Consider the following 54,136-nt stretch of genomic DNA (forward strand, 5'->3'; position numbering starts at 1 on the left):
TTATGCTTCTGACTAAACTTATAATACCCTGCAAGGGAATTATAATGCAGAAAAAGTTGGCTCCAAAGTCAGGTTCGTGAATATTTGACAATTCGGGCTGTCTGTTAACTGTGGCTATACGTTCGTAGATATATTTAATATAAATTACTGTATCACTTCAAATTATAATGACATAATGGGCTTCATGGCAATAAGGGAATTAGTAGGAAAATAAATGCATAGCATGCACAGCTTACTCTACCTAACCTAACCTGATCTCTCCTACACCATCAATATGCATAAAATAATTGTCATGGTTTAGACTTACCTTAGTAGATGACACGTGGTAATTATTTTTCCTTGTAGCTTAATTTCTTCCAGTGTGGAGTTAAGTTCGTGGTATCATCGAACTGAGCTTCTTCTTGGTTATCCAGCTGTACTGCATTAGTCAGGTGATATTTTTGGGGTGGAAGGGCAACCACAATCACTATCACTACACTATCACTACACTATCACTTTAGATGTAAACACTGGGGAGGCCGCGGACAGAATGAGGCCAGCGCTACGGTAGCGCCTCTATTTATAGTCCCCGAGTGAAGAGAACAGAGAAAGTGAGAGCGCGAGAGAGAGAGAGATACAGAGAAAGCGATAAGAGATACAAAGAGAGCTAGGCAAACCAAAACAAATAGATTGGAGAGAGAGATAGAGCGGTAGTGAGAGTGAGTGAAAGAGAGAGGGACATACAGAGACATAGACAAATAGAGAGATAAAACTATTGAGAACTGGAATAGTTATAATTAATTGAATGCTGATTTTGCTGATCAAGAATAAACATTTATACTTTATATAGTCGAAAATTACTCCTTCAATGCATATCCTACTCTCAAAGTCAATTAAGTCTTGAAAAATGTATCTGTCTCCTATTAGCTCACCGGCATTTAAGTTATTTAATTAACAACTTATTCTTTATTACTGCTAATCAGTCATAATGCTCTCTAAACGGTAGCACTCTGAGTCGTGCATTAAGTCGCTGATCTAACAAATTGCTTGCCAATTACTATTAATAATGTATATAAAACGGAGGCCTTAAAAACTAATGGGTAATATTAATTGATGAAAAAATCTACAGCAAAGTCATAAGCTTTCAGTTAACTCTTTAGACGGCAATGGCGCAAATAAACTTTAAAAGAAGGAGGCCCCCGGTCCAGAGGCAAGTGCCATCAGCGATCTGAATGGGCATATTTATGGACATGCTACATGACTTCAACTCGGACTTGGACTGGGACTGAAGCTGGAGCCTATGAATTGGCTATCATATGTTGGCTTCATGATCTCAGCGATGGCGAATTTCCGCAACCGCTCATGTCGGCGAACTAGCGACGAGTTTGAATGCGATCTCGGGATCGGAATCGGGATCGGGATCGGGGCTCGAGCACAGGTATCCAGCCAGATACCAAGCGGAGACAGCCATGGCCGGAGGAAACATGAGCCAAATAAAAAGCCCATTTGCACACAAATTTACTTCCAAAATGCCCGAGATGCGCATCATTCAAACCGAGAGGTTGAGAGGCTGAGTGCCAGAGAGGCCGAGGCCGAGGACGAGGCCGAGGACGAGGACGAGGCCGAATGTCCATTGGTAACTGGACACCGGATGCAGATAAATCTTTGGGCCAGCCGCCGGCACACATCCCCCGTTTGCTACGAAGCCCCAACAAGAAGCACGTTGCGTAGCCTGAAGCTGGCTGGCTGGCCTGGCTGGTGGAGGCCAGGTGAAGTGCCCGGTTGAAGCTCGATCGGAATCACCAGATAAGCCATGGCAACAATCCCTGCTCGAGCGGACTGCGACAAACTTAATTGCGCCTATTCCCGCATTAATTGCACACACACGCGCGACGATGGCGTCTCCCGGCCGCCGGAATGTGTTAATTAAATATTTAAATTATTCGTATTCGTATTCGTATTGGAGTTTTGCTTTTGTATATTGGATCCTTCATTACCCGGATATCTGCTAGCTGGTTGGCTGCCTGGCACGCACGGTTCTCATCTGTCCCGCTGTCCTTTCTCGCAGGACATGCACTTTTTGGTCTAGACTGTTTGCGGTCATCGGGAAAATAACATCAGCCACAGCAGCAGCATCTGCATTTGCATCTGCATCCTCATCCTCATCCTCATCCTCGTCCTCATCCTCGTCCTCATCCTCGTCCTCATCCTCATCTGCTGCCTAGAGAGGAGAACCCGACAATCGCGTCCGATCAGCGTGCGTTTTTATTGCACCATTCAACATTTTTTCCTGCACAGAGGGAAAAGGAAACTAAAAGAAAGATACATTTTTAATTAGATTAAATAAATACCAAGACTTTAATGCATTTAGATTTTAATTAGTTTATTTAAGCACCATCACATTTACACCATTTCGATTTTATATTACCTAGGCTCCTGAAATATTGTTTCATGTTGAAATTTACATACACTTAGAATTGATTATAATTAATAGATGATCTTATAGTATTTGAGTTAAATAGTCTAACCATTATTTTAGTAATTGTTTCATGAAAGTCAATTTTATAAAATCTAAGTTTAGTTTTGGGTTAGTGCCAGATATGGATGCGTATGAATAAGATTAATATTTCCAAATATTGTAAAATGAAACATTGTACAATAAAACACCTGCGTCTGTTAGTCTTTGATCTTAAGATAGTTCTTTGCTTTTTAAGTAAATTTTTATCACAGAAGATCCTATTTTTAAATTGTTAAATCAATTCGATAAAATATCAAAGTACTTTTTCTATCTAAAATTGACAACGAAATAATAAACTATTTAACTTTTAAAGAGATAAAGATACTTCTTAAAAGATATCTATTTGATGTTCAAGTTTTAAATAATCCCGAATCCTTTTGAATAAATTCTAATGAATTCAAGAATATTTTGTGTGAGAGCAAATAGCTATTAATTGACATCTCTATTATATTTTCAATCAAAAACTATTTTTGTTTTGCATATAGTTATAAATATAATAGTTATGAGATGTATTTTTTATTTAAATCTATATTTCTCCCTCTGTATGCTTTTTGTTATAACAAAAAATGACGCCACGCGTCCTTTGGGCAAAAGCCACAAAACATTTTAATTTTATTTGTACATGGAACCAAAATAGAAGCAATCGAGGCGGCGGCAGCCAATGTCCTTGCGGTCCTGGGGCAGGCACAACTGAACAATATATATATATGAACATATATATATATGAACATATATATATATGTATATATATTAATTAAATGTAGTACCCCACGGCAGCGGCGGGGCTCATTGCCAATTGTCCAGCTTTGTTTGGCAATTTTGCGGACGCTTTTTTTTCCCCTGGCAACTGGCAACTGGAAATGCAAAACGACGACAGGCGGGCAATAAACATGCAGGCCATCAATGCAGGTTTTGGCATAGATAAATTTGAAATAGCCTCGTCGGCGGTGGGAGTCACTGTGGAGATACAAATTAGAGCTGGACTATTTGGCCCTCGGATATATGTATATGCTGACTATATTGCTCTACTATATGGCTCCATCAGCGGGCGCATTGGGCCGTTTAAAAAAGCCAACCACATGTGCAAGCGGACGTGTGGCGGTGGGAGCGTTGCATTTTGGCCATTTGTGCAACCGCGGAAGTGGCCGGGCAGAGGGGGGAACTTGGGGATGCAGCAGTGGACGAGTCGCGGTGTAACTGGCGGCGGGGGCAACTTGCAACTCGCAACTGGCAACTACCAACTAGCAGCAACTGCCGCCCTGCAGCGCCAGCGCCAGCGATCCAGCGATCCAGCGCTCTACAATGAGTTATTGGCCTTGTTGGCGATTTTATTGCCACGGCGCAGCCATAAAATATGGTAAATTATAGCGGTTTGTTGTTTTGGCCATTTTGTAGCCGAATAATGTTCTACGTGTGCGTCCTCCTGAAGCCCCAATAGACCGGCCACCGACCGTCCGACCGACCTGTTCATGTTGCAGCCCCGGATTCGCTGCACACGCCCACAACACAAATGTGGTCTTGTCAAATGGAAACGCGACAAGTTTCTTTGTTTAACAAAAAGGCCCAAACACGCGCCATTATAATATATCAATAGCCCGAATGCTGCCGCTGGCCATGTTTTATCAATTCAATTTTTAATTAATTGTATTTGCAGCGGGGGAAAACCGTGTGGTCAAGCAAATTATCCGGAAAGAAATTTAATTCAATATTTATATTTTAAAGATTTTATATGAGTTTGCGGGATTTAAGGAAACTTAGATAAAAGTTAACACAATTATAGAGTAATAAAACAATATAGTCAAAACACTTTCAGAAAGTACCTTTTTAAGACTGGTTTAAATATGTTTTCGTATCAAATAATACCTAAAATATTTGTACAAAATCACCTTTATTATTAATGTAGTTTCTGAGTACAAAAAATTTACCAGGTTGGCTTTCTATTTAGGAAATATAAAATGTGTTAAAGTACTATAGAAAACTTTAAGCTATTTATTTATAATCTTACATGAATAACTTGAGAATGAGGTGTCAAAAATATTTAGGTCAACGAATTAACAAAGGTTTACAATAATTAAAAATTTAAGTTAACAAGTAGAAAATGTTTGTTAAAAAAAAGAATGACAAATGAATCCCAACACATGCACAACGCATTCAATTGTTTTTAATTAATTTATTTACGAGCAGACCATAATTAATAAGCACAAGCGTTGGACAATTAAAAAGATGCAATTCCAAATTAAATGCATCCTGCCCTCGTTTTGCACTCTTTTGCATGTGCCAAAAAACCTATTCAATTGTTTGTGACTTTTCAATTACAACCACCACCCCGAAAGCCAAAATGGGCATCAGATGCTGCAATCCTTTATGCAGGCAATGCGAAATCCTTTTTGCCACATTGCACCGAGAAGGCAATTGTGCGGAAAACCCCTAAACATGTTTTGGGTTAATTTAAAATGTGGCCCCGGCTCTGGCCTGGTTCAAATCCAACTCTCACAGAACAAAGCGCTAAATTAATGTTGTCATTTTCCACTCGGCGGATAAAATGAAAAAGCCAGCCTCCTCCGACAAAACTGGGCCCAGGCCCATAATGATCTGGACTCTGTTGGCCAGTTGTAGTCCAGACTGCATCCAAATGCATTTGCCAGAGAGAGTGCAATTGACTGCAGATGCTGCCACGGTTCTGCAGCGGCTAATTTGAAAATTCCAAAATTTATCTAATTGTCCTTTTCCCAGCGAACGGACACCCCCAATTGGAGCTTTAATGAGTCCCTCGTGGTGCATGTGACTCACTTCTGGCCAAGTTGTTAAAGCTCACACATGGTCAGTTACATTGGGTGTTTTTTAATTAAACGAGGTTATTTTGAATAATTTATAAAGGCATTTCATATCTTACTAAATTCTGTATGAGTTTAAAAATAGTCTCAAAAGAAGTTGAACAAAATAAAAGTCAATCTATGTAAAAAGGAGTGTTGAAAAATAAATTAAATTTATATCATATCTTCCATTAAATTCCTGAGAATTCATCTTGACTATTTCAAAAATTATTAAACCTATTTTTAAAAGAATAAAATCGATACTTAAAGTAATAGTACAAATAAATATTTAATAGAGTTTTAATATATCTTGATTTGTAAAGATTTCACCTTGTTTTCTAACATTCAATTGTAGCAATCTATTTAAAATAATTTAATTCTTGAGCAAGATAAATCCTTTTTGTTTTACCGACACAATTCTGCTATGCATTAAGAATTGGTAACTCTGCTAGAAAATATATCATACTATATCATATTTTGTGACAGTTTCTAATTCATTCTACGGTTCTATCTAAGGTTCTGCTTACCTTGTCTTCCCCCTGAATATCTTTAAAAATATTTCCCCCCTACTCATAACAATCTTAAAACGTATATCCATTCGATCTGCTTCTTTAGAAAACGGAGTTGACGGAGTCACACTAATTAGGCACATGTCAGTCGGGGAAGTGTATCAATCTGATAAAATGAAGTTGCTCCTCCACAGCCACGACGGTTACGCACAGGTAGCCACTGAAGCAACTCCTTCCATATGCAGTCAGTATATATATTTATATACATTTGTGATCATTATGTTTGCTTGGCACTTATAAAGGGATCAGCTGTCAATCCGAATTACAGAGCTCGACATTGTCCGAATCCGTGGAATTCCGCTGCCGAGCGGTTATGGGTAGGTCGATAATTATAATGCGACACCGACGATTTATTACTTTCATTTATAGATGTGACACACGACACTAACACACAGCACACAAGAGACCCGCGTGATTGAATGTATCTATATCTATATATTTCTTCGAAAAAATGCGACCGCTCCCATGTTCGCTGCGATTAATTAGGTTCAGTGGGTCGCAGAGAGCAAAGATTTATTTATAATACTTGTATAAGGGAATATGAGCATATATTTATCATTCCAAAGGGATTTCGATGGTTTATCATAAGGAATAAATAATGATTCAACTTTGAAAAGGGATATAAGGTATTGAAAGCCAGTTTCTAATAAAGCAAAGTGTTGGTATTTAAAAGTTACTAATCCAGAATCCTATGGCAGTTATAATATTTAAATTTAAATATTGCTTTACCCAACTTCTTCAAAGTTATACCATTAACAACGCAAATACTTCTCGATATAATAATAAATCATACCATTCCACTTTGCAAAACCATTTAGAAATCACTTTAAAGCTTAGAGAGAAACCACACTCAATGATATTATTCAACTTTATTTATCATTAAATTTGCAAATTTACATAAATACTATTTACAATTACAAAATGTATGCCATTAGAAATGTCTCGAACCAGTTGCTTGTGCATTTTTTGTTTCGTATTCATAAAGAAGTATGTGTGAATTAACTAAATGACCGCAGCTAATTGCTTGTTTAGTACGTTTATATGCATATATCACAGATACTTAAATTCCTCTACAAATATATCAAACGCGTAAGATATCTAATTACATGTTTTATGATTAAGTAACTATTTATGTGTGTGGATTAATTATTTGGCCGAGAGTATAGAAGTCGAAGGGTTAAGTCTTAAGCTAACTATTCAAAGTCTTACTGGGTAAAATTAGGGGAATTAGTGCTATTAGGATATTTAGCAAGAATACAACTTGAAGATTGCTTAAGATCTAAATGCGGCTGCCGTTTAAAATTATTAAGTAGTAAGGATTAAGCACTTAAGGTAGGAAATGTTAGTGCGAGCTAAGACAAAGATTCTGGTTCTGGTTCTGGTTCTGGTGGTGCTGATTTATGGCGCGGTGGAGTAGTAAGAGCTGGCATTATTATATTATTGGAGACGCCACTCCGCTCCACTCCACGACGCCTCACGAAAGATGAATGAGCGTGTGGTGTGCGTTTATTTCGAGTCATTAAACCCCAAGTCCGGGTGACTCAGTCCCGCACGGAGAACATGACAAAGTGGGTGCTTCAGCTCCGGCTCCATCCCCACGAAATCCGCAGACATCCACAATCCAGTTGCTTTCCCCTTTGGGGGAGACGTGTGTCGTCTGAATTATTTCAGCGCCGAGTGTAAATATGCTAATTAAAGTTATAAAGCGAAATAATTTATGATATGGTAGGAAATAAAGTTTTATTGCCGTACTTAAGCTACATTTATTGCAAAATAATTAGTGTAGTTATCGCTATCTTGGTAATCGTAATCGTAATCGTAGTCGTCTAGTTGCACTTGTCCCGCCATCGAAATGTGTAAGTAGTTTCGCTTTTTTGTTGTATTTGGTATCTGGTAACTGGTCCACGGTCCACGGTCCACGGTCCACGGTCTAGTGGGTTTACGACCCGGAACGTCCCTCCGTTAGGTAGGCGCCATGCCCCACCCCATGACCATGGACATGACCATAGCCCGCCGCCGCCGCCGCTGCTGCTGCTGCCGCCGCCTCGTTACTGTACAAAATGTTGACCATGGAAGCCACCGTCACCGGAGCAGCGGAATGGATCGAGGAACTGTGGCTGTGACTGCTGCTGCTGCTGCTGCTCCCGCTGCTGCTGTTGTGGCCGCCGCCCCCCAGCTTCATAGTGGGCGGCGTCTGGGGCGGCGTATCGGGCTGGATCTCGGGAAACCCCACCGGACGGGGATGGACGCTGATAGGGATGGGCGCCACCTTGCCGGAGGAGGAGCTGCTGCTGCTCCCGGAATGGCTGCTGCTGCTGGTGGGCAGATGCATGCCCATGGCCTCGGTGTACGCCGTAGGTATCCGCGAATATGGCGATCCGCCGGCGTAGCTGCTCATCATACTCAGCGGCGAACCGAGCTCCATCGAGTGGAGTTGCGGCTGCTGCTGCTGTTGCTGTTGAGGATGTTGCTGGTGGTGGTGGTGGTGGTGCTGGCTGTGGCTGGTGTGGTGGTGCAGCTGCTCCGCCGGCGGATAAAAGTTCTGGCCGAGATACGCCGCGGTGGGCGGCGGCGTCTTGCAGGCGGCTGTGTCGGCCACGCTCCAGATCTTGGGCTTGCTCGCCGGAACTGGGATGCCACAGTCTCTGCTCAGCGGGTTTTTTTGGGCCGCAAAGTCCCCCGCCGACTCCGCATCCTGGCCGTATCCAGGATGGTAGTATGGCTGCTCCAGTTGCTGCTGATGCAGCTGCTGCTGTTGCTGGAGCTGCTGGTGCTGTTGCTGGTGCTGTTGCTGATGTTGCTGCTGCTGCTGCTGCTGATGGAGTTGCAGCTGCTGGGCGTGAGGATGCGAGTGCGGATGGGGATTGGGGTGCGTATGCGTGTTATGGGATTGCGTATACGAACTGTAGGCCGCATGCATGGGATGAGCGCCGGGTGGAGTCGCATACGGAGCCAGGCCCCGCATGGCCACCAGATTGTGCGGCTCCCGTTCCAGGTCCAGCTTCTGGTCAACACTCTCCGACTCCTTCTCCGACTTTCCCAGCTCGGATTTGATGAGTTGACTGCCCGGATCTGGAGATTAGAAGTCGAAGAGAAAGAGACCGTGTGGAGACACAAAATAAATTTAATTAATTTCGAGTCGCAGGCAGGAAGCAGACAAGTTCTTAGAGAACTGCAAAACTTGGCACTTCCAGGAGGTGGAACTTGGCAGCTGGCAGCCACTGGCGAAGGCAAATACCCTTGAAATTGTTGGTGGGCGTTGATGCGTGCAACCCTCCTCGGCAGCCAGCGGAGAAAGCTTTCAGCAGCAAAATACTCGAGTTTCCGCCAACTACCGCCCCAAGTTCCACCGACCCCGTCCCCGGATCCCCCTCTTGGTTCTCTAGAATTCTATGTGTCGCCAACTCGAACAAGGCCACTTTGGAGTTGAAATGCACGGAGAGAAAATATGGGAGCTAAAGGTGCTATGTATCTCTTTTAACTACTTTACTTAGTGTATATGTACGTTTACTTTACAAATGTATTACCACAAATGACAGTAATTAGGATTTTAATTTTTAAAGTTGTTCATAGAAAATATTCTTTAAATTCCAAACTTGTAATTGAAGTTTATTATGTTTGAAATGCTTAAATAAATATAAGCATCGTTTTATTATATTTTCCTTTAAGGTGCTTGCACTGTCTTATCTTAAGACAAATAATTATAATGATAAGTTATTATATCAGTTGAAAGAAAGTTAATTTTCTAGCATTTATACATTTACATTTTAATATGTCAAGTTCCAGAAAATGATGAACATAAAAACAAATAGTCTGGTATACATTTTTATAAGAAGGCAGACAAGTTTTGCTTTCATTTTCATAATTTAAATTGATCTGAAATTGTATAGATATTTAGTCTAGATAATAAGTCTATCCAACTTTAGATAAATTTAAAGTTTAGTCACAATTTTCTAGATATAATCAATAGACAATTTCCAAAATATAAGACTGATAAGATATCTCTAAATATTCCTCTAGATATTCTTTGCCTTTAAATATAACTTCTTACAATTCCCTTAGTATAACAAATTTTTAAACATTTTAAATGAACAAAGATACCCCAATTAATGTAATTCTTTATGTTTCAAATACTACACTCTCTACATTTTTTCTCCCTGTGCTTAAATAAGAATCGGAGTGCGGGCGCAAGGCCACTTTGCCAACAATGTGCTGTCAACTTCCGGGGAGGATGTCGCCTAAGCAGTCAGACAAATAAACGGACGACGGACTCTGGGCGACGGACTCTGGACTCCGGACTGAAGTTGGACGGCGTGCAGACGAATGTTGCATAACATTCGCCTCGCCACATAAATTGTACTTAAAAGCCCAGTGCCACAAATCTGCTGAGGAGGCGGGTCTGCCAAGCCGAGCGACGAATCAATGGGGCAAGGCGTTTGGAAAACAATATTCGGGGGCTCAAGAAATTACAAAGAGATATCGTCGAGGACTACTAATTGCGGTCAGGAAGTGAGGGAGGGAAGTAAGGGACTAAAAACTCACCGAAGGCTTCACTGGCCAGCTTCCCACCATCACCCGGATCCTTCTCCTTCTCGTCGTCGGACATAAGGCCATCGTCATCGTCCTCGGTCTTATTCTTCGGTTCCCAGGTCATCTTGTTCTCCTTTTTCAGACGCCGCCGGGCATTGGCGAACCACGTGGAGACCTGGGTCAGTGTCATCTTGGTGATGATGGCCAGCATGATCTTCTCGCCCTTCGTGGGATACGGATTCTTCTTGTGCTCACTCAGCCAGGCCTTCAGCGTGGCCGTGGACTCGCGGGTGGCGTTCTTCCGCCGGGCGGCGAGATCATAGTTGGGTCCGTATCTGTGGGTCAGAAATCAAACAGCTTGAATCAACAAAATGCTACGCCCTATCAGGGCCACTAATGAGTTTGCTTGCCACAACTACATATTTTCCGGCCAGCTATTATCAGCTTTTTTTCAGGTAAATAGAACGCACACCTTTAAACTTCAATAATCAGTTATTGGCCGCTGATAAGGATCGAGAATCGGGGGAGCGGAATGCATTTGCAACTTCCTCTCGTCTAGGTCAACAGTAGATGGTATGTAGCAATGGTTAAATGGCAAAATGGTATTCTGTTTCAGCCAGAACCGCGCTTCGGGGCCCAAACTCTAAGCCAGACATACCCTTTTAAGCGATAAATAAAAAGAAACCCGGCAGACGACACGACGAGAAAGTTTTTGTCCCATGGCAACATTTTAAGCCCACTTAAGTTTCCCATTTGTATATTTGTACAGTGCGGCTTCATTGGGCGGAACTTTTGGAACTATTTCTTGAGCTTGAAGTTTATATTTAATACAAATTATTTATGCAATGAAACACCCATTAAGGCAAGCTATAAAAAACTTACTTCAAGGTTAAATATATCTCAGAAACTATAAACAATTCCTTACGCTCCTTTAGATACGATTTTGAATTGATTTAAATTCTCTAAAACATTTTATATTAGCGTTGATTTAATAATTTCATTAAGCCTAGCCTCACTGTACTTCCCTTCTTCCCTGAGCTTAATGCTAAGCCAAATGTCTTAATTCTGAAATGCTCACCCGTAGGCCGCCAGCGTGGGGTCGTAGGAATAGTATCCGGTGGTTGACTGCAAACTCGCCGAGGTCCAGGCGCTCATCTCGGTGCTGGGACTGGTGTCCTTGATGCCATAGGGATTGCTCTGCAATTGGAATGGCGAATTAGTGGCAGATCCCTCAGCGTGTAAGTCCCGGGAGCCCCGCAGGTAATCGTGGCAGTTACAAGTTACTGCTTGCCAGCCTAACGAGCTGATATCTGCTCCGGCTGTCGACCTGCATTTGCGCGGACTTCCGCTGACTGAACAAAGCCAATTAGCAGCTCCTCCCCATCGTGCCCCATCCTTACCAGAGGTGCGTAGAACGCCGAGTTGTCCACTCCGATGCTGGGATAGGGGTTCTGGTCATTGGAGGGATACGGCCCGCCGTAGACACCCACGCCGGCGGAGGGCAAGGCCATCCGTGAGTACCCACCAATGGCCAGCCGGGCAGGATCATACTGACAGGAGCATACCGTCTGACCGGACACCGGGTCCGTGATAATGGGTCTTCCGTTCTCGCAGCAGGATCCCCCACGACCGCCGGGTATGTCCTGGGCAGCAGCGGCGGCAGATGACAGGCCGCCGGGCACCTCGGCACCACCGACCACGGCATCCTCCACCGGCGATGTGGACAGACCCTTGTGACCCGCATGGTGCGAGGACTGGGAGACGGCACCTGGACTCAAAGGGCCGACGGTCAGGCCGGTGGCCGTCGAGCCGCCCGAGGGACTCAGCGAGGCCTCGTTCGTCCCGGACAGAGGTGAGCCGCCGCCATGACCGCTCTGGCTGTCTGTATTGGCGGTCGTCAGCTGCAAGGAGATGCCAGGAGAGAGATGCCAGCGGTAAGTAAAAGAGCACATTTCAGCAAAAACCGAAAATACAATACAGTGCCTTGGACCCGAAACCTTTTTTACACTGCGAGGATTATATTGGTATAAAGTTTTCTCTATGTATTTGCTCTCAAGAAGAAGTTACTTACTGGTTTAACTTAATGTTTTATTACTTATAGTTACAAATAAAGCCTTGCATTCATATTTTTTGTGTGTTAAATCTGGTAAATATTTGAAATCTTTGATCTAGTATTAAATAGCTGATTAACTATGTATTTTAAGGATAGAAAAAGGTATTGGTTCTTTACTTAAAGGGTCTTTGAAATCTTTGATCTTATATTAAATAGCTGAATAACTATGTATTTTAAGGATAGAAAAAGCTTTTAGATCTTTACTTTAAGGGGTATGATCTGTATCCTTTTCTGACCAGAAAACCAAAAGGAACTTCAAGAGATTAACAAAAACACTCTCTTTATTTTTAAGCAGAATATAATACCATCTTAGGAGTAGATATTCCTTGACTCAATCCAAATTTCCCACAGTGCACGAACAGGTGAAGTTTGCAGGACCAAAAGACCAACCAAAAATAAACTAAAATAAAATAATATAAAATAAAATAAAAGAAGGAACTTTGGCTCAAGGGCCGCCGGAGAGAGAGAGAGAGAGAGGTAAGCGCAAAGGCATGTCCCTGCCGACCAGGTCGAAATCAACAAAGCAGATTAAGATGATAACTCCAAATGTCAAAATATTTTATTGGCCTGGCGCATTTTGCGATCCGTTCCATCTATTTTCACTTCATTAATTTTCAATTTATCACAGTCAGATTTGAGATACCGCTCCGCTTCGTTCTCGTTCTCGAACCCCGGGATCAGGGATCAGGGATCGGGGTTCGGTCCTGAGGATCGGGGATCTTTGAAGAGGGTTCGGTGCTCGGCCCGTGAGTATCAGTGGACCGATCGATCGAGTATGGGTATGGGCACGGCATCAAATGATGAGGGACGCAGGTAGGATCATCCAAAATCTCACTCCCTCCTCCATCCCCGAACCCAATTCGAAACCCAAATAAACCTTTGAGAACCTCTTGATTTGGAGATTGCCCGAATCGATTGGCAAGCCAAAAGTGTAAATAGAAGGTCGAACCAAATGATCTGTCAGTCAAGTTCACTTCACGCCCTTCAAAATCGGATTTACAATAATAATAAGGTGCAATTGCTACCATTTCTCCGCCTTCAATGGCTACTGCACATCCCCGATTTAAATAATAATGGTAATTCGTGGCTAAACGACCTGATTCGCCAACACCTCCTGTCTGGCTATCTAATCGAGGAGCAATTTCGCGCCAACGCCAAAAACCAAGAAAAAAAAAAGAGAAAAACTCAAGCCACCGGACAGGCAGGAAAATTGTTGCATAATTAAGGTGTTTCATGAATGAAATCTAATGAATTCTGAATGAATGGTCGCAGTGGAAGTGGTGCCCCAGAGGAGTCCACCGACTGTCTCCACTAATGTACAAAACGCTGAGCGCGCTCATTTCTTATTATTCTTTATTTTTTATGCGATTCGAACATCAATTTCAGTTTTTGTGGCCGCCCATAAAAAACACATATCGGCGACGACGACGACGACGACGGAGACGACGAAGACGGCTGGACTTGGAGCTGGACCTGAACCTGGACCTGGACTTGGACCAAACTGAACTGGCTTGGCTGGTCAGGTTGGGACAAAGGCTGGGGGAACGGCAGCCAGGGAAACAGTGCTTATTATCGGCACGCAAGTCAGTTTATTTTTAATGGTTCCCACTCACCCACTCTGTTGAAAAATCGCAGGAAGTGCAGCGAAGAGCGCCCTGCCGCCGAGTTTATCGCAAGGTGACTGCAGATAGGATAAGCCACATGGCCACACTCCTCCGACCAGGACAGGAGGAGACTCCATGGTTTTGGGCTTGGGTTTGGGATTGGGTTTGGGTTTCTATTCCGCGGAAATGCTGAAACTTGTTGGCAGCTCCTAAATGTTGTCTTAAAGTTGTGCGCTCTTTTATGACTTTTTCGGACAGCTCGCAGGCGGTGTCAAATTGCGGCAAGTTTAATAAAAAGGGAATATTCTTCACGGACTTGCCATTTGCCACAAAGGGAATATTTTATATTCACACTTGGGGTTGCGGGTGCTATCTTCATCTTCAGCCAACTTAATCGTTATGCTGAAGGACACTTTTCATTTGCTTGACATTTTTAAATGGAAACTTTCTTCGTTACGCAGCAATTCTAAGAAATATTTATATTATGAAGCATTTAAGGGACTTAAAGGTCTTTAAAGACCGTGTATTAAAACATTTACTTAGGGTTAAAGGGTACAAGCCTTTCTGATTTTTATTTGGGTTTAATAAATCTTTTAACCCCAATAAAATAATATACGGATTACATGTTTTTTCTGGTAATTTTTAGCAGAGCCATAAAATGTGATAAATGCTTTATATTGTTGATAATCTTCCTTGGTCATAAATCTGTCAACAGAATGAAGTATTATTTAAATTGTAAAGGAAACATCATTACAAATAATATAAGCAAAGCTGAACCTTATTAATGAAATAATTCATTTGTACAAAGTAAAAGCTTGTCCTTTCATTAATATTTAAGGTAAGCATTTAGCAAGAATTTAACTTTAATGACATAATTAATTTTCAAAGCAATGTCAGAGACCTGTAAAAAGTGCAACAATTTGCAATGAAGCTTGACTATGTTTTCCACTATGAAAAACCTCTGAAGGGCAAAGAACTCACTCAATTGGATAATACGAGTCCGATTTTAATGCGGCATGACCAGAGTTCAAAGTGGCAAATCAACCTTGCAACAAATACATCAAATCTGCTAAACAGCTGGACAAGTCTCAGAAAAGAAAACCCTAAAACTAAATGAAACAAGGAGAAAAAGCGAATATTCATTGACCGTAATTCGGTTGAACCGGCATGGACATCATGTAAATCTCTATCTTTCTGCCTTTGAAGTGCCCATATCCAGATGCAGATGCGGACTTGGATTGGGATTGGGAGTCTGGTGGGGCACAGATGGCCACCCGCACCCATTGGAGGCCAAGATGTTGGGAAAACTGGTGCCGTCACTTTACGGTTATTAATTTTATGATTTATGTTAAAGCTCACGAAACCGCCTACCAAATGCCTACCATATACCTTGTTTCACCAAAGCACGAGTATGGTTATGTGCACTGAACAAATTAATATGAAATTGATATAATTCAGGTTTAATTATGGGAAGAATAACTATAAAATAATAAAATAAAGATTGTTATATATAAAAAAATTTATAATATATATTACAAAAAATGTATTTTCATAGAAACCTCTCGCTTTGTTTATTTTATTAAGAGTGGGAGTAAATGACTCATCCTTAATTATATACTTATCAAGGAAGAGAACAATAAATTATTTTTTAATCCTTCAAATATTTAAAATAAACTGAAATAGATTGATTATAGGCTTTCTGTGATATATTCTTTGTTTTAATGATTAATTTTCTAGTATTAAAATTCATAGATAGAGTATTCAATTTCCTTTGTTAAAAGGGATAGTTTACAATCCCGACGATCTTAAAATGTTCTGTTTTACACTTCATTTAAACTTATTGAATCTTTTTAGATATAATGTGAGTTATAATATAAAATTGTAACCCCTTAAAAATTTTTAAATTTCACTTTCATTTTCATTATTTTCACATATTTTCCCCCAGTGCAGTTAGTACACATATATCGAAGGCAAAGACAAAGGAGATCGGTGCCGGAACATTTTCTGCTGCATTGTACTATATCCTCTTCTTGTTGTTGTTGCTGTTGTGGTTATTGGTTTTGCTGCCGTTTTGATGTAGTTTTTGTTGTTTTTGTTATTGCTGCTACCGCTGGGATGCGTTTATGGATTTTTGTTTTTGCACTCCTAACAACGACCGGGAAGGAAACAAAAGGCGATTGGTGCTCCTCCTGGCTTGTACTATATTGCTTTGGAATTGGGATGGGTCTTTGGGTGCAGGAGAGTGGGCTCTTGACGCCAGCTCCGGAACAATAAGCGAAAATGCGAGGATCCCAGACGAGCAAGCCCAAAAGCCAGGAGCCAGAGCCAGGAGAAGCTGCCAGGAGACCAAGTCCCTCTACAAACAAACACATGTTCGCCGTCGCCAGTCCCAGTCGCAATTGGAATCGCATTCGGAGGCACCTCCTCCCTGCTCCTCGGAAGTCGACTGTGCCTCTTTGGATTTGGTTTTGGCATATTCTCACATTCATCCGCAGGATTGCGCTGCCAAACGAGTACGCCATATTCATACAGAAAACCCCCCATTCTTGAAAGAACACAGTGGGAAAATGGGTATTGCTTTGAATTCCTCAAAAGTATCTAAAGGTATTAAGCTTTTTGTACTTTAAATGTGATTTTTAGGTCTTTTTCATAATGCTTTAATATTTGTAAGACTATGTTTAGACATTTTCAGCGAAGTTCTTTTTTAAAAATGAAGTAATTATTCACCAAGAAATAATTTTAAATAGTAGAATATTATATTTCCCATGAATAAGATTCCATTACATAGCTTAAAGATACTCTTAATCCCACTTTTACAAGTAAGCAAATTTCACGATTTCTTCTAATTACTGAATCAAAATTATTTACCATTTCTCATATTAAATTTCAGGGAAATCGTCAAATAATAAAATCAGTTAAAAAGAAATTTAAGGCCTACACAAAATAGGTGACATTTTGGAACCTTGCAAACTAATGCCATCTAAGTTATATATTAATCTATTAAAACTAATATCCCTGCAAGTAAAATCACCCCAAAACTTCTCAAAATGTTGTACATATATCCGAGTGTTTTTAACCACAAAATACACATTTTTCTCTCTGTGCAGGACAGCCCTTTTAGTGCGTTTTTGCTAATGCGAATAAGTTGCTTTTGGTTTTTTGCTGTGCTATGCTCCTCGTTTATTGAATTAAGTTCGACCGGCGGAACAACTCTTTCCCAACTGCGGTCTCAATGTTTGCATTAAAAATTCATAAATCAATTATGGAATGCACACGGCGAAATATTAGTTTTTTCTCGCTGTCGGCAAGCTGCTGCCTTATAGGACTTGCTGGTATCCCATCCGGGACAGGACTCGTTGCCGGCGTCGCGACATCGACGCTCCTTGCGATGCTTTTTGCTGCGGCCTTAGAATTTTAGTTATTTCGCCATGAAATGCGTGAACAGCTCACATGGGAAGTCAAGAATTCCCGATGAGCTCCTCCTCAAGTCCCTTAGTCCGCCGTCAGCCGTCAGCCGTTGATTAAATTCATATATATACACACTCATATTGCATGCGTGGACGCTTTTTGTGTCATTTTTGGAATGCCGTCTTGGCGTTGAAATTAAAATTAAATTAATGAATTCGATGTGCACTGCATTAATATTTGTCGGGTTTATAAATTTTGGCAGCAAGTCGATGGCCCCTCGATAGCATCTACCTAAGGACCAGGTCTTTAATTGGGCTTAGTGGCTAAAACTAAACTGAATGACTTCCTGGACACCGGACTCTGGGCGGGAATGCAAATGAGTTAAAACGATGACAAAATCCAGGAGGTTTTTAATCGATCCTGATGCACAGGCTTTACACATTTTCAGGCTTCAGGCTGGCGGCCATAATTATAGTCGATAATCTGAACGTTCATTATTTTAATTATTGTAATTTACCAAGTTTGCGTACGAGTATTATAATAAATGGTCCACCACTCAGCCGGCTTCATTAGCATAAATTTATGCCGGCCATCGTGGTCTGATATATTTATGTATATACATATATGAATATGTATATATTGAGGGGCATGTGTATTGGCTGCAGGATAAACGCACAAGTCTAGCATTGACGCATTAGACCACATAGTGGACGTTGAACAAGGCATTACACAGGCCCTTTGTAGTGCAGTGGCAAGTGTTTCGGCCCAACTCTCTCTCCCTTTCTGGCCAAACTAATTTGAATTACTGAGCCCGGAATACCGGGTAATTATGACCAGACTTTGGCATCAAAGAGGGAGCAGGAGGAGGAGGAGGAGCGAGGTGCATCCAAGGCGGCGACGGTGGCGACGGCTGTCCCAAATTGTGAAACATTTCTTGGTGGCAGCGGGGGAGCCAAGCGGCCATTATGGATATGGATGCGGATCCAGGAGCAGAAGCCATCGCCTGAATATTCATGTGTCGCCCCCAGCCACAGCCCCAGGAAAATGTAAATTTAAAGTTAAATTTCCTCGACAGCATTAAAGATTTCCTTCGCACATGCCAAAACCTCGACTGACTCACTAAATTTCATAGGTCTCTTTCGTGTTCCCGTTGTGTGCCAAAATAATATTTATTTTCAACTAAAAACTGGCCTCAATAAATTGTGCTTTTTAAATATTTAAATGACAGAATTGTAAATCAAAATAAAATAAATAAATATATTTATATTTTAGTAATATGAAAAAACACACAAATACATTTCACTTGGCGGCGTTTCAATCAAATACGTATTCAAATTTATTGCCAAGCAGTAGCAATATTTTATAAATGCATTAATTTGATTGTTTTTTTTTTTATAATTTGAACTTTATGAACTTGCTTTTGAGGTGTACTTTGAAAATTAGGTATTATTTACAGGTGGAAAAATGACTTTATTATTTGCCGTGCTGATAATATTAATAAAGTTGTATAAATAACTTTGATACCTCTTTGTGAAAACATTTTTGTATGAATTCATAATTTAAATTAAAAGAAGGTTTAATTTAAAACACTGTATTTTTATAGTAGTTAAAGTAATTTTTACATATGTTTAAATAAGTTATTATTCGATTTCTTTTATAAAATCTTCAAGACTTTAAGACTTGTTTATATACATAAACTTTCTATATTTTGAGAAGATTTATTTGACCAATAAAAAATCATTTTTATAGTCCTGGAAACAATTTCTATATGTATTTAAAGATTTTCAAGTTCAATTTCTGATATTACATCTTCTTTAAGACTTCAAAGTGTTAAACTTTTAAAGCAGAGAAACCTTGTTTGAAAATGTTTAATCTTTAGTGAAAAATAATGTAATAAAACTTGAAAAAATGTGTTATAAAATGGTTTTATATCTTTACTCTAAAAACTTCACAATTGATATTTTTACATATCTGAGAAACCAAAACCCAAGCTTTAAAAATATAAAACTGCTTTTGTTTTCTTAATTTTATACCAACAAAACTTTCGAGTAACCCTTTCCTGAATGAATTCATCTCAAATTTCATTTGATTCTCAAAACCAAATCGCATAAAAAATAATCGTTTACATCTCACAAAAAAAAAAAAACTAAACAATGAATTAAACCTAAGGCTTAGCGAGTTTCGCCAAATAAAAATAAATGATTTACATATACAAAATTGTTCAGCTTTAAAAAGGTAAACTCACCTGATTTGCCGTCGGGTAGCCAGCGTATCCAAACTGCGCATATGCAGCCATTGTTGTGCCCGCCAACTCACTGGCTTTTGTGGATTAAATTTAAACGCGGATTCACTCAATGCGGGGTTTCACTGTGGGGTGTCCCAGGATGTGGGATGCTGCTGACGGAGCCCTTGAACCAAAAGGGGTTGGAGGGGTGGGTGGCTGTGGGCTTGACGACAAGCTTTTGGGGGGGAGGGTGGCAACTGCGCTGGGTTGTGGGAGTTAAGGGAGGTCGTGTGGGTGGCTTTCGGCGTGCGTGCTCGACGGCTAAGCACTTTGGGCGCTTTTGTTGTTTTCCTGGCTTGTGTTGGGTGTTGCTCTTATTGTTGTTGTTGTTTGTTGTTTGTTGCTGATGTTTGTTGTTGTTGCTGTTGCCGTTGCTCTTGCTGTTGGCCTTGTTGAAAATTGATAAAACAAATTGTCGATGTCGAGCAGTTCTGTTAATGTCGCCGGAGCCGGAAAATGTTTTGTTTGTTTTGTGTGACTTTGGTGATCTTTTTTTATTATTCGTTTATACCTTTTTACTTCATTTGCTTTTTTTGTTGTATTGACTCTGACTCTTTTTGAAAAAGAAACCCCGATGGCTTCAAGTGTTTGGCCCGCAAACAGATTTACGCTCCAAGTACAAATGTTCGCGGCTTCAGTTTGAAGCCTTAATTGTTTGCTTTTTTTGTAAGGGAATTCCCTTGGATTAAGTCCTGATTTGGGATTTTAACTTTGTTATGTATTTACTGTTTTCTGGATTTTACTCTTTAGAGTTATGTATGTATGTATATTTCTTATATATTTTAAAAATTTGTTTATTATATTGACCTAAAACTATAATTTTATAAGCAGTCTTTTCAAACTAAATCCCTTTTTTAAATTTTTTCTAGTTTTTGTTTAGAAAATATTTATTATTTATATAGTTTCTTTGTATTTCTTAACTTTAGCCATTATTTTGAGAACATTTTCTTAGTTTTCTGCTTTCAAGTGTTCACTATACCAATTTTTGTCGTGAGTTTTTGGATTTTATTTTCGATTTAGAGTTAGGGTTTCCCCATTTCCGGTTTGGGGACACTTTTTCCCAGTTTTAGCTTTGAATTTTGTGTCTTTTTACTTGAATTTTTCAATTATTGCACGCACTTTTTTGTTATTTTACGGCGATTGCATCTGCCGATCCGTTTCGCTGGCGACGCTATAGTAAAACGGGTTCCGCAACCTGTCAGCGGGATTTCAACGGAACGAACGGACGGTGACACGGCCGCCAGTGACTGCGACGGTGACTGCGACTTCGACTGTGACTCGTTTCTCGGCCTGCCTTTTTTTTCGACACTCAAGCGACGACGCGACGGCAGAGATGCGAAGATGCGCACCTATTCGCGTTTCGGAACAACAAGCAACCAATGAATGAGCATCTATATAGAGGTACGATTTTTCCAGCCATTCCAGCATTCATACACTCATTCATACATGTTTGACGACTAACAGAGTTTTGCTTAGGGAATCGAACTGTAGAGTAACAGAATTTGGCTCATGGAACCATATGCAGCCGAAACATTGACGTGGACGTCGGCAGAGGAATTGCTCGACAGAATGAGGGGTTTCTCTTTCGCACTAAAAAGCATAAGAGTAAGGGAGAGCGAGAGAGAAAGAAATTGTTTTGTGGCAGCAGCGCCGTTGTATGCGACCAGAGAGAGTCCCATAGCAGTTAGAGAGAGACAGCACCTGAATGTACTCTTCTTACCTATGGGAAAGTGCTCTGGTTGGCAATCATTCCAATCAGACTGAATAGCTGCCATTGCGCTTACTCACACTGGAAGAGGTGGTGAGCGAGAGAGATGGGCTGCGCTCACTGGGGCAATTGAGAACGCCCACCTCCCGGCACTGGAAAGTTGGTCGCTCTTTCTCTCTCTCTGTCGTCGTTCCCCTCTGTCTCTCGTGTGGCATTGGAAGCGATTTGATGGCGGACCACGATCGAAAGGCTTCCTTCCCAATTGGATTCTATAACCAAAGTTGGCCAAGAATTTTCCGATATTGATAACAAAAAGAAAATAATTGGGAAAATAACTAGGGAATTACACAAGATTTGGTATGTGAGAAACTGGATAAAATGGGATAATATCATCTAATTAATAAACCTAATAATAAGTAATACTGAAAACATATGATAGTAATAATATATAAATATAAAAAAGAAAAATTTCAAAATTATTTAATTTAACTTAGCACATTTGTAATATTATTTTTATTTATTTGTTTTTTCTAATAAAATTTGTATGACTTTATAACTCTCTTAATATTAAATTGTTTATAATTCAATTCAACATACATTTTTTTAAGCTTTAAAATATAAAGATATTGTAGTTAATTTCCACTTATCACATAAACCCCAAATTTATTAATAATTGTTTGTTTAAAATATGTATTTTCTTTTGAAAAATGTCAAAAATTTAATATAACTAAATAACACATGTTGAAAATTTTTTTGATTTTCAGAAAACAAAAATATAGACAACTCAGAACATCAAATAAAATTTGTTCAAGTGTTTGTAAGACAAATACATAAATTAACAATATTATAAAGAGAAAGAAAACATTTTTCGCCCTTGAGATAACATTTTAAATAAATCTTTAAAATATAAGCTTCAATAAATGTCAGACTTTATATTATTAATTAGTGCTAAATAACGGAAATTTTTCAGAAAACTATTTGAAACATTTCAAAAATATTAAAGACTTGATTTCAAGGTCCCTCCACCGAATTTCCCAGCTAATTGGCACTGGCTAATCGTAACAAGAAACCGAAAATGGGGGAAAAATAAAACAAACAAATAAACAATTCCCGTTTCCATTCGATCCGAGGACGAATACAAGGACGAGGGCATGGCTGAGTCCACTTGAGAGTCCTTGTTCTAATTAATGCTTCGCGGATAGAGAGAGAGTGAGAGGGGAGCGTTTTTGGGAATTTCTGTAAAATGAGTATTTTGATGTTTTGGGGTGTTAACGCGGTGCCATTTATTATAAATGTGAGCAGCGTCTCTCAAACTTAAGAGCGAGGCACATGTGTCCCTTTTGTAATTTTCCCTATTTTTCTTTTCTTTTTTTTCTGGTACTTACAAATGTACTCGTATGTAAATGAGCTGAGAGGCAAAGTATTTTCGGGAAAAGTGACAGCCTGTGCCCGGCTCATGATCGTTTTGGTTATTCTACACTCAGTTTGCTGGACGTTGCTCTCGACGGCGCCACGAAATTCTAAACCCACTTCACAGGATCGGGGAGTGGCCAGCGATCTAGCAAGGATGCACATGGTCGAAACTCGCTCTTAAATCAAGGATTTATTTTTGAAATAGAAAACGAAGTGTTTTGAAGTTGAAAATAAGGGAAAAAGAGTAAACATTCTTTGACTATATTCATTTTTAAGGCATATAAATAAATATTAAATTAAATCGCCTACGAAAAAACCATTTATGATACTTTTAACAGGATTTTTTCCCAATATAAAACATAAGATTTAAATAAACAAATCAAATTTAAACTTGGGACAGTATTTAATCTTTAGTGACCCCTCTATCCCTCAATTTCCTGTGAGTGATTTCCGAAATGATTTTCGATATGCGAATTGTGGCACATGTCGCCATAAATGTCGCCAAGGATCCCCAGGACACCCATAGCCTCGGTGAGCTCTGTTTTCATTTAGTGCGACACAAACTCGAACATTCTTCACTCGGTGGACAGGACATGCAGATTATATTGAAAACAATTTAAATGTAGATTTTGGCGTTAAGAGAGTATTACTCATCTGCTGCTCCTTCCTCCTTTGCAGATGCCAGGTGCGTTGGTTCAGGCTCCCACACACACACACACTCTAATAAATGTGTACAAATTTAACTGCTAATGTATGTCCTTGATGTGTATGTGTGTGTGTGAGAGGGGGTGGCATGCAGAGTTGCAGGCAACTCCACCTGCCAGACCCCCCGAAAGGCTTCTTACTTAAGTGTTGTTTCATGTCACCTGGAAAGCATTTGGACATGAAATTGTCGCTTTTCAGTATGTGGCACACACACACACACTGATACACAGATACACACACCCACACACACCTAGGAGCAGCAACAGCAGGCTTTATTTCTCGGCGAAAAATCTTCTTCACACACATGCGAAGCAGCAAAAGGATAGTGCTCTCTTGAATATAATAAAATCCTTTTCACAAAACGATAAACGATAAAGTCACCGGAACAAGCACAAAAAGGACTCTTCCATGCAAATTGCTTGAAATGAATTTGTTTTTGTTTGTATATACAATGCACTTGAAGAATTAATTATTAGTTGAATAATAGAGTGAGGCATCATTAAGGAATATAGGAAACATATTTGGATGTGATGGCAGCTTAATTGATACTCAATATTCATTTCAATTAAGTACTAGTAAAGTTTCAGCTGCTGGTACTCTTAAATATGAGTTCTAAGATCAGAATAAATAATCATAATTAAGGAATAAGAGGTATTTATAAGCTATATGATATATTTGCAAAATTTTAATACGGTTTCACTCTGAATAGAGAACAAAAAGCCACTAAATAGTATTACAAATACAAATAAATATTATAATATTTATAATCTATAAATCTATAAATTCTAAAGTTTCTAAAATGTCATATTTCCCGCAAAATTTCCTTTATGTGTGCTTGGGCCTGCCTTTGAATTTCAACCCATCGACGACTCCAAGGGGAGCCATGTTCTGTGTTTCAACACTAAAGATTTTGTTACAAATTGCCATAATCCTTGGGCAAATACCAACAGAGCCACCATTTTCAAGCGGAAACTCAGGTGCGGGCAGGTGGAGAAGGTGTGTGTGTGTGATAGGTGTGGGAGGTGCTTACCAATCAGCGTTTATCAGCTTTTTTCCCCCTGATAGCGCACTCGCCACTATCTGGGCGATATCGGCACCTGGCCATCTTATCGACGCACTCGAAATGAAATTGCTGATCAAACAGAACAAAAGCGCACACAACATTCTCCAAACATTCATAAATGGAAACATACTTATTTACTCACTTTTCAAAACAAATCAACAAATCGGTGCTCTTTGTGGTTCAAGTGCCGACGATCGCCGTCAAAAGCATCCGCAATGTGTTAGAGCCCGATTTGGAAAGGGAATGGGAATGGGAATGAGTTCTACGGACTACGGACTACGAACTCCGAGACCCTTTCCTCCGAATTCTTTGCGCGTGCGTTCCCTTTTGTCGGCATTTTGACATCGACATCCCATCCGCAGTCACGATTGATTGTCGCAACAATTGCCATGATTTCTGGCTGCCTCCAATTGGTTTTTCAAGGCGCGACCCGCTCCAGAATTATCGGTGCCAAGCCCCGTCGCTGTTGCACGTGATAATTCCCGACTTTGGGACTAATAGTACCCATATATATATAAGAGTATATGTATCTCTAACCCACGGCAATTATAAGTAGATGCTTTGTATGGATAGCTGTCTGTCCAGGGCGATGGTGGCATGCGTCACGACCACCACTGCCACATGCGGCACACGGCACACCGACGGTCGTGGGGTCTTCAATTTCGGGATCTACTCTTTCCAAAGGTGTTTTGGAATGATTAGCACGTCGGAAGTGGCTTGAAGTGTCAGCACTCGATTCTAATTGTGATTTAATGGAGAGCTGAATAAATTGGGAAAACGAAACGGAAAGCTAGGTCACCTAATCAAGTAATGGGGGAAGTAGGGGAAAGCAATTAAATTTAATTTAAAAAGCAAGAAAGGTTTGTAGATTTTTGTATACAAAATATATTACTTAAAGAATCAAGACCTATTAAAATTATAGAATAAATTAGGAGAGAGAAATAATTGAGGGAATGTAATATATTTTATTAAATTTATTATTCAAGAAATAGTATATGTATATTACCGAAAATAAACACTTTGAAAAACTAAGAAGCCTTTAGTAAACATAGACTTTAATAACCTACAAGTAAGTCCGTTTTAAGGTATAAATAAAATACTTTAGGGATCAAAAAAAAAAATTTATAAAACATGTTTAAGTTACTGTTCGACGAAGAACACTTAGAAATGTGTTGATTTCCTTATAAAAAAAAGGCTACTTATGATCAGAATTAAACTTCATACCTTTAATAAATGTAAATTCTGTACAAAAATATATAATTTATAATCTTTTCAAAGCATACTATGAAGTTGGAAAATATTTTATAACTTTAACCAACATTTTCTTTAATTATATTCCATTGCCAGGAGCACAGGTAACTCATACTCAACTCCTGTTCAACTCATACTTTCCACACAATATAATATTAGCAATTAACATTAATACAACGACAAGGGATAAAAATAAATCTAAATTAGCCAACTTTTGGTCTGCTTAATTGACTGCAATCGTGGCTGTGTGTCCTTTGCCCTTCCGTTCGAACAGGGAAAAGTTTTTGGCCAACGACGTGGCTCGCCTCGATGTTGCCAAACTTGAGTCCCTCCAGAGGGACTGGCAGACAAGCTTTTGAGTGCACACCTGTACTGCCGAGCAGCAAAAAGGAGTTCAAGGATATACAAAGTTTTTTAAATTACCCAAAGTTGTTCAACAATAACAACACCAACAGAAAAGTATGCTACGAAAAAGGATAATTACAAACTTCAAGGAGACAAGCTAATGTGCCAATAGCTTGTCAAATGGCAAGTACTTGACTTTATAGAAACTAATTGAAGAGAATGCTTACTTGGGACTATAAAAATAAAATCTCTATAATATATATATTCCTGCAGAAATAGATATATATTTAAATTCCTAGACTCAGTCACATAGCCAAGTTAATTTATGTGACAGCTTCTTTAGGGCATTTAACACTCTTATTTGCATGAGGGGGGGATTATAAATAAACATTTTATATAGATAGACCTCGGTGAGACCTGCATGACGGATTGACTGTGATAGCACAATTATAAATAATGTCTGTTTATCCCTTAAGAGGAAATGGCAAACGAAGCCAATGTCGCCCTCCGTGTGCGAAAAAGTGCGAAAAGTGCGAGAGATTCATGTTTGCCACCCAAAGTGAACAACATTTGCGAATTTCGAAATTAAATTCCGTGTCATTCCGTGTAAATCATTTGCAAAATTGCCGCGTTGTCGCTGCATCTAGTGGATCGGCGGAGGCCGTGGCAATTTATCAAAAATAAATCATTTTGACGAGTTGCCAGGCACCAAGTTAAGGCCAATTGCCGGTTGCAATGGTGAATGTGGATCGCGAATTACGAATGCCATTCACTTGGAAAAAAAGTGTATACCTTAAATTGGGATTAAACATATATTAAATACTGTTTAAGGAAGTGTTTTATATGTAGGAATTGTTTGTAGGTAGTTGTTATTAATGAAAATATATGATTTTTATAAACAAATCTATTTTGATTTGTTTTTACTAAAGGAGAAGGTTGAAGTCCTTTTAATACAATTCTTTATTCTAGGTTTCTTCTAGATTTTGGAAAATTCTTTGTGGTATTAAGCTCTACCAAGACTACAAGGTAGAGCTTAATACCTAATTTTCCCATCATTTTCTAAATGACTTATGACTTATGACTTTAATATAGTTTTTCTTTCTCTGCATTTGCTGGTCTGCCTTCCGACTTAATGTACAAGTACATATAGTACATGGGTCTGTACATACCTGTCGCCAGGGCTGGCAGGGTCGTAATAAATTGCAGATTAGTTTGCAAATCGCACAGTGCGTCAGTGAAATATGCGTACAGCGAGGCGCGTGTGTATTTATGTCCGTTGACGCACCTTGACAGGCACTTTACGTACAACACTCTCTGTCCTCCCTTCCAATTCCAATCTGAATTCGAATCCACAATCCCCTATCCCAATCCCCATCAGTTTAGCGGATCGCATCGCAGTAATTAGTGCATCATCCCGTGTTGTGCATTTTTTTTTGGGGAACATCAAGTCACCGAGGGATGTCAGTTCCATGTTGTGCTGCACTAGATGTTCCCTCAGCGTCTGCTTACTCCACACTGTTTTTATTTATTTTTCTTAATTTCCCCAGGCTAACGAGTGTGTACTTTACTTTATTTTCAACATGTTTATTTGGGTTTTGATATGGGAAAAAATACAGGTATAATTATTATAACTTGGAAGTATTGAAAATAACTCTAAAAACAGATATTTCACAAGGTTGTAGATACTTTTAAGTAGATCCACCTGTCAATCAATCAAAGCTCTCTTTGATATAAATATAAAGATAATTATTACACTACTTAAAGGTATGTAGATGCATGTTAGTGTCAGCAATTTGTGTCGGTCAACGCCTATGAAAGTCGCTCGAAAAAAAGTAATAACGAGATTTAAAAATTAACGCGAATCGATTAAAACAAATTGAAACAATGCTGAGACGGCTGCCAGCATTAGCATCGTAAACTAATTGCGGGCAAGTGTAAATGCCCGGGCCGTAAAAAATTGTTCTCCTCTGGTGACAACAGTCGCATGTCGTCGGCGCATTTTAAAAGCAATCATCAATTATGCAGGCTTCGAGTTCTGAGTTCTCTGAGTACTCAGTTCTGAGTTCTCTGAGTTCCGAGTTCACTTCAGGCAAACAAGAAACGTCTCGGCATTAACGATGATTAGTCGCAAGTCAGAAGCCAGCGACCCACTTGGCCTGGGCATAATGTTTTAAAGTGCGAGTATCGAAGATACCAAGCGGTTTCCCTGTCAATTCCGTGAAAAATGATCCTTGAATATAGTCGATTTTCTTGTGGCATAAGCGGCAAGTGTCCATCATAATTCTTGGTATTTTATTTTCGTCTCTTGAATGAATTTTAATGAGTCCTGAGTTTGGTAATTTAGAATTATTGTAGTTAAAGGTAGAAATATACCTAGAATAATAGTGTTTAAAAATTAGTGATAATTGTACCTTCCAATTGTTTAAAATTTAACATATTTAATAATATTTTTATGTATACATAAACGATTTCCTTTGGCTCCATGAATTCTTCACTTAAAGTAAGGCATAGTTTCGTAATAATCTAAATACTATATGAAACATATATGTCATTTTAAGTTAACTCAAGTAAACACTACTCTAAAATTAAATTCCAAATAAATGCAGATCCATTTGAGTGTCATATAAACTTATATATTACGATACCAATCCAGTTGAATGAATGAATGTCTGCCGCGAAAAGCACTCTTTTGCATTCGGTAAATAAAATTATACGACTCGTGGCCGCGGCGTTCGTAAATTCAATAAATAATTATGTGTAACGTTTGCCCGACTTCAGAGTGCAGCTGAATTTGCCGGCAGTAATATTGGAAGTATCTGGGTCTGCAGTTAATGTACCTATTTGGCAGAAAGTCCTAGGACTGAGGCCGTGTCCACGCGGCGTATGCGCATTTATTAAATGGTGCCTCCTTTGCTTGGCCCACGGACAACGGAGTTCCAATTTGCAGCACAATGCAAATTGCATTGTAGTCGAGTTATTGTATAATTGGTGCAATGTTGCCGGGTAAAAGGATGGGTCCTGGCGAGGGGGTGGCAAGACCAGGACTCCGGTCCCGGGCCCAGGACTCCGGTCAGCCGTTGTCCGGGCAATGGCGCTTGTGTTCGTGTCAATAAATTAAAATGAGAATTGATTCGCTTACGCCCGATTTAAGCAACAACAGGCTATATTATGGGCAGATATCCGTAGATGTGGCTGCAGATGCAGATGCCGATGCCGATGCCGATGCAGATGCAGATACAGATGCATTTGCAGATACAGATACAGATAGCGATACCAAAGGCCTACTCGATTTTCATGGCAAAAGGGTGCAGCCGGCAAAAAGGCATTTCGAAACTATTAACAAACAAATTAAATGTTGGACCCGCACTTTAAAAACCAATTTCAGAATGCATTACAAGAAAATTCCATTAAACAATGCCACATCGGTGACTGCGTCGGTGTACGGAATCGTGTAGAATTGCCTCTTTTTTTTAGTGAACCTGAATCAGAGTCACAGTCACAGTCTTTCCAGACAGTCTGTCTCCGCATTAAGATAAGAGAAATCGTCTAACAAAACGCATAATCGAAATCGGGACGAGGCTGCTTTAAAAATCGGTAAGACAATTTAAATTTATTTCAAACGGCGTGTATAATACAAATCATGGATGACCATAACACACTCGAACAAGATAAGTGAGGAGCGTCGAAGCTTGGATCCAACTTGTCTGCGGGTCTCAGCTACATGGACATGGATACTCGGTTCCTCTCAGATACTCGGCCACTCGGCAACTCGGATACTTGGATACTCGGAACACTCTCGTATCTTTTTGGGGACGGCGACAAACCTGCAGATAGTAAATGTCGGCCGCACAATAAAATTAGCTGTTTTAATGACAGCTTGGGACCGACTCGGGCTCTAGGCTCCAGCAGAAATTCCAGACCCTAAGGAACCGGAGACCGTTGAAATATTGGCGGCAAAGGAAATCGATTGGTATACCAATCAAACGGCATCGTAAATATTATCGCGGCCATCTGCAACCTTGCGGCACCGGTGCAAGGTTCTGGGTTCTGGATTCTGGATACTGGATTCTGGGTTCCATAGTGCTGTCCATAAATTTCCACACGTGACATTTCTTTGTCATGTTAATTAGACCGCCAAGTAGATGCCGATGGATGCTGAAATCTGATCGGGCATCTTAAATACCTGCTCTAAGAATCGGAGACACCCATTAAGTGCATAGTCCGAGGTTTGTTTCCCAGAAAAAACGCGCAACCTGTGTGATGTCTCTCCGGTGCGTGGAAAACGCAGACGTTGTGGCGACATTTTCCACAGTCCCGAAAGTCTCATCTCATTAAGATGTGAAAAATTCTATTTCATTAATAAAATATGCGTTTTCCTGTCCCGCATAATTAACTCGATACCGTGTTGCTCTCTCTCACACAGTTTTATTTGTTTTAAACTATGAGTATTCCATGTAAAGGAAAACTAATGGAAATTTAACATTTTCAAGTTATTTTAAGTGGCATATTCTAAAAGAGAATTTAAAAAGCCAAGCCCTATATTATACTTTGTTAATAAATTACATTTCAATAGGGTTTATTTACTTTAAACGTTCAATTAAATAATTAGGATTCACTCCTCTTCACAATTGTTAGAAACTATTACTCTTTGTCTCAAATTATATATTTCTTCTTCTAGAAACAAAAAATATTTAAATACTTGTTTATTAGTTATTTAATATTAACTTACAATATATTCCTAGGCTTATCTTACCTTCAGTTTTCTTGGATCCACAATTGAATATCGGAAAAAACAGGCCATTAAATTTGTGTCGCTATTTAAACACCTTCCCCAGACCAATATCTTTAGGGAAATCTCAAGTATTTATCCCACAAGGTGGCCACGATCGAGGGGAGACATCCCAACACCAGAGCCTAATGTGGCCTAATGGTCATAATTATTTTAGCTTGTCTTATCATTGGCAGTTGTCTAAATATACATTTGTATACGCGAGTGTCTATGCCGGGGAATAATCAGCTGCCTTGACAGAGTTGGCCATTGGTCCCACATATCGTGGGCGCTTTTAGTTTCCCCTCATTTTTGGATTTCTTTAAGAAATATTTTGTTTTGGAGGGGATAGCAGACACATAGAGAGATCCATGGAGGTATGGTCATGATTGATCGGCCACAATACATGTCCATTAAATATGACTCTAAGCCGGGGCGTGTGGATCGTAATAGATGATGATGAAATGTCTTTGGTTGGCTGTAATCAATTATTTAAAGAAAAAGACAATCCATTGACAAATCGCACACATTGTCTCCTAGGAAAGCTTCTTAAAAAATATAAAACTCTGTTTTATAATTAATAATATTAGTGGGGAAGTTGTTCTTTGTAGTATTACTATTATCTTATATTAGTAATTAAAATACTGCTAAACGTACTACACTTAATTAAATAATTTTCTTAAGACCGACTTCCTTTTAACGCAAACCCAGGACATGCTTCAGGGGTTGCTGCTCAATGAGTTAAGTCTATAACTCACACACACACCGAATCTCGAGGATGGCATTAGGGAAATTAGCATACGCCATCAAGTATACGCCCTCGTGTGCACAGATCCTTTGGCAGGCAGCCGGAATAGACAGACTACACACTCATGTCACGATGCAATTTCCAGGATATTAATTGTTATAGTTGCGAGATGTGTCTGCTTGAATTGTTCCTGAGGCTTTTGTGCGTTGCAACGAATTTCTAATCCTGTTGAAAACAAACGTATCGCCCAGCCTGGGCTCTGTCAAAGCCAGAAGCCAGTAGCCAGAAGCCGGAGACCAGTGTGTAGAGGCTGGTGCCCAGAGTCTCGGGACTGGAGATCCTGAATCCTGGCTGCACTGACACAAGGATTTCCGTACATGACAAGCGGCAGCTATAATTTATAGAAGCTGCGTAAGTAAGCTGCGTGGTCGAGGATGCAATGGCAAAGGGTTGGTTCTCTCGGTGGCCTGGGGAAAGGCATCCTCCTTCGAAGCTCCAAGGATGCTGTGTGTGTTTGTTCTCGTCTTGTTTCACTTAAATGACACTTTGCATTCTTGTAGCATCTTGGAGCAGCAGCAGCAGGAGCAGTAGCAGCATCCACCACCGAAAAATACCTCATCCTTCTGGGTTGGCTGTCTATTCCAGCAGAATGTCGGCATGTCTCAAGGAATTTTCCCTTCATTATGTTCGGGGGCAAATTTGTGTTCTTTGGTATTTTATAATTGAGTGTGAATATTTGCGATTAATATGAAAATTTGTGAAAATTTAATAAAATATATAACCCACAACACACACACACAATTTCCGGATCAATAACGTTGAATGCCAACTAATTGCTTAAGCAGCTTCGAGTGTTTAAGCAGGCTTTGGATAAGAGAAAGCCCTGGCTTAGCCTTTCAGATTTCTATAGTTTATGCTCAAGACACACGAACATTGTGTGTTTTTGTTTGGCTTAAATATTTGTGAATTAACGGAATAACAAAGAAAAGGGGTTAGCACTAGAAATGTACACAACATATTTGCTCACAGCTACGGTACAGTGACTTTTTGAATTAAAAGTATTCCATGAGTTTAAGCTATTTGTATTTAGAAGATTTATTTTTATTTTATTTCTGTAAGAGTTGCACACATTATAGAGAAAAGTCAGGCAGTGAGAGGTTTTTCTTGAATAATGTATCTTTATTTATATCTTGAGTTAGCCTAGATAGTTGCTTATAAAAGAAAGTTTAGCTTCTTTAATTGACATTATTATTCAATTTTTAATAGATCAGCTCATTTTCTATATAGAATCCTTTATAATTATTAATTTTCTTGATAAAATAATCTCTTTGGTTACAGTTTTTCTTAGCTAAAAGATAATAATACTTGAATTTCCATCTCCATCCTAATTTTTCTTAATGCCCAAGAAAACCCCAACTTATTTGTCCAAGCCTAATGAATGACGATTAAATCCCCATAAGTTCTCTGTTTTTAATATGACTTTTATAGTCCAAAAGCAGCGTTGGTATTAAATCAACTTAATCGCTTACCGTTTTCGACACTTTTAACAAAAAAAGCATGAAAGAAATTGATGTGCCATTCACTTTGACTAGATGAGAAATGTTTCCGTGACATTTGTAAGAGGCTTCAGCCCCTTGATGCCACTTGACCATGATGATGATGATGACTGCCCAAATCCCCAAACAGCATCTGGGATCTAGGCATAAAGAAGGTAACTAATCACAAATACAACTCGGTACCTACTACTGCGACTGTCAATAATAAATTACCGTGATTTTCACATGGTGTTGAAGGATTGCCCACACACGAGTCAGTCCCCAGTCCCAAAGTCCCAGAGTCCACTCAAAATCCAGTCTCTCTGGTACTTGGAAACGGGTCGCGAGAAGAGACTGAAGCAAATGCGACAAGTTTCCAAATGGGTAACAATTTCCAAAGTGATTAATTCGCCTGCTGGCTGCCATCGAGCATTCGGCCATTGGATTGATTTATGGCCGCAAGACGTTAAGTGGATGCAAGATAAGTTAACTGTCGTATATCCTCGCCGCTGGTGACCGATCCAATCCGATCCGATCCCATCCGAACCCGATCCCAATCCCGAAACTGAACTGAGACCGAGACAATGACCAGGGGAATGTCGAGTGGCGGGATCCCATGGTTTATGACCCATAAACGAGATCGCTTCACAAGCGAGCCAAGGATCTTGGATCTCCGGGACAGAACTCTCCATCTCGCCGTGATGCGATTAATTTACCCGGGCCTACTGATTGGACCGGCCCAATGTGTAATGGGAAATTTTATGCCCGGCGCGGTCATTTAGCATTGTAAAACACGACCATAAAGCGAGCGGGGCACTTGGCCTTAAGTAAACTATGGGAACGGAACTAATGTGTCCCGCTGATGGCAGCATAGAATTACTGGCAAACCGTTTAAGAAATTAGTTCCCAAACCCCAAAGCGCCACTCGGCATGTGGCTGGTCACTGGTTCTCTGGAGCTCTGGAGCTCTGGAGCAGGAATCTTCACCTGTCGTCCACTTACATGTGTAAACTGTGTCAAACGAAACCAAATTAATCACTTGCACTTACAAATTCGAGCGGAGGAATGCTGGCATCGTCGCGGCTAATTCGGAATTGGCCTCTTCAGTGCGACGACTGCCTTCGTCGGCTGTCAATTTCAATTCAATTGGCAATTTGTTGCATAATCGAGCCGCCGCTAAATGTTAATTTATCAAACGGCGATAGTCGTTACAAATTGTTTTCCCCATAAACGTGCCAACTTCCCCCGGTGTACTCAAACCCAGGTAAGAAGCCCACAGACCCCCGGGCCCAGAGATGCCGCCGCGTTTCGCTTTTCGCGTTTCGAGTGCTTTTTCGCTACGAATGGCGGCATTGTCCATGTCTCGCATTTGACAATTTCTGCAGCAATTCGGCAAAGGCCTACACAGGGAGAAAATATATTTAGTAAGTATTGGTAAGAAAAAAAAGCATATCACAATCCATAAATACCCCAAGATTTTGTCTAAATAAAAAGTAGTCTGGAACTAACTCTAGATAGAGAGGGGTTCCATATTCATCTGCGATCTAAATATATGTTCATAGGTTAATATACCATTATATATTTAATATTTATCAAGAAATTTATGTGATTAAAACAAAATCAAGAAACATAGATATTTTGTTTTGTTTTTGATCTATCCTTTAACCCATTCTAAACACTATATTTCTCAGGTTTCCTAAACTCTAAATATTTAATTTTCTTCTTCGTTTCATGGCTTTTTATTTGACTTTATAGATGTAACATTTTATTGATATTTTTGTCCTTATAAAATAAGTAAATTTTTTTGTTTTGCATCACTATAGGGATTCAAATAAAGCCTCAAATTTTCACACTAAACAGAGCATTAAACAATAGAGAAATAAAACATAATCGAGACTCTAGAAATCTATAGACAAATTTTATAATCAAACATTCAAATGAACTATAAAATATTTGTCTTATTATGATTTACGAAAGAGTTAAGCAATTGCTCCGTGTATTTAAATTTCTATTGAATACACATTAGAATATTTAAAATTTATGTTTCAAATATTATTTTAATAGTAGTGCATTGTAAATACCTTATCAGTTTTTACTTGAATCATAAGCTAGAGTAAAAAAAAATGCTTAATTACACCTATCATTACCATTTTTGTACGTCATGTTTCAGCTTTTTTGTCTGGCCTCAATTTGGGCAAACGAGGATAAAAAAAATAATAATAAATTACATTTGCAATCGATTAATGACACTGGTTTACCGCCATATACATTTCAAAAGCCTGCTGTACTTGTCGCTGAATTAGAACAAATGTTCAAACTATAAATTAATGTAAAATAATGCTAATTTTGTCATTGAAGGGTAGAAGGTAATTAGCAGATTTTTCCAGAATAGCAAAAAGATGTGACTGGGAAATAAATAATAAATAGCTACTAAAATGTTTCTGCATTCTTTTTTACTTAATTCACAGCTCAACTTTACCTCCACTTACCTTTAAGTTATAGTAAAAATTCCACTACCCTTCCATTTTAGAAAACTCATACTTTTCATGATTATAAAGAATTTTATTAAACGATTTAAAATTATTTAGATTATGTGTTCATATAGACGAAGTGTTTAGTGTGAAGTCTGTTAGACAATGAAAAACGTATCACAGTTTACAATCTTATTGCGCTAATTTAGTATTTAGCCTAAGCTTACATTGCAGTTTGAAGAGAAACATTTGATCTGGTACTCTAAATACATGATGCATAACTCGAATGAAACTTGAAGTTGTTTTACGCGGTGTATACGATTACAATGAATATTACACAATCCCAATGGGGCCTCTTAAATACCAGTTATAGACGCAAGATGCTGGTCAAAAAAAGGATTTCTTTGATTTTTTCAAGATCTGTCCAAGTTCTTATAAATCTCTTTGATTTTATTAGAGATTTTCTCGTTGCTTTTCATAGCACTTATGTATACTATACCCTCTTAGTTGACATACTTCTTAAAGAGTGGCCTAAACATGGCCTCATTCCGCTGCAGCTGGAGTGGCGAGGATGAGGAGCTGGTGCTGCTGCTGCTACTGTTCCCGCTGCCATAATCCTCTCGCGGTGAGTACTCCCCAATCCTGGAGAAATTCATGGGATAACCATTGTATTGGGTCGCATTACTGCTGCGACAGGTAGCGATCGTAGGGGCTGGAGTAGCGGTAGGCAGGAGACTCAAAGCTCCGTTCAGCACCTTCATATTCGGCGGAGTTTGGGGTGGAGTATCGGGTTGGGCTTCGGGAAACCCCATCGCCCGCTGACTCGCTGTGGACTGAGATTGTTGGAACTGCTGCCGCTGGAACTGCAGCTGCAGCTGGGCCCCGCTCGAACTTCCCGTAGTAAGGATGGTAGGCGTATGCGTGCCGCTGGAACTGCTGCTCCCGCTGCTCCGCTGACCCACCGCCAGCTGCTGCGGATGCAGTTGCTCCTGCTGCTGCTGCTGCTGGTGCTGGGGGATACTGCTGCTGATGCTGCTGCTGCTGCTGTAGGGCATACTGTTGCTGCTGTTCGTAGTATGCAGCTGCTGGGTCGTAGCCCCTAGAAAACCCCCGTAAGCCGTGGTGTGCGGCCTCAGGTAGGGAGCGGCGGCACCATTGAACATCTGATCCCGCCCAGCTGCGCCGGCTCCCTGCTCCTGCTGCACTGGCGGATATTGCTGCTGCAGCGGCATCGAGTGATTTGGGTGACCCTGATGGCCCATGTAGGCCGGCGGCGGGGTCTTGCAGCCAACTGTGTCGGCCAGACTCCAGATCTTCGGCTTGGTAGCTGGAATCGGCACGCCACAGTCCCGGCCTAGCTGGTTTTTTGACTCCCCATTGTCCCCGTGGAGCTTTGATCCCGATCCGGAACCCTCACCTCCATGAAAGGGCAACATGCCCTGCTGACCCGGCTGGTAATAAGCGGGATGCTGATGGTGATACGGGTGATAGCCACCGGCAGCGGAGCCACCTCCACCTCCATGATAGCCGCCACTTCCTGCCGAGGGATAACCGAAGCCTGCTCGCAGGATATTGGCCTGCTGACCCAAGCACTTCTGGTCCTCATCTATGGCGTCCTCCTCCTCTTTGGTCTCATCTGGTTCAAAGAAAGGACGACTTTGAGTACTTAACCCTGGGGAATGACTCCCAAGTCCTATACCTTTGGCCAGGCCACTGCCACTCTGGCTTCCCTTGCTGCCCGGCTCCAGGTCCTCCTTGTCCTTCTCATCATCTGATACCATGGCATCGTCATCATCATCCGTGCGATTCTTGGGCTCCCAGGTCATCTTGTTCTCCTTCTTCAGACGCCGCCGGGCATTGGCAAACCAAGTGGAGACCTGGGTGAGTGTCATCTTGGTGATGATGGCCAGCATGATCTTCTCGCCCTTTGTAGGATACGGATTCTTCTTGTGCTCATTTAACCAGGCTTTCAAAGTGGCCGTGGACTCCCGGGTGGCATTCTTGCGACGAGCAGCAAGATCATAGCTGGCACCATAGCTAAAACAAAGAGATATATATATAATATATTAATCAACTTGAAAAATTGTAAAATTACATAAAGTTTAATATTCTCTTTAAATAGATTTCCGTGCTCTTCCTAATTGCATGCCACGTAAAAAATGCAGCAGCATGAAAACATGGAAATTCATTAAAAATGCGGAAAACTCAAATTGATGTTCTCCTGTTCCTCTACCCCCTTAGGCTCCTCTGTGCTGAACTCTCCCCGGAGAGATACTCGGGATCGTCGTCCTGCCAGTGTAATACATCGTCAAAATATTGTAAAACATAGTTGTGAAACAGGGCACGGCCACAAAAAGCAGCAACAGCAGTCCAAACACAGCGTCTCCGGCAATAACGAGGACGACAAGTGGGTGCAAGTGGGGGTCCTCCGTCTCCACATCCTCCTACTCTTCAATGGTGGTGCACTTATCGCACATTTTTTAACCCACCAGAGCCTGTGGGAATCCCTTCCAGCAGCAGGAGCAGCAGCATTTCCTAGCTAAAATTAAGCCCCAGCCCATGCGTACTCTCCGCTGCACATCCGGCTCATCCGTTTCACTTTCGGGTCTTCTGGCCAGACCCACTTCCAAACCCACTCCCAAAGCCACTCCCATTCCCTTTTCGTCCGTTTTTTTAATCCCCCATTTTGCTCGCTTTTTCATGGGATTTTTATGGAGCCACAATCAACAGTTTGTGTGCGGTGAATTTTACAACAAGATAAAGAACGAAACTCAGAAACGCTGCCCGTCGAATGCAAATTTGAACGTCCTTTCTCCTTGTTTTTTTCTCTTACTCTCTCTTTCTTTTGCTTTTCTTTTTTTTGGTTTTTTTTTATTGTGTTTTGTTGTAGTTCTAGTGTATCCTGAATGTGTACAGTGTGGAGAAGGATGTTGCCAGTGATTAGCACAAGAGTTTGGAGGAGGACTCGTGGTTTTTCGTACAATCAAAAAAATACAGCGGAACTTTCACTGAGAGCGGAATTTTTAATAGGTGAATAGGTATATTTATCATAGTTTAAGTCATAGTTTTAATATAATATGTATTTATATTAAATTCTTTACTTTTCACTGAGTTATATTTAAGGAAAAATTAAATTTGTTCGATAAACAGAAAGAGCTGCTAGACATTCCAAGAATTTGTATCTATAAGATACCTTGATTTATCTATATTGTTATGCTTAAAGTTTACTTATTAAATTAAATTTAATATAAATAAAATAAAACATTTGAAAGAAACTTGTCCGCCTAAGAGAGTACCCCTTTCTGGCAATAATAGAGTTGTCCTTACAATAGAGTTTGTTCGTTAAATTAGCCTTCGTTCCAAGATTGAATGTTTCGTTCAATTTATGTACGCCCTATAAGAGTTTCCACTGTATTTGAGGTCCAGACAAGAAATCAGATTTGTCCAATGACCGTGACGGGAGGCATGAGAAGGCCGTAATTTCAGGCACGTAACCCGTAACATCGTCCGAAGGCGGTTTATATAATACTCCGGACCATATGATTATCGCGTAGTTCGGTGGCTATAACTCTATATAGCTCTATAGCTCTATGGCTCTATTGCTAACTGAATTCGATTCCAGTGATACGCTTTGTGGGCTTTTTGTGCTGTTATGTTTACAAGCTAACACAACATCAATTTGTCCGTAATTGGCACGCATCCTATTTTTGTATTCGCCATATAATTGCAGTGCCGCGAAATGCATGTACCGGCATACATGTGTCTGCGTCCTTTTGGCATAACTCGTAAACAAAAATGATTTGGCCGCGGTAGCAGTAGCTACTGCGACTTGCCGCTGCTGCTGTTCCTAGCGGGCCATAATCTTGTTAACAAATCACATTCTTGTTCACACAAATACAGGGCGACGGATACGGCTATGTGGGTCTATGGCTATATGGTTTGTTAGCACTCGGAAAAATAATATAGAAGGCTTTGGTTTAAATTTATAGAAATTAACATAGATAAGAATCAGTTCTTCTTTAACCAAAAAATAATGCTTTAATTGCTCCAATTTTTATTGCAAATATCCTTATTTCGTTTAAGGAACTTTTGGAGGACACGACTATTATTTTTAAAATATAAAGAATATCTTTAAATACTTGTAAATATTTTTTATGAAAAGTACATTAAACTAAGCTCCTAAAACAATATTTTTTTGAATTTGTCTCTCTCTGCTAATATATTTTCCTACTAATCTTACCATGTTTTTCGATATTCACAAGATTTCTCCCACAAAATACAGAAATACTTTCTTATACATACTTATACAAGTATTCCCCTAAAGCACCAACTGTTTTTCTTTATTTCCAAGCTAATAAATTTAATTAAAATATATTCTAAATTCTCCCCAAAAAGATTATTCTTCAGTGCATTGACTGGGAATGGCCGAATGGTGCGCTTATTAGTTTTAGACCGGCTTACACACATTTACATTTTTAGCTTCTACGCGAAACACATGCAATTTGGTTGGAGCCGCCAATTACGGCGGCCATTATCTTCGAGTTGCGATTTACTCGTACATTTCGAACAAATAATGCCGGGCATTAAAATGACATTCGCTCCCGTGAGCAGACACGGGCATGCCTGTCACTGGGTAATTACGTTGCCTGTCAGTGCCACCCTCCTCCCACTCAGGCTGCGACTGGGACCCTTTTCCCCCACCAATTTTATTTTCCATTTTGCCTGCAATTTCCATCCAAGCCAGACAGACAGACTGAGGGACAGAGAGACAGTCAGTCAGTCAGTCAGATTTTCCACCTTTCCACGTTGCCAATTTGTGACGATGAACAAAACAAAGCGCAACCATTCTCCCCTCTTAAATGTCTTTGTCAAGCTCGTAAATATGTACACGCCTTCGCACAGAGGGAAAAATTATATATTTAGCAATTAAAGGTGGCTTTAAAAAGAATTAATTTAAGTTTGCAAAAGCTTTAACACTTGGGAATAGCTTTTTTCTTTAAATATGAGAACTTTTAGTGACTTTTGAAGGATAAAAGATACTCTTCGGTGTCAATTTTAAATGCGATTTCCGATTATCGACTTAAAATAAATTCAAATAACATTTTTGAGAGTTTCCCGAATTAATTAAGTGTTGATATTCTTTTTTTCAGTGCACTTTACAGACTGTTTAGTCGAACACACATACCAACACAACACCGGTACATCGGTAAGTACGTGCGTATGTACTGCCGCTCAATATGGCGGCCAACATGGCGTTCATTTGCGGCTCACACCTCCTCTCCGCCCCCTCGGTTGCTCCTCGGCACCGCCACCCCACTACTCTCTCCCCCTCTCTCTCTCTCTCGGCTGCATCGCTTACAACTCACTCACTCATTCATTCACTTAGCTGCAGCTCGATTTCATGGGCTTTCCGCACGCAAGCCGGCCGAAAGCGACCGTCCAACGGGAAGCCGCAGCCGTTGCATGCCACTCAGCCTGCCCAGTTTGCGTCCTTTCCCCCTTTCCCTACCCCTCGATCTGGAATCGGAATTATACTCGGACTGGGACTGGAACTGGGATTGGGAATGGTCGTCCTACCGTGTGTGTGCGAGTGTGTGTGTGGTATGTGCGTACGCACTTATGCATGCATATATGCACCCACGTGTGCACATACTTTTCGTATTAATGTATGTACATGCACAGCAAAAAATATGTTGGGTATATGCAATAAAATATTTATTTAATAGGTGCTAATTAAGCAGCATACTTCACAAAATCACGCACTTACACAGGGGGAAAATTGGGGTAGGTATAAAATAAATTGTAACATTTTTAGGGCCTAGGGAGTACGATTTTAGTATGCTTTACTATGAAAAATTCTTTTCAGTCTTGATTTTAAATATTTTTGCATTTAAGAAGTTAAAGATTTAAGCTTAATTCAAAGGGAAATAAATTATTACAGGATACTGTTGAGAACTACTTTAAAAATACAAGTAGAAATTCTATAGAAATAGGTTTACTAACCCCTAAAAAACTCAAAAAAAAATCCCAGAAAAATAAACATTTATATTTAAATTTAAAACCTATCTTTCCCATTTTATTTTCAGTGTAAAAGCCTACATGAATCTATATATTCAGTGAGGACGTACAGCGTGCGTTGCCCGCTCTGGCGTGCAATTAACTGCTATTATTTTTGCAGCAATCATAAATAAATAATTTCGCGCTCTCATACAGTTTCGAACAATTCAAATTTTATTATCGTCCGTCCCTAGAGCACCCAGGGAAAATCGGAGGAAGAAAACAGGACATGGGAAAGGGGAGGGACAAGGGGGCATCGCAGCCGCCGCAGGCAATTAAATTCAAATCAATTTCAAGTACTTGCAAATATTTTGTAATTAATTATGGGCGAGCGATTGCATTTGATTCGCTTGGCCCCTGGTTTCCTCTACGTAGTATTTAAATTGCGCTAAAAGGCTTTCTATTTATATTCTATTAGACGCAATTAATTATTGCTCAGCCTAACAACTAATTAAATTTCAAAGAGAACGAGAGAATGAGAGATGGTTCTTACCCATAGGCCGACATGGGATCGTAGGAATAATAGCCCGTGGTGGGCTGTAGTCCTGCGGAGGTCCAGGCTCCCATCTCCGGACCCGCGCCCGTGTCCTTGAGTCCATACGGGTTGCTCTGAAACGATTAAGAATTCAACATTAAATACAATGATTCGAATTGAGTTATTATTATGTTATTTCGTCGTTGCCGAAACAAAGCATTTTCCCACAGTTTCCAAAGTTGACAATTTTGTTAACATGGAATTTATAATTTGCCAACATATTTCGCCGAAAAAAACAAGCAAATGCCGCCATGCTGGCCATATATTTGAGTGACATTCATCGACAGATACACCGATCGATACCGAGAAACCATAACTTTCCGAAAAATAAAATCGGAAATTATCTAAGCCAAGCGGAGAGCGCCGATTATTGTTATTAAACGGGTATAAAATCGGGCTTTTGCGGGACTGACACTTTTGAATTTTTAATTCCAATTCAGACTCCCAAGTCTGGCTGTGGCGTGCTGCGATTTATGCCCTCGGAAAATGACAGCCGGATTTATGAGCGACAACTATTGGCCAGATCGATGCTGTGGCAGCGGCCCAATCTGGTTGGCCCTGTCGACCCGGGCTTTTGTGGGCTCTTGATTTATGAAATGGTATTAACATTTTTAATTGCCGAACATCATGTATGCCGTTGTTTATTAATTTTTCACCCCCCTCCCTCCCTCCAGAGCGAAAAGCCCTCCTCGAATCACTTCAGTTGCCGCCGCAGTCGAGTGACAAATATATTTATCAAAATGTCGTTTGAACAGGTATTTGGTATTGGTATTGGCTTCGGATCGCCATCGAACAAAATAAAAAGTGAGATCTCGTGGTCGTCTCACCGATTTATTTACCAATCGAAATGATGTGTAAGATTCTGCCAGATCCCGCGTATTAACACCTCGCTTCCAAATTGAACAGACATCTTATCGAGCCCCCAGAGATATTTTCTTAATTAAAAGTATGCGCTTCGTGACGCGACGTCCGCGATAAAGAAGACGACACACTCAGTCGGTCAGGTGCGCGCTCTCTTGCCACAAAATACAACAAAAAATAAAGGGGAAAAAAACCAAATAAAATAAAGACGAAAAAAAAAAAACGGAGAACGAATGAATTTCCTGTTGTTGTAAATAACAATTTAACATGACACTTTGGTGGCTGCCGCTGCCGTCTCCGCCCCATTTGCTTTTCCTCTCCTCTCCTTTTTTCCCTGGGGGGTTTTCCTCTTTTCCTCTTACATCACTCCCTTTGCCTCCAAAGGAGGAGGTTTCCCTTTGAAGTACTTGGCCGAGAGCCGCCCAAGTTGATTAGACCGTGTTTTTGTTCATATTAATTAGATCATTCAAACTAATGTGCTTATTACAGGTCTGGGGAAATGCATATTGTTGACAAAGACGGGACAAGTGTTTTAAGATTTCTTTAAATTAGTAACAATTTATGAAACTTGTTGGTTAATTTGGGGGGTATGGAAACGTGACCTAAGATAGGGCAAAAATCAGGAGAAATTTTATTGGAATTAGGCTTAGTTTAAGTTTTTTTAAATCATGTTACGACTTTTTGATTATAACTTGTATGTTGTTCAGCTAGTTTTCATGTTTTACATGAAGTTTACATCAAAAGTATTGGGCTTTAAAACTAGGGGTGTCCATAATTTAAATCTTTTACATATGTTTACAATCTGTCAAAGTTAGGCAAATTGGAATTTTTAAATATTGGTAATAAAATTCTAGTGGAAAATATAGTCCAATTTATATCGAATATAATTAATCGTGTAAAGTGCCCCTTCCTAGATCATAAGAATAATTTAGATAAGACTTTTCCAAACAATTTAATTAAATTTTCTCAAATATATACAAATTTTGATTTTATTCCCTATTAAACTCCCTAGTACAAATAAATTTAGGGCACATAAAATATGTTAATTGAAAGGATAAGAATCTCTAAGAATATGGCATTCTTTGAAACCACTCATTTCCCTTTCGTTCAACTATATATTTTACTTTAAATAATAGAAACAAATTCCCCAAAAAAAAATATTCTCACTGATTCGGAAATTGAAAAATGGTGTACACAAACCACGCTGATGAAATTATTTATCTATGTCCTTATAAAACACTTGCTCGGCTATTTGGTTATTTGGTCTTTTTGGTTGTTTTTTGGACGATTCCAAGCTAAGCCGTTGTCCGGCCTATCCATCTCTGGCAGTTAGTTATTTGCCAAGGCTAAATACTGTCCACATTGTTGTTATACATATTGTTGCCAATTTTGTGTGTTTGTCTGCGACTGTGTTTGTGCCTGTGTGTTTGCCTTTCATTCAGGCCAACAGCAGCCCAAAGCCAAAGCGAAAAGTTGAAGCAAAAGCAGCAGCAGCAGCAGCGCCAGCGTGTGTTTTGCTTCAGTCATGCTGTGCTCGTGTACATTTCAGCGGTCACTTAGTGACTATATATGACACAGTCAAGGTCAAAATAATAGGGGATTACAATTTTGGTAAAGAATTACTGAGATTTTGATTGATTTTTTGAATATTTTTGTGATAGAAAATTGACTTTAAAAAGGGGGAGAAAATTATAAAAGACTCAATTTACTTTAAAATGATTTCCTTCTAAAACATAGAAATCTTTTAAAAGATTTAATAAATGAACAAACAAATATTTAGTGATAAAATTAGATACTTTAAATGTTATATTATTACCTAACTTAGTTTATTTATCAAATAAAAACTTAATAACTGATGAAAGCTTAATAGCTTATTCTTCAATTACGATATTAAGAGTGAAATATTTTCATAGTTACTGAACCTATATACTTATCTATTGTATACCTTAACTAAAACATTTATTTAAATCAAAAAATATCCAGAATTCTTTTATCTTTGTGATGCTTTATGATTAAAGATCCTTTTTAACATATCTTCTCTAAAGGGTCATCCTATTACCTTAACCTCCAGTGTCTCTGTATGTTGTGTGGTGCTCTCTTACACACACTGAACCATAAGCTTGATTAGCCCACACATACACGAAGAGAGTGGAGTGTAATTGAGGCCATGGGGCAATATGTTTTGTTTCCAATGATTTTGCCTTTCTTTATGCAAAGTATCGAATATCGCAATGGAAGTCGATTGCCATTCGAGAGGAGAGTAGATGGTAGGGAACCTTCAGACATGCGGCTGGAGCTGTGTGTTGGCCTGGCTTATAAATTAGGTAGATGGATAGGCGGCGATAGAAAGGGGATCCAGTGAGGAGGATTCCGGGGGAAGAAACTAAAGCCCCGATACGGAGCCAAATGAGGTTTGACTGAGCTTCAGTCAGCCATAATGATAATTCGATTTAGTCGACTGCATTGACAAGCCATCGTCGTTGTCGTTGTTAGCCATAGCCAAAGCCATAGCTTTGTTGTCGTTTTAGTTGTCGATGTCGTTGTCGTTGTCGTTGTCTTTGTCGTTGTTCGGTTCGGTGTCTCCTCTCTCCTAAGCCCCGGACAAAAGCCACTGACTACACAATTAAAGTCATACGCTGAGATAATCCATTTAGCCCTCTGGCCCAGAGGGGGTTCCTTAGAACTTTGTCAGGCACTTGGAAAAAATCTGTAGATTTTCAGAATTAAATATCATGAGATAAAAGCAGTTCGATTTTAAGATATTATATAATATGATAATTGTACATTTCAAATAGTAAAATGTGTATTTTAAATACTCATTTTTTTAATCAAAATATCGAATTCTCATTAAAACCCTACAGGAAAAGGATGACTCACAAAAAGTCATTGAATAATTAGTTGAGAATTCCAAAGCTGGTTAAAAATACTCTTCAACGAACTACAAAAATTATTTAACTTTATTTTAAGAATTTATCTATGTATAATAATATAAAAACGAAATTCTTAACATATTCTCTGTACTATCTTCAATCTTTAATTTTTAATTCAACCCTTTTTAAGCCTGTTTAATAAGAATCTTAACACATCCTGCACCTCGTTAAATATATTCTTAAGAACTCTTAAGCAGCATAAGATATTTTACGTCTTTTAATTATTAAAGGGAATGTAATTTATTTTGAAACTAAGTAAATTAAATATAAATATTCCCTCTTATATTTTAGATAGTAAAATATATTGTTTAATATATTATATTAAGCTTTAACTGCACTCACCAGCGGCGAATAGAAGGCGGAGCTGTCCACTCCAATACTCTGGTAGGGATTCTGGTCCGTTGAGGGATATGGTGTTCCATAGACGCCAACGCTGGCCGCCGGCAGCCGGGAGTAACTGGAGAGGGCAAGGCGGGCGGAGTCATACTGGCAGGAGCAGACGGTCTGACCCGACACCGGGTCGGTCATAATGGGTCGCCCGTTCTCGCAGCAGGAGCCACTGCCTCCGCCGGCCGTGGGCGTCGTGCCCACACCATTACCGTCCAGGGAGCCACCGCCGCCGCCGCCGCCACCGGTAACCAGGTCCGCTCCGCCTGGCCCGGATCCAGCTCCGGCCACCACCAATCCCCCCGTTGGGGCATTTTGCGAGTTCTGCGAAAGGGCATTGGGGCTGAGTGCCCCCGAGGAGGCATCTCCGCCAGCTCCAGCAATGCCACCCGATGGCTGGCTCGCCTGGCAGTCCGCACCACCCGCAGGGCTCATCGCCGGGGCGTTTGTCATCACCAGCGAGTCGTTCACGTTCACGGAGGAGTCCTCCGCTGGCTGGGCACTTGGCGGTATTAGCTGCAATGGGAGGAAGGAGAGAGGATCTTTAGATGGGACCAGCTTTATCGCAAATTGAAACACAAAATTCGGCTTTTCAGTGCCTTATCTTATGTGTATATTAAGGTGACTGCACGGGGATAAAATGTGTCCTGGAAAGGTGTTTAAAATTCAAACAATACTTAAAGAAAATGTTTAAAAAACTTGTGTTAAAATGTTCTTATTAACCTCTTGTATGAACCTATGAACCAAAAGTGTTTTTTATACTTAAAGAAATAGAATAATTAATAAAACAAGTCTAGTATATAATAACTAAACACATTTCCCTTTTCCAAACCTCGTCAAATGTTCAGATTATTTTAATTTAATAACTTGATATATGTATTTTGTAATCGAATTCATAAAATCAATTTGATAAAGCATTTTCCCACCGTGCAGGTACACTTCACAACTTGAAATGCATTCACTGATAGCCTTAAGTGATATATAAACAGATTGCCACTGGCTTACATAACTAATGCATGTTAATCAAAGGGCCATTTTAATTTTTATTTCAAACACACCACCACTGGAGCCCTCGATGATCGAGAAATATTTTTCATCAGCTGCAAAAGGGTCATTTCGAACACCTTATGTGTGATATGAAGACCTGATAAGACTCTCCGAAAAACACATTTACTGTGCCGAGGTTTGGCTTCCAAGAAATATCCCATCTTTGGCTTATTGAAGGAATATATTTCATTTTCAAACATATAAAACTAACCTTTGCATTTATCTTTATATATATTAAGGCAATGAATTAGGTATTATTGGGCATTAAGTTTAACAGCTGGATAAAGTTTACATTTCCTAAAAGTTTGAGGGTCTTGAAAGATTAATAAGTTTTAACCATCCAAAAAACTGTATATACAATACTATATTTTTACATTTAAGTCAAGTATAAGTGAACTTCTTTAATAGGTTTAATATGTTTTTTTTATGCTACTTTAATTTTAAATTGAAGAATAATTGTTTTTGTCCTTAGAAAACTACAATCATTTACACAAACTTGAAAATAATTTAAACCTGAAGATTAGTCCCTTTAAGCACTAAGAAGGTAAACTTTGGCTGCAGCATTAAATAAAAAATATTTTAATAATAATAAAAATATTATAAAAAATAAATATTCATTATCTTTGAAAAACTTGATATTAAAACTTAATCAAAAAATCCCTATAAAAGTTTATCCCATAACATGACAAAATTCCCTTGAAATCTCTTTCATTTAATGATTACAATTATCTTAAAATTGATTAGTATTATTATACCTTTAGATAATTGCAGCCAACAGCTAGATAAACCAGCTGTCAACTTGGCCAGGAAGGTGCTACAAGAAGAACCTGCCCGGGAATAGATACCTCCCTCCAACCTGGGGCACAGGAAACGCACATCCACGCATAATGGCTAATTTTGTGGCGATGAAAGGCCGAGTAAGTCATGCTAACTGCCGTACTAGAAACTTCATAAATATTGATGTCCGGCAATGTTGTTTGCCCATCCCAACGATATAAAACGATATAAAATCCGCGCAGGGGTAATTGCAAGCGAATTTAATTCGAAAAATCGACAGAAGGCCCCCATTACAAGATGCATCGATAACATGTAAGCGAATATGGTGTTAACACACAATCAGTGCCGCCGGCTGAAAATGCAGAAGCAGAAGCTGCACGGGATTCATAATCCCGCGGCGATTAAGTTCCCTTAATCAATGGCCGGGGATTGGGAGATCTGCTGCTGGATTCCTTTTTAGCCTCCTCCAGCAAATGGCGGCGGCCAGATCAATTACCTCGCACATTGCAAAATCGATTTCAAGTGCTTGATGTCCTCCATCTTTTCTTTATATATCTACATTATGTTTTATGTATGCGAAGAGGAGAGCTTCTCGCCTATGGCATGCGCCACTCACTTGGCAATTAATATGCAAAATGCGGCAAGCCCATGAAGCAGCAGACTGGTTGGGCATTTAAAAATGCCAGAAATCAATGAGGGTGTGGCAGCCGACGCCTATAGGTCGGTGCTGGAGTCTCTCAGGTTTTGCAGCTCCAGATCCAGACCCAGACCCAGGTCCAAACCCAAACCCAAACCCAAACCCAGACCAAAGACCCAAGACCAGACCCTTGCCCAAGATCGAGATGGAGTTGCAGATGCTGGCGAAGAAGGCTTCTGAAAATTACCGCGGGCAATCTGCGAAAACGAGCGAGCTGCCTCAATTTCCAAAGTCTGCCTGGGCGAAAATATATTGCCGAACCTATAATTAAGCTGAATGCTCCGCTGATGGACAGCTACAAATTGATCGAATGCCAGCGGAATTTCTGCCTGCTTCAGCCTAAAGGTCATATATACATATATATATATTATATATCCTGGCAGCAATTTCTGGCCAGGCTTACACGGCTTCCGTAGCGAAATTCTGGGCAGAAAATTAAATGCCAAAGACCAAAGACGCATAATTATTCCGCGCCATTAACATAATCTGACAATAGAACCCTCGCCCATCGAAATCGCTGTTTATGCATTTTATTTTATAATTATCAGATGCGATCGAAGGGAGATCGAAAAGAGATCGATTCTTGCAGACGGTACACACAGAGAAAAGCGACTTTTCTCAAGGAATTTTAAGACAAAATATGGAAAACATACTTGGAAAAATAAATAGACAATTATATTAAATTATGAATAGATTTTAGAGGAAACCCAAGGCATATTTGCTGAGAAGATAGCACTTCCCTCTTGGATTTCTTTAAACAACATTAAATAAATATTAACAATTGTATCTGATCTTAATTAATAAACCCACCATCGATCATTAGCTTTTCTCTCTAATTCAAGTGTACAAACTACAGGTGAGTGATCCACTAGAAGGCCTTTTTAACATTTCATAATTAATATAGGAAAAATGTTGTGAGTCATGATGGGGGGTGAATCGTTCGAATAATAGAATTTCGAGGCCAAAACCCCGCCTGTTTGCCTATATATAGGGACACCGATGAAAATAAAAATACCAAAAAAACGCACAACCATTTATCAAAATTTAACAAATGAATGATTCAGGTGTTTTTTCGGGCCGCGTGATTTTAATTAGTAAAAAGCAAATACATTTCAGTCCCGAGAGCTGTGCTGACGCTTCGATCGGAAGGAGGCTGTGGCTGATTCTGATTCTGATGCTACGTTCCCAGCGAATCGCAAAACAATATGAGAATTATGACAACTGATCTGATAGGCGACACCATATAGGGAGCTCTATGCGCCTGCCAGATTCCTCGGCTCCTTGCGTTCTCCTTGAATGCATTATTCATGAGGCAGCGAGGAGCACCTCCACTCCATTCCTTACCAGGACGGAGGAAGCGCCAGTCAAGAGACCAAGAGTCCAGTGGGCCATGGTCATGTGAATTGGCCACATCCATGTTGTCCAACTGGAGATGCAGAAGAGTGGAGTGGAGCCTGTGCAGACGACTGGCAGGCGACAGTGGCCAGATAAGATCTGTTGGCCATGTGTGCACAGTGCCCAGTTCGAGTCCCATCCCAAGTCCCAGTCCCAGTCCCAGTCCAGTTTCAGTGTGCTTTGGAAATTTCTGTGAATCGCAAACGCAGCGATCTAATCGCGACTTGTATCTCCGAGTTCCCTGCCAGGCTCCCGGATCCATCCGCCTCCGAATCGTATCTACTCCCGCGCTTCCCCAGCTCCTCCGCATCCTGGGCAGATGACCAACTTGATAGGAATAAGCGCCACTTGAAGAGAAAAGAGAGGAGCACCTTCAGTGCAATGTAAAGTAGATCAGAGCGGGGTCCAAAGTCATTGGTCCATCGATGATCGTTCGCTTTGTGGGACCAAGAGCAAGACCAAGACCAAGATCGAGTCGAAGACCGAGACCTCCACTGCATATCGGCTGCATCTTGGCCAGTCGCAGACCAACTCCTCATCAATGGAGGGCCAAGATGCTGCTCACGTAGCTACCAAGGCATTCCCAGGGCCTGCCCTCAGCTGTCACTTTACGGTTATGAATTTTATGATTTACGATCGTTGCAATTGAATTTTATTGACTTTTCAACAGTTTCACCTGAGCGTGCCTCAATCGGCACCTCCCCATCGCCTGCGCCTCCTGATTGTCTGGCTCTTGGCACTCCACTCCTCCATCCTCCTGCATCATTTCGACTGCACTTAATTGGACTCGTGTGGTCCGAAATGGGAAAAAGTCTTCTTCGAGGAATCTCAGCCTGGGAAATGAAACTGGCTAGTGTGTATAGTGAGTATCTCTTGAGAGGAGAAAAAAATAAACTCAATCAATTTACTATTTGTATCCTAATAACCTTCACAGGCACTGTGATCCATCCAATATATATTGTCAAAAATAGTTGCACCTGCAGCATATCTTTAAAGTTTAAACAATGCAAAAACCAAAAGTTTAAGGCTACAGTTTTTCCGTTCATTTTTACAGCTGACATAAAAAGAGTCTCGAATCCTGGCGAGTGTTTTTTTCTCAGGCCATATATCAGGCATCTGATTTATTGTTTCTTTGCTTACTTCTACCAATTTACTGTCATAAGCATGGCAAAAAGAGTTGGCTTTAAGGAGGAGCTGTTTTTTGCCTGCTGCCTTTCATGTGAAAGTCCAAGAGCGCAACAATCAAAGAGCTGAGTGAGGCGTTTTTGCCCTACAGTAGTGTAGGTCTTCAAGATCAAAGCGATCAGATAGCTTTGACTTTGGATCGGCCGCTGCCAAAGATACTTGTACTTGAGGCTTTTAAAAATTGCATTTAAGCTGGGGTCTTGTAAGATTTAGGTTTCTTTGAAATAAAATTGATTTAACCTATATAGTTATATTATGTCAATTAATGATATTATTTTAAAAACCTTACAGTTGAGTTAATAATGGTTTTTGATATAAAAATCCTTTATATTTCCGTTGATAAACGTCTAACAAACAAAGATAAGAAAAATTCTAGACAAAATATAAACATTTTTTATACATTTTATACTGGTATTCTATTTTATAAATAACATTCTTTATAAAAACTTGTTTTTCAATATATGTACTTTAGGTATTGTTGTATTAGAAATATAATTTTAATTGCATTTTTTGTCAAATATTCAAAGGAATATATTTTAAAGCAGACCTTTGCTAAGTTGTTTTATTACTTTAAATATAATTTAAATTCTTATACTTTTGGAAAAGCTTAAAAATGGTAATTGTATCTTTTATATTTAATTCTGATTACCTTATAAATTTGTATATATGTATACTGTAGATAAAGTATTATTTTTATATACAATATTTACTGAAATAGTTTTTTAATACAATTAGTATCTTGTTTAGCCCAGTGGTATTTATGAAATGTATTTATCATTTAAATGAAATATGAAATATTAAATATATATATAAATATATCATATAATGATCTTAAATTAAATAACCCACCTGTGAGGCCGTCGGAAAGCCACCGTATCCAAATTGTGTGTAGGCAGCCATTTCACTTTAGGACTTTTTGGGTGTTAAATTACTCTCCTTTTCTCTCTCTCTCTCTCTCTCAAACTTTCTATCTCTCTCACTCTCTCTTCCTCTCTCTCTCTTTCTCTCTCACTCACTCTCTCCTTTGGACAATCTTCTGAAGGACTTATGTAGCTCCTACATCAAATGTCAACTGATGTTTGGGTTTAACGTAAACAGTGGTTCAGCTTCGATTACGTGTGTTCACAAACAACGAGCGATTAGGTGGACACAGCATTAGGTCAACCCTAAAGTATCTCAGGGATTGAAGTAGTATCTGTCTTGGTGTTTACAGGAGTATCTGAAGTATCACTACGCTGAAACAAGCAGCAATCTCCAGACTTGATGACTACAGAAGTATCTCCGATGCTTGTAAAAGTATCTCTCATTTAAAGAGCTTAGTCAATTGAAAGTATCTCACACAAGAAGTATCTGTGCTCCGACAAAAGAATCTCAAAGATTGCACGTGTTTTTTTTTTTTGGTTTTTTTTTTTTGGTAAGGACTAAGGTATCTGTGTCACTTGTCACAATGAAGTATCTCCGGGATACCAGGCGTTAAGGGTTCTGGCTTTCTTTTCCGTCAATCTTTCACTCTCGTAAAACGCGACGGCAGCGCACACGACACACAGCACGCAGCAACGTAACGATTTCGGGAAACAACGACGGCAACAGCGCGAGGCGAGCACACACACGCTCCAGATGTGCACCTTATAACGTTTGAACATGAACTGGTTGCGAATGCCGTGACTGTGGTGCCTTGCGTCGCTCTTGGTCACGTACCCCCCTCCCCCTCCCCCGCTCCTGACCGTGCACGTTCTGTCGTGTTTGTCGTGGCTGGAAGCGCATTCCGCTGCAGTTGCTGCCAGAGCGGGACAACGCTCGTCTTGGAACGAACCGATGGGAACGCCCTCGGGTTCGTTGCTCACCCAGCCAGTCCAGTTGGGAAGTGCCACCACCACCAGTACCAGTATCAGTATCAGTACCACCACTGCCGCACACACTTCCCAACAGGGGAAGCAATCCACTGGAAGTCAGCCGGATATCCACCAATCAGAGAGCTCCCTGCCAGCTTCGGACAGGTGCGAACGGCTCCCAACAAAAGAAAGAAAGAAAGAAAAGGCCACAAAAAAAAAAAAAAAGAAATATAACCAAGAGTAAATGTCTGTGGAAATGAAAATGGAACCACAGTTTTCACCTCAACTCTTGTTTTCCTCTGATTCCCTGGGAAACGCCCCCTTTGTTTGGTGTCATTTGTTTGTTTACCTTTCGCCTGACTTCGCGGCCCTGTTTCTGTTTTTGTTTCTGTTCTGGAATATATATATGTATATATATATATCTCCTGGATGCCACGATCGCCAAGTGGAAATGCCAAAGCAAAGGTGGTGCCACCTTAAGTGGCGACACAAGAGCGTTAATACGATCACCGGATTCCGCAAGACAGCCTGTATTTATCGGCAGTCATTACCATTATCGCCACTCTGCGCGAAACTTAACCCCCATTATCGATTATCCACAATTAATCG

General features: G+C 40.0%; 2 protein-coding genes across 2 annotated transcripts; both read right to left on the reverse strand.

Annotated features, from left to right (window-relative positions):
- Positions 1-6,733: 6,733 nt before the first annotated feature.
- On the reverse strand, positions 6,734-21,203 carry caup (caupolican). The gene is made up of 5 exons (XM_020961144.2): positions 19,780-21,203; positions 11,810-12,310; positions 11,488-11,606; positions 10,422-10,744; positions 6,734-8,951 (listed from the first exon to the last, which is right to left on the reverse strand). The coding sequence occupies exons 1-5, from the start codon at positions 19,828-19,830 to the stop codon at positions 7,819-7,821; spliced, it is 2,127 nt and encodes a 708-aa protein (XP_020816803.2). The 5' UTR covers positions 19,831-21,203; the 3' UTR covers positions 6,734-7,818.
- Positions 21,204-35,900: 14,697 nt separating this feature from the next.
- Positions 35,901-53,343, reverse strand: ara (araucan). The gene is made up of 5 exons (XM_020961185.2): positions 52,545-53,343; positions 46,550-47,110; positions 42,375-42,490; positions 37,524-37,861; positions 35,901-37,460 (listed from the first exon to the last, which is right to left on the reverse strand). Exons 1-5 carry the CDS (start codon positions 52,593-52,595, stop codon positions 36,328-36,330), a joined length of 2,199 nt encoding a protein of 732 aa, XP_020816844.2. The 5' UTR covers positions 52,596-53,343; the 3' UTR covers positions 35,901-36,327.
- Positions 53,344-54,136: the final 793 nt, after the last annotated feature.

Source organism: Drosophila serrata, unplaced genomic scaffold (genome assembly GCF_035046125.1).
Source record: "Drosophila serrata isolate PLE 108 unplaced genomic scaffold, ASM3504612v1 contig_272, whole genome shotgun sequence".
NCBI classification, from domain to species: Eukaryota; Metazoa; Arthropoda; class Insecta; order Diptera; family Drosophilidae; genus Drosophila; species Drosophila serrata.

Excerpts from the sequence above, each read along its gene's own strand:
- caup (XM_020961144.2), bottom strand. The coding sequence starts at position 19,830 with ATGGCTGCATATGCGCAGTTTGGATACGCTGGCTACCCGACGGCAAAT. Across the intron at positions 12,311-19,779 it reads GCTACCCGACGGCAAATCAG|CTGACGACCGCCAATACAGA; the intron begins GTGAGTTTACCT and ends ATCTCCTTGCAG. Across the intron at positions 10,745-11,487 it reads CCCACGCTGGCGGCCTACGG|ATACGGACCCAACTATGATC; the intron begins GTGAGCATTTCA and ends TCTGACCCACAG.
- ara (XM_020961185.2), bottom strand. The coding sequence starts at position 52,595 with ATGGCTGCCTACACACAATTTGGATACGGTGGCTTTCCGACGGCCTCA. Across the intron at positions 37,862-42,374 it reads GATCCCATGTCGGCCTATGG|CTATGGTGCCAGCTATGATC; the intron begins GTAAGAACCATC and ends TCTTTGTTTTAG. Across the intron at positions 37,461-37,523 it reads TGGCAGTGGCCTGGCCAAAG|ATGAGACCAAAGAGGAGGAG; the intron begins GTATAGGACTTG and ends TCTTTGAACCAG.